This window comes from Eulemur rufifrons, chromosome 4 (genome assembly GCF_041146395.1).
Source record: "Eulemur rufifrons isolate Redbay chromosome 4, OSU_ERuf_1, whole genome shotgun sequence".
In the NCBI taxonomy this organism is placed as follows: domain Eukaryota; kingdom Metazoa; phylum Chordata; class Mammalia; order Primates; family Lemuridae; genus Eulemur; species Eulemur rufifrons.
In genome coordinates, this window is record NC_090986.1 from 7823710 (window position 1) to 7895798 (window position 72089).

At 40.0% G+C, this 72089-nt stretch overlaps 1 protein-coding gene and 1 pseudogene across 1 annotated transcript; one reads left to right on the forward strand and one right to left on the reverse strand.

The window, feature by feature from the left end:
* Positions 1-35237: 35237 nt before the first annotated feature.
* LOC138382403 (zinc finger protein 679-like) lies at positions 35238-46019 on the reverse strand. Its single transcript, XM_069466920.1, has 3 exons — positions 45930-46019; positions 35858-35984; positions 35238-35347 (listed from the first exon to the last, which is right to left on the reverse strand). The coding sequence occupies exons 1-3, from the start codon at positions 46017-46019 to the stop codon at positions 35238-35240; spliced, it is 327 nt and encodes a 108-aa protein (XP_069323021.1).
* Positions 46020-49279: 3260 nt separating this feature from the next.
* On the forward strand, positions 49280-55761 carry LOC138382404 (transducin-like enhancer protein 1 pseudogene; annotated as a pseudogene).
* The last annotated feature ends 16328 nt before the right edge of the window (positions 55762-72089 follow it).

The window sequence follows — 72089 nt, forward strand, 5'->3', positions numbered from 1 at the left end:
TAATTTATCATGTTGAAATTTTCGTGTGTATTTTTGGATGTAACTATAATTTATTTTTATTGCTTTATAATGTTCATTCTATATGTATATATACATATCACATTTTATTATTTTTGTGTATCTTTATGTATATATACTCTATATCACATTTTATTTATTCTATCATTGATACACATTTGTCTTCTTTGTAGTTGGTAAAATACCAAGTAATGCTTCTCTGAACACTCTTTTTCATGATGAAGAGATGCAGGCATTTCCACTGGGTATATACCTAAGAGTGGAATTGCTGGATCACAGAGTGTGGTAGGCCCATCTTTAGAAGATATTACCAAAGTGTTTTTTAAATTTACTGCAAGGGTTTGCACACACAATGGCAACATACTAGAGTTCCAGTTGCTCTATATCCTCAACATCATTTGATATTGTCTTAAAAAATTTTAGCCATTGCTTAGTGGTACTGCATCTTGGTTTTAATTTGTATTTTTCTGATGAGTAAGAATATGGAGCAGATTTTCATATACTTATTGGCCATTTGTGTGTGTGTGTGAAATACCTAATCAAATCTATTGCCCATTTTGTTCCAGTGTGTTGTCTTTTTTCTCATTAATTTGTGGGAGTTAGTTACATATCCTGGATGGGAATCTTTAGTCACATAAATGTATGGCAAATGTATCAATTTTTGCTTTTATGGTTTCCATACTTTTTGTCCTAGCTAAGAAATCCTTCCCTGTTCCAAGTTCATAAAAATATTATCCTGAAATATTGACATAAATATATTTTTAAAAATAAATATATATATATACACACATATATCTGTGAAAGATACACACACACACACACACACACACACACATCTTTCAAATTTAGATTTAAAATTCACCTGGAATTGATTTTTGTTTATAGTGTAGGATAGGATTCAAGATTTCTTTCTTTCCTACATGGATAAACAGTTTCCCCTGGGCCATTTACTGAGAACTTTTCCCCCCCACTGACCCACTGTGTCTTTTTCATTGACATATATAAAATATCTGAATGTGTGGATCTAAGTTGGACTCTCTATTTATAATTTCTTTTGTTTCTGTCCTTAAACTACTAAAACATATGACCTTGATTACTGTAGTTTTAATCTAAGTCTAAACATCTGATGGTGTAAGTCCTCCTACTTTTTTCTTCCTCTTGATTCTCCTGACTGTTCTTGGCCCTTATTTCTAAGCATAATAAATTTTGAAACTGGCCAATCAGTTTCCACAAGCTCAGATACTTTATTGTGGCTGTCTGAACCCACTGATAAATTTGAAGAGAACAGGCATCTTAGTAGTACCAAGGAAACAAAACAAACAAAACATCAAGAAAACCAATCCAAACCAAAACTAAAGACCATAATAAAAAAGAAATAATAAACGAGGAATACATATTTACAACTCATATCACAAAGGGGCTTAAATCTTCAATATATAAAGAACTCCTAGAAATTGATAAGAAAATAAACAGGCACAAAGTAGAATAACCCACAGTTCACAGAAAAAGAAATCTCAATAGATTTTAAAACATAAGAATATGCTCAGGCTCAGCATAATATGACAATATTGTCAAATTCATAGCTTGACAACACGCTTTGGTACCATGTGGCCACATCTGAATACACTGGTGTTGCCCACAGGCCCCAAAGGCCCGGAGTGCAAAGTGCAGGCAGAGACTGAAGGTGAAGAATCCCATGGGACTGGCGTGAAGAGCAGAGCTGTTGGTGCACGGTGCATGCCCACTCAAAGTTTGACAGCAGAGCTGGCTTCCCTATGCTTTATGTCCATGGCACAGGCCATGACAGGAGGCCTGTGCCCTCATGTGTGACTGCGCTCGGCCCACGCTGACATCCTATCTGGTGTTGATGAATTCCGACACCATGTCCTCACTGAATACACACTTATTCAAATTCTCATTGTACAATTGGGAAACTGAGGCACAGAATGAGGAAGGCACTGGCCCATACCAAGGGGGTGGACAGAGCCCAGAGTATTAGGAAGCACTCGGGCTCCCTAGGTCTTCACCCACTTTTTCCCATCAGGTTTTCTTGGCAGTTGGGAGCCTCTAAGAACCTGAAAGACCCCTGCTCACTCCCCCTCCACCTGAGGCCACTTCCCTTTACAAACCTCCACATGAGTTCAGACAACCACACACATGCACAGTCTGCACAGCGAATTCTCAGGCGAGGACCATGGATGTTGAGTAACAGGAGCAGACACTAGGGATGTGAAAACAGAAAAAGAAGAAAAGTTGAAGGTGGCTGCGCCATGAGGAAGGGGCATTCACTTCCTAGCTACATGCTGAGGGACCCAGAGTATGAGCAAGAGGAACCTCCAGGTCCCCACAGTTCTGTCCGGACTGGGATCACAGAAAACACAACCTTGAGAGGGCAGGCCTGGGGTCCTGTCCTCACCTTTGTGGGCCCTTGAGGCTATCACGAGCGTGATGTACAAAGGATATAGGAGAGAAATCCTGCTTCCTCCTGTATAAACTGGGGTGTTTGGAGTGGGTAACCCTAAGAGTTCAACATGATCATAAATATCTGCTGGCCTTGGTTCTCCTTTGGTGACCCACTGTGCTCTGAGACTCTAGAAAAGTGCATTTCACTCCCTGGAGAACATTCAGAGCAGAGACAGAATTGAGGGCTTGAGAGGCTGAGGACTCGGACTAGGGCAGAATGTTGGAGAGCACTGGACACCAAGTGTTAGGTCCAGGGAACATACAAGGTCTTCCTGGGTCCTTCAGGTCCTCATTTGGAAGCTGGTGAAAATCATTGCCCTGGCTGAGGTGACCACGCCTCATGAATAAACTGCACACCCCTGTAGGAGGAGGCAAAGAGGGGACAAGGCAGGCATCTGGGGTCCCTCTTCCTGCCCTTGGAGCAAGAAGATCCTGCTCTTTGGCCCCTTGGAATCCTGGAGAGCCACTATCTTGGAGATCCTTAAATGCAAGCGGCTGTTTTGTTTTCTAATGCCCCTGCCTGGGGCTGCGTTAATAGTGCTGGCCACAGGAGGCAGCAGGGCCTGTCTCTCTGGTTTTCTTTGAGCTTGGCTGGAGGAGCTGGAGCCAGGAGAGAGTCACACCAATGTCATTCTGTCCATTCCTTGTCTCAGACCTAACTTGAACCTCCTGTTGTTACCAATGATCTCCACATAATGATGTGGTCAGAATCAGGAAGGCGGCTTTGAGATCCGCACATTATTCACTCAGCAACACTGCCCTGAGCACTCACTCTTTGCCAGGTACCCTGGAGGTCCAAGCATGTGGAGTACCCCATGGAGCCCACGGCCTGAGGACAGCTGGACAAAAACGCTAAAGCAAGTATGTTTGAAAAAAGAGAGCAAGGTCTATAGTGAAAATAAAGCATGAGGAAGGCAGGGAGAGCTATGAAGTCACTGTGTGGTGGGTCCAAAATGCCTCAATGAGGTGAAATGCTGTGACCAGAATGACAAGATTTGGAAATGCACAAGTCAGGGAGAAGCCACCCCTGGTGCAGCCGGCGCAGATAGAAGTGACTTTGCAGAGGAGGTTAGAAAAAGAAGTGTGGCTGGAGGGAGCCTGAGGGAGAGAGGAGCAGAGGGAGGGAGGATCCTGGGGCTGGAAGATGAGGGGAGTGACCTGGTCTTCTATGAAAGAAAAGACTACCCCCACACTTACCACCTTTACACAACAAACACTTAATACGTTACAATTTGTGTGGCCCACAATTTGGGCAGAGCTTAGCGGGTGCCTCTGCCCCAAGGTCTCTCAAGAGTCTGGGGCTGTGGTTCCAAATGAAGTTGGATTGTGAAAAAATCAACTTCCAAGCTCACAGATGTGGGGACTGGGAGGAATCCGTGTAGACTGAAAGCATGATTTTCTTTTGGTTCTCTCTGTTTCCCTCCCTCAGTTCTTTGCCATTCAGCCTCTACATAAAGCAGCTTATAGCACTGAAGCTTGCCTCACCAACTTGAAGAATACATTGGAGAGGCCGGGCGCGGTGGCTCACGCCTGTAATCCTAGCACTCTGGGAGGCCGAGGCGGGTGGATCGCTCAAGGTCAGGAGTTCGAGACCAGCCTGAGCAAGAGTGAGACCCCGTCTCTACTAAAAATAGAAAGAAATTATCTGGCCAACTAAAATATATATAGAAAAAATTAGCCGGGCATGGTGGCACGTGCCTGTAGTCCCAGCTACTCGGGAGGCTGAGGCAGTAGGATCGCTTGAGCCCAGGAGTTTGAGGTTGCTGTGAGCAAGGCTGACGCCATGGCACTCACTCTAGCCCGGGCAACAAAGTGAGACTCTGTCTCAAAAAAAAAAAAAAAAAAAAAAAAAAAAAAGAATACATTGGAGAGAGGGAGAGTTTGATGAATGGAACACACAAGAATAGAAATAAGAGGGAAGTGATACTTTTTTCATAATCCATTTCTAGAACTCAAAATGGACTGAGTGTTTTTATCCTCTAAAAATTCATATGTTGAACTCCTTAACCCCAATGTGATGGAGTTAGGAGATGAGTCCACTGGCAAATCATTATGTCCAAGAGTGGAGCCCTCATGCTTGGGATTACTGGCTTTCTACAAGAAACCCCAGACAGTTCTCTTCTCTCTCTGCTAGGTGAGCATAAAACCTGAAGTCTGCAACTAACAGGAGAGTCCTCGCCAGAGCCCAGCCATGCTGGCACCCAGATCTTGAACTTTCAGCCTCCAGAACTGTGAGAAATTAAACTCTGTTGTTTATAAGCTACATAGTCTATTGTTCTTTGCTATAACAGCCTGAACTAACACAGAAGCAATAGCTAATCATTTGTGTGGTGTTCTGTTAGTCAGATGTGAGTCACTAACCACCGAGTGCTGTGAGCCTTTGTGGAGGCTGCACACCACACAGGCTGCGAGGAGGAACATGGATCTGATTCTAAATATAGTGGGAAGGCATTGGAAGGTTTGACGTCAGAGGATGACAACATTTGGATTTCATTTAATTTAAATTTCTTACTTGTGCAGAATGAAAAATGAGGCCCTGAAGTGACTTTCCCCAGATCACACAGCTGGGCCCCAGGCCTGTCTGAGGTGTATTCTATGCTACTGTCTTCACCTTCTTCTCATTCTTCCATCTCTAAATTTGTGCATTATCTACATGTGACACCACATGATGAGTTTTGTAAGTATTATCTCACTGACACCTGATTAGTTGCTAGGAAGTAGATGCCAGCATGATCCCCACTGTGCATGGTGGGAGGCGGGGCAGGCCCTGAAACACAAAATGACTTGTCTAGGGACACAGAAATTGTAAGAAAAAGGACCTTATGACCTAGCTCCATCTCCCCATATCTCCAGCCCTGGCTGCATTCAGGTCTTCCCAGGGTAATGAAAGGGGTGTGTTTGCTTATAAGAAGGTGACATGGGGGAGGAGGGTGAGCAGTCAGTAGCACAGTGTGGCCTTTGGGTAACTCTTATTGAAGGAGTAGAATGAAGGGACAAAATCTTGAAAAAATGACTTCACATCCTTGGTGACAGATCCAAAGAGAACTTAGAACTCTGGTAACCAGGCACGCACAGTCTAGACACAGCTCCATATCCAGCTCACTTGGTGAGATATGCTCAAGAGAGGAAGATGTCATCTTCCTATATCCTGATGTTCCAAGGCTCTTACCTCAGAAAAGCCTGAAATAAGAGTCTTTACTGAATATGCAGATGTTTACTCACCCCTCACCCCTGATGCCTCTGGTTCTTTGGCAGGAGGCACCCACAGGTAACACAGGTCTGGCTCATCCAGGCTGGGCCTCACCTATAATCCCATGTGGGCAGCCCCACAACCTCCCCCCATTGCCATCTGTTAGGGGTGGAAGAAAGGAAGGGGTGCTTCCTGGAGAGGAGCAGGTTGTCAGGTACTGGAAGCCTGGTGGGTCTGTCCAAGTTCATACCCCGGGTCATGGCTGCTATGATGGAAAAGTAAGGGTTAGGGACCAAGTTTATCTGCTTAGATATTAAAGCTAAGACTTCAAGCTGTTATCTGGTTCCTTCCCTGGCTGGATTTCTGTGCAGATCTCCCATGTGCCTGACTGAGCAGCAGAATTTTTAATGGGAGTGGTCCCCCATGGGGCTAGCCAGAAAGGCCACTGATGCCTCTTGGCCAGGCTTCCACGCACTCTCTTTGCAGGCTCCACTCAGTAGATGAGTGAGGAACTGTTCAATGGGTCTAACTCCTTCACCTCCTTGGATGAAAAGCAAGTGCACCAGGCCAGCAACTGCGGCCAGTGCTAGGCTGGGATGAGAGTGGGCATGGTGGGGTCTCCACAGACAGGGACCCCAGATCAGGGTGGATCAAGGACCCAGACCTAAATATGGGGACTCCTTGGTCTCTGCCCTATGGTTTTCTCACTTGAGTGACCAACAGGTCTCTCTCAGGGGAATCTGGCCTCCATTAATCCCCAATGGCACCTCAGCTGCACAGTTAGCTGTTCACATAGTAGTAGGAATATCAGAGCAAACACTTTTGTGTTGTTTTTTACTTTATACTAGGCCATGAGCATGTTTGCATGTTACTACTGCTTTTATTACCTGTAGCAAGCAGTTCCATTTTCCTGCCAGAACTACTCTAAGACTTAATGTCAACATTCTGACTACGGATGTTTTTATACAAAAAGGGGAGCAATTACAAAACAATGGTGTTAAACTACTTTGTCTGCAAAATGTCATCTCATAGAAATCATTTCTGTGGCCTGACCAGGGCAGGAGCTGTGATCTCACAGATCTTTATTATCTTCATTTACATTCCACCAGGGAGGGTTTCCCATCATGTTTCAGCCTTTCAATGCTGTTGGAGCCTGACATCATAAAATTCTATTTCCATTTTATCTGTGCTACAGGGAACATCCTGTGTGTGTCCTAATAGGCTGTGACAGGTTTCTAGAGCTGCCGTAACACAGCACCACAAACTGAGGGCTTTAACAATGGAAATTTAGTTTCTCACAATTCTGTAGGGTAGAAATCCCACACTAAGCTGTTAGTTGGGGTGTGTCCTCTGAGGCCTCACTTCTTGGCTTGTACAGGTCCATCTTCTCTCCCTGTTTGCAGGGTCTTCTCTTATGCTTCTGTGTACTGACTGACTCCTCATATAAGTCCAGTCTTTTGGGGTGATGGCCCACCTCAAAGAAATCAGTCTTAATGACATTGTTAAGGACTATATGCCCAAGTACAGTCACATTCTGAGGAACCAAATGTTAGAACATTATTATATAAATTTTTGGGAGAGGATACAATTTATCCCTGAAAATATATTAATCTCCTACAGAAGACAGATCCATTGAAAAAGGATTACTGAGTGAAAAATATGCATATGTACAAGTTTAACAGTCACAGGCAGATCACTTTCCAAAAGTGCTGTGTGCGATGTGCTGTCACCAGCAGTTTCTGAATGTAGTCGCTTTTCTGCATCCAGGCTCCCCTGGATATTAACCTTCTTTAAATTTTTTGCCAATCTGGTGTCTCTGTGTCAAATAAATCATGTTGTTTCATTGTTGTTTATTCTAATTTCTCAACTGATTATGTGAGGGTCACCTCTCAGTTGTTCAATATCACTATGGGTTTTCTTTTTCCTGAGTCATCTGCTCAGATCCTTGACACGGTGCCGGGTTTTCTCCCAGCATTGGCTCTTTGCCAGATCTGGGATTCCTGTAGCTCAGTTTCTCAACACTTCTTTTAATGTAAATTAAAGAAAAAATATGTTGCTTTAAGTCAAAAGGTTTCTTCTGTGGTGTCTTTCCCTGTGCACTGTTTCTAAAATGTAAGAAAAATGAGGCTTCCCCAAAACCTCCCTCTTCATGTCAACAGCAGAGAGCACCAGTGAGCTTATGGAGAATGTCATGCAGCCCTTCCACATCTCAAAGCCTGTGTTTTCTCATCTCCATATAAGGATGTGCTTTCAAAGACTCACAGCAATAGAGCACTTCATATGGGCTATTCATACAGCTGGGGGCTACTGCACCACAGCTGACAAAATACCCTAAAGATATCTTGCAGTTTCTAATAGGTTATTTTCCACTCCCACATTAAATGTACTTTGAAAGCCTAGACCACTTTTCAACATGGACACCCATGTCTGGGACATGCATAAGTCCTTAAAGAGTTGTTTCACATCCGAGCTTCAGACCCCAAACCTTCAGTGGATTGTGGCACTGTCACTGACTCTATGTTCCTTGTCCCCCCAGTATGAAAATGAGCCTCTTTAAATCTGAACAAAACCTGCATAATATGGACCCATCATCCAGGAACAAAGGAGAAACCGATGGAATCCATAGTTCCAGCCTTCCAGTGATAAATCATGACCTCTTTCACCACCTTCCTGGGCTCCTACTGTTATTTTGCTACCATCCCACCGTTCCTAGAGCAGCTGTACCTCATGTGAGCATTTATCCCTTCCAAGATACAGTGGTAACTGCCACTTGCTAGATGTGTCTTGGGGATGTCACTGCAGCCAGCTGAAACCTAGTTTCCTCTTCTAAAATGGGGTAGACAAAAGATATACCTTATAGCATTCTTTTAGGGACAAAATGGCATAAGACATGGTAAGTGGGTTCCTTTATAAGGCTGGTGGGCCTGCTCTCATTGTTCATTTTTAGAATTTTTCTCTCTCCCCTCACTGTAGAAGCTCTCTGCCTCATGCTTCAATAACCCATGTTCCTCTATGTTCAAAAAAACACATAGAGAGCAAATCTACTTTTGCTTTTGTTATGGAGTTTTGAGATTCCTTCTAGCCTGTCTTTGTCCTAGACACAGACAGAACAGGGTTCCCTCGGTGCTGGGTACCTGCCCATGCAGGTATCTGGGAAGGCTCTGGTTAGGGTTCATCCATTTAACACACATATATTAAGCACTTAATTTGTGTGGTCACTTTTCTAGATCTTTGGAATAATTCAATAAGAAAAGAGATGAAGGCCGGGTGCGGTGGCTCACGCCTGTAATCCTAGCACTCTGGGAGGCCGAGGTGGGCGGATCGTTTGAGCTCAGGAGTTCGAGACCAGCCTGAGCAAGAGCGAGACTCCATCTCTACTAAAAATAGAAAGAAATTATATGGACAGCTAAAAATATACATATAGAAAAAATTAGCCGGGCATGGTGGTGCATGCCTGTAGTCCCAACTACTTGGGAGGCTGAGACAGGAGGATCCCTTGAGCTCAGGAGTTTGAGGTTGCTGTGAGCTAGGCAGACGCCACGGCACTCACTCTAGCCTGGGCAACAAAGTGAGACTCTGTCTCAAAAAAAAAAAAAAAAAAAAAAAAAGAAAAGAAAAGAGATGAAAATTCCTGTGCCTTAATTTTATTCAGGGAGTAAGACACTCACAACAGACATCATAAGAAAGTCATATCCAATGCATGTGAGATGTGATGCCCCCAGGGGCTCTATGTGTGGATACATTCTCCCATATGCTTACCAGAAGGACATAACTCAGGACCATTTATTACATTTAGTAAATGCAGAAAAAGGATTTGACAAAACTGAATGTCCCCTAATGATAAAAACTCTCATCAAATAAAGTATAGAACAAATGCACCTCAACTCAATAAAGGCCATGGATAACAAAGGCACATCTAGCATCATAGTAAATGTGGAATGTTGTAAGCTTTTACACTAAGAGCTTGAACAAATCAAGGATGACCACTTTTGCCATTTCTGTTCAACATAGTACTGTGTGTCCAAGCCAGAGCAAACAGAAAATGAAATAAAGAGCATCCAGAATGAAAAGAAGAAAGTTAAATTGTCCTTGTTTGCAGACTACATAATCTTACATATAGGAAAATTTAAAAAGAGACTCCACTTACACAATTATTGAATGAAGCAAATTCAGTAAACCTGCAGGACACAAAATCAATATACAGAAGACACTAGCATTTTCATACACTAAAAATGAACTATCTGAAAGAGAAATCAAGAAAACAATGAACCCTATCTGTAATAGCTACCAAAAATATACTTAGAAATAACTTTAACCAAAAAGGTGAAACACTTCTATGCTCAAAATTAAAGAACATAGACATAAGGAGTTGAAGAAAACAAAAATGGAAATATATTCCTTGCTAATGGATTGGCAGAATTAATACTGTTAAAATGTCTGCTCAAAATGATCTAAAGACTGACTGCAATCCCTGTCAAAAATGCCACTGAATTCTTTACTGAAGTAACAAAAGAAGTCTTAAAATTCATATTACCACAAAAGACCCTGAATTATATGAGCAATGGAGCAAAATAAAAACCTGGAGGTATCACAGTATTTGACTTTGAAATATACTGTGAAGCTATAGTAACACAAACAGTATAATACTGGCATAAAAATAGACATGTAGGCCAATGGAGAAGAATAGTGTACCCAGAAATAAATCTGTGCATTTAAAGCTGATTTTAGAAAATGAAAACAAGAAAGCAAAATGGGAAAGGAATAGGCTTTTCAGTAAACACTATGGGGGAAACTGGATATCCACATGCAGAACAATGAAATGGGATCCTCATCTCACAGTGTATATAAAAATTAACTCAAAATATGTTAAATACCTTAATATAAGACCTGAAGCTCTGAAACTACTGTAAGAAAAACATAGGGTGATACCTTCATGAAATTGTCTGGACAACAAATTTTTTGTATTTAACCTCAAAATCTCAGGCAATAAAAGTAAAAATAGACAAATGAGGTTAATTCAAATTCAAACATTTCTTCACAGAAATAGATACAATCAACAGAATGATAACACAACACAGAATGAGAGAAAATATTTGTAAATTATACACCTGAAAAGGGATTAATTTCCAGAATATGAGAAACTCAGCTATAAAACAAAACTCTAGCAACTATTTTAGATGGGCCAAAGACCTAAACAGACATTACTTAATTAACAGCACATATACAAATGACCAACTGATATAAGAAATACTGCTCAACATCAATGATCGAAAGAGAAGGACAATCCAAACCACTATATCAACTCTCTTGTTAGAATAACTACCATTAAAAACACAAAATATAAGCCAGGCGCGGTGGCTCACGCCTGTAATCCTAGCACTCTGGGAGGCCGAGGTGGGCGGATGGTTTGAGCTCAGGAGTTTGAGACCAGCCTGAGCAAGAGCGAGACCCCGTCTCTACTAAAAATAGAAAGAAATGATCTGGACAGCTAAAAATATATATAGAAAAAATTAGCCGGGCATGGTGGCACATGCCTGTAGTCCCAGCTACTCGGGAGGCTGAGGCGGGAGGATCACTTGAGCCCAGGAGTTTGAGGTTGCTGTGAGATAGGCTGACTCCACGGCACTCTAGTCCGGGCAACAGAGTGAGACTCTATCTCAAAAAAAAAAAAAAAAAAACAAAACCAAACAAACACACAACAACAACAACAACAACAAAAAACCACAAAATATAAAGTGTTGTGAAAAATGTGGAGAAAAGAGAAAACGTTCATGCTGTTGGTGTGAATGTAAATCAGTACACACATTATGGAAAATAGCATGGGAATTACTCAAAAAATTTAAAGTAAAACTATCATATAATATGGCAGTCACACTATTGGGTATGTATCCAAAAAAAATTAAATCAGTATATTGAAAAAGCATCTGCATTCCATGTTTATTGCAGCCCTATTCACAACAACTGAGATACGGAATCAACCTAAGTATCCCATCATTGAATAAATGGATAAAAAAAATATGATATATAAAGAGAATGGAATACAAGTTAGCCATAAAAATAAAAAATCTTGTCATTTTCCCTCACATGGTTGAACCTGGAGGACATTGTTAATTTATTTGAGCCATGTACCAAAACATAAGCACTCCATGATCTTATTCGTATGTGGAATCTAAATAAATTTGTCACATTGAAATAGAGACGAGAATGGTATTACTAGAGACTAGGGTACTTAGGAGGGAAGGGGATTTGGGGAGATGTCTGTCAAAGGATACATATTTACAGTTAGGAGGAATAATTTCAAGTGATCTCTTGTATAGCCTGGTGACTATTGTTAATGATCTATTCTATCTTTCAAAAATGCTAAGACAATTGATGTTAAATGTTCTCACCACAAAAAAGATAACTGTGAGGTAAAGCATTTGCTAATTAGCTAGAATTAAGCATTTGACAATGTATATATACTTCAATACTTCATGTTTTACATAATAAATACATACAATTTTCATCATCAACTTAAAAATAAATAAAATTTTTAAAATATCATGGTAGAATGTCAGTATTCCAGGCATTGAGTCTGTGTCTTTGTCATAAACTTAGCTATACTGCATCACAAATATATAAATTTCACCCTGTTTTTGCTATTCTGCTTGTCAGTCATAGGCATAGGACCTCTGAAATCTATCAGCATGTGTAGGACCTAGCACAGAATACAGCAGTGGCCAATGTACATTAGGGCTTTTACTTTAACCTCAGGGCACTTCGAGTTTCTGGTGCTCATGGTGATGACATAGAAAATACTAAAGTGGCAGGTGCTGCTCATGATTCCATCTTTGGCTACTCTGTGAACATGAAGAAGTTTGCCTCCAAAATCAGTTAAGGAATGTTTCAGTCTAAAACCTGCCATAATCTGTGAGATTTTTCTAGAGAGAATAAACAAGAGTTGGCTACATATAGGGAAATAAGAATAAAAACAGATGGTAAACTGTTCCCATTAAAATAAAGATATAATAATATGAGTGAGAAATTCCCCAAGATTGCAATATCAATCAGGAAAAGAAAGATCATTCCAAATTTTATATCCACATATATTACTCAATTACTGTCCAACATTTAATATGTACACTCAAAAATAGAATATTCTGCATAGAAACATAAGTTGTGGTATAAGTATTTCATTCAAAAAACTAAATTCCAAATTTACTATTAAGTCTCCTGAAGATTTTATTTCAAAGAGACATTTAATCTTAAGAAATTTCCACATTCTGATGTGTTTCTTTACATACTATTTACAATAGGTTAAGGCCCATTGTTATGAATGCTGTTCCTAGTCCAACTAATTTAATATTTACCACAGTTTAGGTTAGAATCTAATAACATTTTTCTTTCACAAAGGTAAACAATACTAACAGTCTGATTTAACCCTCTAGTAAATGGACACTGCATCATTCTTTATTTCAATTAAGTGATCAGAATTTTTCATTTATAGCCTATATCTGGGCTATTTGAAAAGTATCAAGCCATTTTTTTCATATTTTTCATATTACATGGCTGGATACTTTCCACAGCCCTCATAAATGCTTTCAAACTCTCCAGATAAAAACAATTTTTCACCATATTAAAAAAAATTCAAACTTCTCATTACAACCTAAAATGTGCCATGTGAAATTACATGGGGTGGAGAGGACAGTGAGAAAGCTGTTAGCCGTAACACAAGAAAAGAAGGAGAAGGACTAAGATGCAGGTGTAGCCGGAGATGAACATAAAGAGATACCAAGGACCTGGAGATAATTAGAAAATTAAAAATACAGAATTCCTCTTTCTTTTTTTTTTTTTTTTGAGACAGAGTCTCACTCTTGTTGCCCAGGCTAGAGTGAGTGCCGTGGCGTCAGCCTAGCTCACAGCAACCTCAAACTCCTGAGCTCAAGTGATCCTACTGCCTCAGCCTCCCGAGTAGCTGGGACTACAGGCATGCACCACCATGTCCGGCTAATTTTTTCTATATATATTTTTAGCTGTCCATATAATTTCTTTCTATTTTTAGTAGAGATGGGGTCTTGCTCTTGCTCAGGCTGGTCTCGAACTCCTGAGCTCAAACGATCCGCCCACCTCGGCCTCCCAGAGTGCTAGGATTACAGGCGTGAGCCACCGCGCCTGGCCCAGAATTCCTCTTTCTAAGTTCAAACAGAGTCCATTGTGTAGCCTGGGAAAAGGTGTCCTCTTTGCACATGAAAAACCAGTGCCATTTCTACATGTGATTATTTTCTATCTTTTATGCGGAGCCATAAAAGATTCCATCATTCCATCAGGAATACTGACTGCTAATTGTGAAGCATCTGTTACACACCAAGAGCTTTCCTATGTTTGTCCACTTCATACATCAAAACAACCCATGACTTATGAAGCCTTCCAGGTTTACCAAAACAAATTGGCCCAACAAAGTCAACCAACTCAGTTATGTCAATTACTAAACATAAAGGGAAATAAATAATAACTACAGAAAAACTAGCTCAAATAGGATTCTCCAATTCAGAGGGAAAAAAATGGAAGGTAAAAATAACACTATTTCACATAATGCACCCACTGTGGAATTAATCATATCTTCAAATTATTTTGTGAGCACCAGTTCTTAAAAATTATCCTTGCAATATCTAAAAGCATGTCATATAAAGAATACTTCATGAACTTTTAAAGGAGAAAATTATGTCTTAGGTCTAGCATGAGTCAATGAGACTTAAAACCAGGAAATTTTCATGGGGAGATTCTGAATCAGGAGCCATAAGGTTATAGAGAAATGAATTCAATACAAAAAAGAGAATATATACTTACTTTCAGAATTTTTGAGGTTTCTACATTGCCAGCAGATTCTCAATACTTTTGGAATTATCTGGTTTTTTCAATGTATCTTTTTTCTTCTCAAAACAGATACACACTAACATAAACACAATTACTTTCTCCATAATCCTCTTACAACTAAAATTTATCTTTAGAGTGATATAATTGTATATTTGACTCCCTGTAAACAAAAAATAAAAGTACATTTCTCTTTTGAAAGCCAGAGACATCACCATGTTCAAAGAAAAATGTAGGACACAATTTTGTAAATTGTCATTCAGGATTCAGAAATATATGCCTTTTGATGGCATTCTAGCTACACAAAGAATAAAAATTTAACCTATGGAAATGATATTTTTCAAAATATTTGAAGTTTAAAGCCTATTGGAACAAAGGTCACTAAACATGTTATTACACTATGATATTCAATAGTATATTGTGACCGTCTGTTACCTACAACTTTGAATAAGGTGGGACAGGTTAATGTTGGTGGCAGGATAACACTTTATTCAATGTACAACACTCAACACATTAAACACAATTTTGTTTTATTAAAAAAATTAAGTTCACACATAGTCTCTAAAAAATCACTTCAACATCCACTGTATTTTATTACCTAAATATGCAACTAATAAAAAAATTTACTTCTAAGATCCCAAATGTTTCTAACTGTAATAAAGAGGAATATTACTCTGAACAACTAATGCCAACATCACCTGCAATGCACTTACAAGTTAATTACAAAGAGTCTCTCCATTTTATTCATGCATCTTACATTTTAGTGTCTTTAGTGTTCACTATTAGAGCATATGAATGACACCCACCTAATTCAGAAAGACCTTTCGTATCTTTGATGCAGCAATGATTGACTATATCCTTTCAAAAATACACTAGGAATGATGGCATAGCATCAAGTAATTTAAAATTGAATTACCTTGATATTCAATTTTCCAAAAAATATAAAATTTTTAATGCAAAAAGTATACTCTGAATGTAATTATAACTCTCCATAAAAATCAATCTCCTGCTGTTTTTAAACATACACATAAATTATTAAACGATTTAACTTTGCATTCTCTATAACCAAAATTCTACTTTAGAGTAATGTCTGAAAGTATTAGCACCTGGTATTTATTTGGACATGATTTTTTTAATTAAATATTTTTTCAAATTATGGCATATGTAAAATATCTTTTAGTATAACCTCTGGTGTTTTCAAAGCTGTGTTATTCAACAAAGGTTTTTCTGAATTCATTACACTTATAGAGTGTCTCTCCAATCCAAATTCTCTTAATTTAAGTTTGAGCAATCAATGGAGGATTCCCCCCACTACAAATTCTCCTGTAAACAATAAAATCTGTGATAAAAGGTACTATGCCAATCTTTATAGTGGTAATTTTTTTTTTAGTATAAATACTCTAGTGCACTCTCAGATTTTTATGTTCTGAAAGGTGTTTTGATACTCATTACATTTATATCAGTTACCCAGTATGACACTCTGATGTTGAGTAACATGTTATGAGTGATTAAAGGTTACACCACTTTATTTATATCTGTAGAATTTTGTTGGTGTATGAATTCTCTCACAGATACTAAAATAAAAGCACCAGGTAAAGTATTTGCCACATTTTGCAAATTTGTATGGTTTCTTTCTGGTAGGCTTATAAAGATTTGAACAGTGGCTAAAGATTTTGCCACATTCTTCATGTTTATAGGGTTTCTCTCCAATATGAATTATCTTATAAACAGAAAAGTGTGAGTACTGGACAGTGGCCTAGCCACATTGCTCACATTTGTAAGGTTTTTCTCTGGTTGAATTTCCTCATGTATAGAAAGTTTTGAGCATAAGTTAAAAGCTTTAGTACATTCTTTACATTGGCACGGTTTTTCTCCAATATAAATTCTTTTTTGCTTAGTAGGGTATGAACACTGATTAAAGGCTTTCCCACATTGTTCTCATTTGTAGGGCTTCTCTCCAGTATGAGTTCTTCTATGTATGGAAACGTGTGAGTACCAGTTAAAGGTTTTGTCATATTCTTCACATGTGTAGGATTTTTCTCTGCTGTGAATTATCTCATGTATAGTAAGGTCTGAGTGCCACTGAAAGGCTTTGCCACATTCTTCATAGTTTTAGGGATTTCCTCTGGTATGAATTATCTTATGTATTTTAAGTTGTGAGCACCATTTAAAGGCTTTGCCACATTCTTCACATTTGTATGGTTTCTCTCCAGTATGAATTATCTTATGTTGAGTAAGGCTTGAGATACGATTAAAGTTTTTGCCACATTCTGCACATTTGTAGGGTTTCTCTCCTGTATGAATTCTTTTATGTACAGAAAGGGCTGAGTACATGTGAAAGGCTTTGCCACATTCTTCACATTTGTAGGGTTTCTCTCCACTATGAGTTGTCTTATGTCTTTTAAGGTGTGAGCAACGGCTAAAAGCTTTGCCACATTCTTCACATTTGTACGGTTTCTCTGCAATATGAATTCTCTTATGTCTTGTAAGGTGTCCGGACTGGTTAAAGGCTTTACCGCATTCTTCACATTTGTAGGGTTTCTCTCCATTATGAATTCTCTTATGTTTACTAAGGATTGAGATATCATAAAAGTTTTTGCCACATTCTGCACAATTGTAGGGTTTCTCTCCTGTATGAAGTCTTTTATGTATAGAAAGGGCTGAGTACCTATGAAAGGCTTTGCCACATTCTTCACATTTGTATGCTTTCTCTCCAGTATGAGTCTTCTCATGTGTTCTAAGGTGTGAGCAACTGCTAAAAGCTTTGCCACATTGTGCACATTTGTAGGGTTTCTCTCCTGTATGAATTCTTTTATGTATAGAAAGGGCTGAGTACCTGTGAAAGGCTTTGCCACATTCTTCACATTTGTATGGTTTCTCTACAATATGAATTCTCTTATGTTTAGTAAAGTATAAGCACTGATTAAAGACTTTGCCACATTCTTCACAGTTGTACGGTTTCTCTCCAATATGAATTCTCGCATGTGCAATAAGGTGTGAGGACTGGTTAAAGGCTTTGCCACATTCTTCACATTTGTGTGCTTTCTCTCCAGTATGAGTTCTCTTATGTCTCGTAAGGTATGAACAACAGCTAAAAGCTTTGCCACATTCTGCACATTTGTAGGGTTTCTCTCCCGTATGAATTCTTTTGTGTATAGAAAGGGCTGAGTACTTGTGAAAGGTTTTGCCACAATCTTCACATTTGTATGCTTTCTCTCCAGTATGAGTTCTCTCATGCTTAGAAAGGTATAAGCACTGATTAAAGACTTTGCCACGTTCTTTCAATTTGTAATATTCCTTTGTATTAGAAATTATTTTATGTTGAGCAACATGTGAGCATTGGTTAAAGGCTTTCCCACATTCTTTACATTTAAAAAGTTTCTCTACCGTATGTCTCACCTTATGTCTATTTAGATTTAACAATTTCCTGAAGACTTTCACACACTGATTACACTGGAAGATTTTGCCATGGGTAGTTGTTGAGCATTGGTTACGTTCACTATAGCACCCTTTCTGCTCCTTACACTCACCCACACTTTCCCAGTCTTTTGTTAATTGTAGATTCTCAAGGCCACAGCTTCCATATCTTCTTGCTATCACTTTTGGGAATAAATATTTTATATGCTGCTCTGGCAAATAGTGTTGGGTGGAATGATAAGACATAGCTGAAAGAAATTTTAAAAATGACAAATTATCCCACTTGTTTCTTTCCTTCACAATCAGATAAATAAATATTACAAATTTAATATGTAAAATTATACTAAGCACATTAGCAAGATGGCACAATACAATATGCAGGCTCTAATTCTCCTTTAGATAAATAAATGTAAAAAATTATACTTACCAAATTGCCTTTGTGGGAATTCTAATAACCAGAGAAGTGTTCACAGAACAGGAGGTGAGAACAATGCCAAAAGCAACATAGAAGAGAAAGAAAATTTATTATATTTACCTTCCATGGCTTTTCTTCCTTCTTAATACAGCATGGTGCACATAGAAGTATATTCCCAACTCCCAGCTTCTCTCTCAAAAGAGAAGGTAGAAGTTGGCTATCTTTCTGGCTTTCAGGAGCCCTTCCAAAGACTGGTTTCTGTCTCCCATAATACACAGTTCTGAAAAGAATTGTGCTATTTTTTTTTCACCACCACGCCCGACTAATTTTTCTATATATATTTTTAGCTGTCCATATAATTTCTTTCTATTTTTAATAGAGACGGGGTCTCGCTCTTGCTCAGGCTGGTCTCGAACTCCTGAGCTCAAACGATCCACCCATTTCAGCCTCCCAAGAGGTATAGCATATGATGACAGGTTCCTGAGAAGAAATGTGGGAAAGTTTCTTTAAATGGAAAATAAACAAAAATGTCACACAAGAAACATTCTCAGGACAGATCTGAGGATCCTTCAATCTCCAGTACAGTGAATTGGTACCAGAGTCTCCCAGGACAGAGCCACTTGATGAAGTTTGTGAAAGCTGATTTTGTTAATTCTCAAATCTCAACCAAAGGTTACAATATATGCAAAATATCAGGGTAACATATCGCAATCAAAGAAACAAAATAATAACAAATCAACCATAAAGGATTAGAAATGTATAAATTACCTGAAAAAATTAAAAATAACAATCTGAATGATGCTTAATGTGTGAAATCAGAACAACACTGAACACTAAACGAAATCAGGAAAATGAGAAGAACAATAAAACAAAAAAGCAGAAGAAAACATACACTGTTCAGCTGAGGCATACAATAAGAAATGACTGAGAAATTCTCAAAGGTAAGAATAAATACATAAACAAATTTAGAAGTTCAACATACTTCAGCTAGGAGAAACACCAAAGGACCCATAAGGGACACATTATAAGCAAAGTTTTTAAAGTCACATACAACAAAAGAATCTTGAAAGCAGCAAGAGAAAATAGATGTTATCTATAAGCATGCTTATTAGAGATTACTACTGGATTTATCAACAGAAAACTTGCATGCCAGAAAAGAGTTGGATGATATAGTCAAAGTGCTAAAAGAATGAAAACTTCAAACCAGATCTATATCCATCAAAACTGCCCTTCTAAATGAAGAAAAATAAAGATTTCTCAAGATAATTAGATACTGAAAAGGTTATTTCCCACAAGAAAGTCCAAAGGGAGCCCCTTGCATTAAAAAGATGCTAGAAAACACAAGATTATATGAAACCAAATAACTGTATGGGAAAGACATGGAAGTATACCTAAGTAAAATTCTCTAGTGTCATAATGACGGTGCAGAAAATATTTTTATTCACACTCTAAAATTGAAGACAAAAACAGAAAAATAACAAAGCACCTCTGTTAATGGGCATACAATATAATAAGATATAATTGGTGACATCAATCACAAAGATGACGGCAGATATAAGAGGAAAAATTTTTGTATATAACTAAATTTCAGTTCTTAACATTTTAAAATATACTGCTGTAGCTAAAAGAACCACTGTGTTGTCATCATGGTAACCATAATAAAAATGCCCATAGAGATACACTAAAATAATAAGAAAGGAGTCAAAGCATGTCACTACACAAATCAATGAGACACAAAGGAGGAAAAAAAGAAAGAAAAAAGGAGCAAGAGAGCTACAATAAAAATACAATTGATAAAATGGCAACAATAAGTCCTTCCCTTTCACAAAATTATGTAAACATTCATGGAGGAAACGTCACAATCAAAAGACATAAATTGAATAAAGATAGGGATTTAAGAACATACTAACAAGAACATGCAACTATATACTGTTTGCAAGAGCTTCACCTTACAGCAAATGGGAAAATACGGAATAAAATTGGCAGGGCATAAAAAGACATTCCATGAAAATGTTAATCAAATGAGAACAGGGGAGGTCAAAATTAGGCACAATATATTTTGAGTCAAAACTTGTCTTATGTCATACAATATACTTTAAGTTTAAACTGTCACAAAAGACAAAGAATGATATTAAATAATAATAAAAGGGTTCATTCACTGGAAACCTATGGCTTATTTTTACATTTCTCTGTGTGTGTGTGTGTGTGTGTGTGTGTAAAATAAAGGTTGCCAAATAAGTAAAACAAACATTGACAGAATTAAACCTAGAAATACACAGCAATGTCATAATGGCAGGATCCTTCAATACCCCATTTTTGTAATGAATAATAATGCAAGACACAATATTAAATGAGGGAACAGAGCACTTGAAAGCACTATAAAACAATTATGCCTAATAGACATATACACAGCACTCCATGCAACAACAGAATACAAAATGTTATCAACAGCTCAAAAACCATTCTCCTGGATAGAACAAGGGTTAGGCCACAATACATTTCTTTACAAGTTTTTAAAAATTAAACTATTGCAGACAATTGTTTGTGACCACAATGGAAAAAAATTAGAAACCAGTAACAGATGGAAAAACAGAATATCCACAAATAAATGGATGCTAAATGATGTACTCCTGAGAATGCTCTTCAAAGGTTGAAAGACTTACAATTTTTAAGATGTCCCTACTGCCTAAAATGATCTACAAATTCAATGCCATCTTTTTAAAATTCTCAAGGTAAAATTTTTTAGAAAAAGTAGTTAAAAAATCATACGGAGTGCCAAAGTATCATGAAAAGCACAACAATCTTGAAAAAAGAAATAATGGAGGCATCACAGTTTCTGATTTCAAGACATGTTACAAAGGTAAAGTAATCAAAGCAGTTTGCTACTGGCATACAGTCAGACAACTAGAACAATGAAACAAAATGTAGAACAGATATAAAATCCTCACGAACACGGTCAAATGAAGAGTTATTTGCACATCTGCAGGGACTTAGCTACGCTCCCAGCAAAAGTTCTGGTCCCTAAGACAGGGGTCGTCGCAAAGGAGGGAAAAATAGTAGGAAACAGAAATAAAAATAATACACAGAGCTAAAGATATAGTTTATAAAGAATAGATTTATGAAGATATGCAAAGGAAGGTGCCCAGATGTTTACATGCCCTCCCTCCGGACATGCAACCAAGATTGAAGTTTTACACAGATATTTATAATGTACAAAGTTTCAGTTGCCAGGGGTAACGGGGTTTACATAATAACAGGTAGTTTGGTTTAGGGTCAAAGTCTTCTAAAAGGCTTCTACAGATCCTTTAACTAACTCTATCTAGGTGAACAAAGGTTATAAAATCTTCTTAGGGCAAACTTCTAAGTTTTATGATAAGGCTATCACTTTAGCAAAAACAGAGACATCTTGGCTATGGTTATTGTGTAACAGAGATTTCAGAAGTCAAGCATGATGTGTCCCTTATGCTATTTACTTTAACCACATGGTTCTGTCTGGGCCCGGCTCAGGCAGCATATCTTATTGATCAGCTTTCATCTCTGATCCACTCTCATCTTCAGAGGCCTGCCTTTGTTGATCAGCTCCGCTTCCTGCTTCCCGTGGCTCTAGGGAAAATCTGCTTTGTCTTTCAAAGCAGGTGAGAGCCACAGGTTTGGACTGCAGCTGTCACCTTGGAAAGCAGCTGCTACTGACCTTTAAGACACCCTCCTCAGGCAAGGCAGCTTTTGATATGCGAACTAACACGTTTACATTTTCTTTGGGGCAAAGCCTTGCAAGACTCCTGTAATCATTTCTGTCTCTAAAAATATAGGGGGCATTTGTATAAATCAATATTTCTTAGGCTCAACACACATCCATATTTACTGCAGCATTATTCATAAAAGCCAATATGTGAATACAACCCAAATCTGCCTCATAAAACAAATGGATAAATATAATTTGGTATATAAAAATAATGAACTATTCAATTTTAAAAAGGAGAAAATCTTCTAACTTTACAATAAAGATAAATCATGACTTTATGATAAATGAAATAAGTTAGCCACACGAGCAATGACACTTTATGAATCTACCAATATAAAATATTTAAAATAGGTAAATTTTTAGAAACAAAAGAAAAATAGAATAGTGTTTGTAAAGGATATATGTTGTATGACATTATTAATATACTTACCGTCAGTAAAACGTATAATCAAAATATTTAAGATTATAAATTTCATATGTTTTACAATAAAAAGTAAATAATAACAAAAATAGTTTAAAAGCTTTTCAAAAATCAGCTTCAAATCACACAAATCATTCACACAAAGATAATACATCTTTACCAATAAATACATGTTGAAATAAGATAATTTTCATGACTATTCTCCTACACAGAATAAAATAACCATTTACCACCAAGAAAAAAATGTATGACTCATAAACAAAATAGGAATAATATTTATAGAGGCAAAGAAACACAAAGAAAATTATATTCACAAAAGACATATGGCTGATTTATATTTTACTTTTGCCCCACAATGTTTTAAAGTATACAGAGTTGAATATTATCACACAAAAGTATAATATACAGATAAAATCTAAAAACACAATTGTCTGATGTGAAGTAGCCTACATTAACAAATGATAGAGGAAAAAAACTGAAAGAACTATAAAATTAAAAAATTAATCTATAAAATTCTGAATAAACATAGTAAATGACTGAACAAGAATTCTAGATAACCGTAATTTTCAAAGATGACTGGGCATCCAGGAATAGCACAGATTTTGAAATATTAGGACACAGATAGGGCAATAATATTTCACAAAACACAATATAATAATACATAAAAATCTTTGATAAATAAATGTTAAGGATTACACATTGAAATGATACTAGAGAAACTCCTTTCTTATGTTAGTGTTGTATAACTTTAAGATGTTTTTGTACTCTCCATTTTTCAAGGTGTTCAGAAAGAAAGTATCTATAGAAGATAAACTAAAGAAAATTAAAAAGGAACCAAAGCAAGTGACCATAAAATCAATACAAGATATAGTAAGGCAGTAAGAGAAGAAATGAGTGATAACATAGCCAGAAGAAACATAGTCAGAGTAAATTCATTTCTTTCAGTAATTACTTTTAATATAAATGGATTAGATGCTTTAATCCAAAGAAGATAATATGGCTGAATAGATTAAGAATAAATGAGTTTCTACAATATTTTGTCTACAAGAAACTCATTTTAGCTGTAAGGACTCAAATAGGCTGAAAATAAATACATGAAAAATATATTCCATGCAAACAGTAACTATAATTGGATACAGTGTACATAATTATTACTATATTAGATAAAAAATACTTTAGGTCAAAACTGCCATGAGAAAATAAGATTCATATTACATAATGATACAATGCATCCATTTACCAGAAATCTATAACACTAAAAATATATACGTAAAATATATGTGTACTAATATTTATAACATATGTTCTATATGTTATAGAACATATGTTGCATAATATAAAAATTACATGTATATATAATATCAGGGATTCCAAATACCTGAAACAAATATTGGCAAAAATGAAGCAAGGAATAACACAGCAACATGGTTGCTGTTATTTTAAGGCCCCACCATCAATAATGAATAGAAGAATCAGAGAAAAGATCAATAAGAAAGCTGAAAACATGAACATTGTATAGCAATTAGAACTAACAGACAAATACAGAACTCTCAAGTCAGAGCAGCAAAATGTATAATATTTTCAATTACATATGGTACCTTCTGTTAGGACACTTAAAAAGTCTAATGAAATTTAAGATGACAGAGGGGCAAGAAAGCAGATGAGAAAAACCACCAGCTGGAGTTTCTCTGCAATAAAGACAAATTTTAGAAGAAAGTGAAACAAACAGACACACAAACAGATCGGACAACGGTTAAAAGGAAGGGTGCCTGAAACTACAGGAGACTCCATGGGAAGAAGTTGCAGAGGAGAACTGGAAGGAGAAAGCCCACCCCCTCCCCCCCTTGAAGCTTAGAGACCAGCAACAAGGGTAGTTGGAACAGTTAAATTTCCCCTCCCATGCATCTTAGACTGCTGGTGGACTCCTGAGCAGTTGGAGAGACCTGACATCAGCCCAGAGACGGCCACCGCCAGTGAGCAGTAAGCCTCTTGCAGACAGGGCACCAGGCTCCCAGCTCTCTTGGGGCACCTCCCAGCTGATAGACCCGATCCAATAGGCAGGCGCCATATTGCTTCATTCTCCCCTTCTCCTTCCCCACCTGCAGCTGCCGAAGAGAGACAATTTAGCCATCACCCGGAGGAATTTGCAGTGAATGTGACCTTTCCTTTCGGGGCCCTACAGTAGACTGAGGGGCATTCAGACTATGAGTTCCTACCCTCCAGCCCTCCCAGGTGCTGCTTGCCTGGAAACCAGGAGAGTAGGGCATATCCCGAGGCAGAGAGACATAGATCCACCTTGCACACCTCATGGGTGACTTCAGATCAGCACTCCTCTCCCTGGCAGGGTCAGGGATTGATCTCCAGGGCCCAGGGGACAGGCCTGCAGATGAGATCCCACACACCCAGGTCTCGATTACATACGCCAGGGGAACAGAAGGGATATTTGTGAACAAGTCTACTGAGGTGTGTGTGCCTTCAGGGGCAGATCAGCATGCTTCACGGACAACACTCCTCCCACAAGAAGGCTGTCCACCCAGCCTAGGCTGCAATTCTGGGCAGGGACCTGCCCAGCCCGCATCGCAGCCAGGGGAGACCAACTGGCATGAGGTCCTGCCTGCTGGCAGAGGCCATGGAGAAACTGTGGAATAGGGGAGGGTGGAAAGGAGTGAGGCCTGCTCCAGACTGCAGGTCTCAGACAGCCACACATCCATATGCAGACTTTTTGGCTGAGTGGGACCATTTCAGCCCCTCTCTGGCAGCTTTGCCCAGAAGCAGAGGATAGACCTTTGACCCCTGTGAACAACGTCTGTGGAGCTTGAGGGCAGGCTCACCCAACCCAGCTCTGCCCAGACTCACCCTCCCACCTATCATCACTGAGGTGGAGAATAAGAACAAATCTGGAAGTCCCAGGGCCCCACCCAACACCTGAGGCACTAGAGTGCCTCTTCAGAGGAATAAAGCTAAGTTACAGGACCCAAAAACAACACTGCAGCCTGCTCCTCCCAGCAAGCACCACCAACTGATAGGCCGGTCATTCTGCACACAGCCTTTTACTGCATCTACTGACTCATCATAAAGAGTGTGGCTGAATCTCACCCACAAACACCACCTACTGGCTCAGAGACAAACGGTGTATCATTATTCAAATGAAAATCTAAAGGTAAGAAGCAACAGCTCATCCAGATGGGAAGGAATAAGCGAAAGACCTCTGGAAGTATGAAGAATCAAACAAAAAGCACACCCCCAAAGGGGAACACCAGCTCTCTAGCACTGGACATCCACCAAATTGAGAACACTAAAATGACAGAAGAATTTCGAACATGGATTGTAAAAAAACTGAATGATATCCAAGAAAAGTGGATAAACAACACACAAAAAAAAAAGAAACAGAAAAAAATCCAGGACTTGGAAAAAAAATTCACTAAAGAAATTATAAAGAAAGCAGTCCTGAGAGAAAAATTTACATCCATAAATGCCTACATCCAAAAGACAGAAAAATCACAAACAAACAATCCAATAAATTATCTCAAAAAACTGGGGAAAAAATGAGCAAACTGCCCCCACACCCAGCTGAAGAAATAAAATAACAAAGATCAGAGCAGAACTAAATGAAATTGATAACAAAATACCTATATGGAAGATTAGTAAAACAAAATGTTGGTTCTTTGAAAAAAATCAACAAAACTGACACACCTCTGGTTAGATTAACGAGAAGCAAAAAAGAAAGAACTCTGATAAGCTCCATCAGGAACGAAAAAGGAGAAATTAAAACCGATGCCATGGAAACACAAAATATCATCTCTGAATACTAAAAAAACCTCTATGCACATAAACTGGAAAATGTGGAGGAAATGGACAAATTCTTAGAAACATACAATCTCCCTAGGTTCAATCAGGAAGAAATAGAATCCCTGAACAGATCAAAATCAAGTACCGAAATTGAAACAGCAATAAAAAACCTTCCTAAAAAGAAAAGTCCCAAACCAGATGGTTTCACACCCGAACTTTACCACACCTACAAAGGAGGACTGGTGCCTATCCTGCAGAAATTATTCCACAACATCAAGAAGGAAGGAATTTCCCCCAACACGTTTTATAAAGCCAACATCACCCCGATACCAAAACCAGGAAAGGATGCAACAAAAACAGAAAACTACAGACCAATATCCCTTATCAATATAGATGGAAAAATTCTCAACAAAATCCTAGCACACCGAATTCAGGTGCTTATCAAAAAATAATCCATCATGACCCAGTGGGCTTCATCCAAGAGTTGCAGGGATAGTTCAACACAGGCAAATCTATAAATGTAATTCACCACATAAATAGAAGCAAAAACAAAGACCATATGATCCTCTCAATAGTTGCAGAAAAAGCATTTGACAAAATTGAACATCCTTTTACAATAAGAACGCTTAACAAAATAGACATAGACGAGACTTACCTAAAAATGATATAAGCCACATATGAAAAACCCACAGCCAACATCATACTGAATGGGGAAAAATTGAAAGCATTCCCAGTTAGAACTGGAACCAGACAAGGTTGCCCTCTATCACCGCTTCTATTCAACATAGTGGTAGAAGTCCTAGCTAGAGAACTCAGACAAGAGAAACAAATCATGGGTATCCAAATGGGGCCAGAAGAGGTCAAACTATTTCCCTTTGCTGATGATATGATCTTATATCTGGAAAACCCCAAAGATTCTGCCATGAGACTACTGGAATTGATAAACAAATTTAGCAAAGGCTCAGGTTACAAAACCAATGTACAGAAATAAGAAGGATTCCTACACACCAACAACACTCAAACTGAAAACCCAATCAAAGACTCAATACCCTTCACGATAGCAACAAAGAAAACAAAGTACCTAGGAATATATTTACCTAAGGAGGTAAAAGACCTCTACAGGGAGAACTACGAAACACTGAGGAAGGATATAGTAGAGGACGTAAACCATACCATGCTCATGGGTTGGCAGAATCAACATTGCTAAAATGTCTATACTACCCAAAGTGATCTACAGATTCAATGCAATCCCTATTAAAATACCAACATCATTTTTCACAAATCTAGAAAAATAATTCAATGCTTGGTATGGAAAAAGAGAAGACCCTGTATAGCAAAAGAAATCTCAAGCAAAAAGAACAAATTGGGAGGCATGAAATTATAAGACTTCAAGCCATATGACAAGGCTATAGTAACTAAAACAGCATGGTACTGGCACGAGAACAGAAACATAGACCAATGGAGCAGCACTGAGACACTAGATATAAATCCATCCTCAAATAGCCATCTAATCTTTGACAAAGCAGACAAAAGCATACACTGGGGAAAAGAATCCTTATTCAATAAATGGTGCTGGGAAAACTGGATAGCCACATGTAGAAGACTGAAACAGGATACATACCTTGCATCTCTCACAAAAATCAACTCATGGTGGATAACAGACTTAAACCTAAGGCGTGAAACTGTAAGAATTTTAGAAGAAAATGTTGCAAAAACTCTTATACATTGGCCTAGGCAAAGATTTTATGAAGAAGACCCCAAAGGCAATCACAGCAACAACAAAAATAAATAAATGGAACCTGATCAAATTAAAAAGCTTCTGCACACCCAAGGAAACTATCACGAGAGAAAAGAGACAACCTACAGAATGGGAGAAAATATTTGCATGTTACACATCCGATAAAGCGCTGATAACTAGAATCTATATAGAACTCAGGAATATCAGCAAGAAAAAATCAAACAACCCTATCAAAAAGTGGGCAAAGGACATGAACAGAAGCTTTTCCATAGAAGATAGACTAATGGCCAGCAAACATATGAAAAAATGCTCGACATCTCTAATCATCAGGGAAATGCAAATGAAAACCACAATGATATACCACTTATCTCCAGTGAGAATGGCCTTTATCAAAAAGTCCCAAAACAATAAATGTTGGCATGGTTGTAGAGAGACAGGAACACTCACACACTGCTGGTGGGACTGCAAACTACTACAACCTCTGTGGAAAGCAATAATGGAGATACCTCAAAGACCATTTGATCCAGCAATTCCATTACTGGGCCTTTACCCAAAGGAAAAAAAGGCATTCTATAAAAAAGACATCTGCATTTACTGAACACCCCACCTAAGAAATGGGTGAAAATATTTCTAAATCATACATATGATAGGAGATAATATTCAGAAAAAATTATATAAACTGTTGAAATTCAGCAACAAAAGTGAACTCAATTATAAAATAGACAAAGAATTTAACTGACACTTTTTCAAAGATATATAAATGTCTAACAAACATTTGAAAATCTACAGAATATTACAGAATTTTAGAGAAATACAAAGCCAAAATCACAATGAAATATCACCTCACATTCAGAATGAGAAATATAAAGAAACATTTGTCAAATATGTAGAGAAATTGAAACTCTTTTGAAACACTGATGGGGAAAAATGATGTAAATGCTATGAAAAATGTATGAAGCTTCCTCAAAAATTAAAAATAAAAATTAGAGTACAATTCCAAAATCGCACTTTGGGGTATGCAATGCAGAGGCTGGAAGAGATACGTGCACACCCATGTTCATTGCAGCAATATTCACAAAAGCCAAGAGGTGCAAGCAACCCAGATGTCCCTGAACCGATAAACAGATAAAAAAAACGTAGCATATACAGACAATTGGATACTATTTGGCCTTAAAAAACTTAGGCCAGATGTGGTGGCTCATGGCTATAATCCTACCACTTTTGGGAGGCCAAAGCAGGAGGATTGCTTGAGGCCTGGAATTCAAGAGCAGCCTGAGTAACATAGTGCCACCCTGTTTCTACAAAAAATACAAAAATTAGCTGGGTGTGATGGTGTGCACCTGTAGTCCAACCTAATCAGGAGGCTGAGCCAGGACCACTGAAGCCGAGGCGTTTGAGGTTGCAGTGAGCTATGATGACACCACTGCACCCTACCCCAGACAGGAGAGTGAGATCCTGTCTCCTGTCTCAAAAAAAAAAAAAAGAAAGGAAGGAAGGGAGGGAGGGAGGAAGAAAGGGAGAGAAAGAAAAAGATAAGAAAATCTTACCACATTCTATCACAAAGACAAACCTTGAGACTACTATGTTAACTGAAATAAGCCAGAAACAATGTGACAGATAGTGTATGATTATACTTAATATGATGTATCTTAAGCAGTCAAAGTCGTAGGAACATAAATTAGAATGGAGTTCCACAAGGGCTAGAGAGAGGGTAAAATCGGCAGTTGTTACTTAATAGTATAGAGTTTTAGCTTTGCAAGATGTAAAAGTAATAGAGGTTTGTGTGTAACAGTATAAATATAATTAATACTACTAAAATATGTACACTTAAAAAGATTTAAAATGATAAATTTTATGTGCTTTTATAACAATTAAATTTTTTAAAAATGATAACTAAAATAAATGGTTATAAAGTTTTTGAAAAACAACCTTCAAATCTCAAAAGTATTTTCCTCTCAAAAAGAGAATAGAGAGTCATCAGTAACTACATGGTAAAATTAAGACTATTTCCTTGGCTGCTCACCTACACAAGACAAAAAAACCATTTAAAAACAGTCAAGAAAATAAACATGCAAGATTAGCCATAAATAAACTTGGAGTAATATTTAAAGAGACACACACATTTATAATTTGTAATAGACATATGATTGATTCATATTTTAATTGAACCACATATTGACTTAAAGTATATGTACAGACTTGTAATTTCATAAAAAATTATAATATCTAGGTGAAACCAAACATATAATAAACTGATGTCAAAGAAACTACTCTCAAAAAGAAACACAGTAATATGGAATTATAAAATAAGACTAAAAGAAATGTTTAGATGTTAAATCCTGTTTGCAACATTGCTGTAACATAATTTTTTTAACAAATACAATATTCAACTGAGAACAGCCATTTTGCATCATTGATATGTGGTGTATGGCAGGAAAATTTTACAGATAATGTCCTATAAACATTAATAAAAGGCTCTAATCAGAAAATTTTAATAAACATTTAAAACACTGAAGATTATATTCATTATATTATTAATATACTGATGCTATTTTTAAAAAAATGAAGCAGTAATTCAGCCTTTACAAGAAGTCTTACATTTCTAAATAAAGTAAAATATAAATTTTATAAAATATGACAATGAAGGATATGCAAAATAAACATTTGGGAAAAATTATATTATAATTTATATACAGGTTGAGGAAAGTGGATGACAATTCTAATGATTCCTTTCTGCATGCAGTAAACTTAAACTTTCAAGGGAACTTTTTAATAAATATGGGATGCCTACTAATTATCTAATTTACTTCATACATAACATAAAATTCTAGCACATTGTTCTAAATATTTAAATCTAAAGTTATAGAAAATTTCATGCAGAAAAAAAGTGAAAATGTATATAGAGAGTGAAATCAGCAAAATGGTGGGATAGAAAGACTTCTAATTGTTTATCCCCATATGGCAACAAAAATTTGGTATACATCTATGGGAAAAAGTGCCTTTATGACAGCATAGCACAGTGGGTCACATTTATAATCTCAGCTACTTGGAGGCTGAGGTGAGAGGATCACTTTAGTCCGGCCTGGGCAACAGACCAGCCTGGGCAACATACTGAGACCGCATCTCAAAACAAGTGCTTTCATGAGAGATTTTGGGTACCAGGAGGAGCTTGAAAAAAAACACTGGCAAAGCCCATAATAAAGAGTGTCATTTTGAGAAAGGAGGCCCTCATTCAGGTGGCAAATTTGAGGACCCCTGATCTTCACTACAGATCAGGAAATGGCCCACTCAACTTGGTCCCACTGAGAATTCCTAAGTGTCTATGTGGACATCTTTATCTTCTTCTAGCCATGATCTGGAAGTGATCCTGCCTATTCAGAGACCTGGAGGGCAATGTCCACTCATGGCCATGGAGACAGGCCCAGAGACCTTGGCACTCATTGTGATCTCTGAAGCAGGTCTGTCACTCAGTTCCACCCCTCTTAGCCACAGTTCATGGCCAGTGCTGCCCACTTAAGGACCCACACAGTGACCTGGGGAAAGCATCCCACATACTCAGTGGGAGCCACACTCATCCATAAACCTAGTATCAGGCCCAGCGCCTATGCAGACCCAACTGTAAGGGCCTGCCCTAGAGATCAAAGTCATGAAGGCAATCCAGTCTGCCCATTAATAAGACAGGATTCACAACTACCCAAGCTCCTGCTAACAGGCCCATACTAAAGGCAGTCCTCACGACATACCCAGCAGCAGACTTGTCACCCACCTACAACCCCTTTTATCTGCAAACCCAGAGAAATTTCCATCATCCTGGGTACCCAAGAAGGGAAAATCTTTACCTGCTGAAACCAGCTTATAAAAACTGGAAGAACTGTTTGCTCCTTTAAATACACAGACACCAATGAAAACCGATAGTATGACCATATTCAATGCTTCCATTTAACATAGTATTGGAAACCCTAGGCAGAACTATTAGGCAAGAAAATTTTTTAAAATGTGTCCAAATAGAAAAGAAAGAACTAAAAAAGTCAGTTTATAGATGACATGATCTCATATATATGGAAAACCATAAATAGTATACCAAAAAAACTATTTAAACTAAAATATGCACTCAGTATATCTGCAGAATATTAAATGAACATGAAAATATCAGTGTTTCCATACACTAACAATAAACTATCCAACAGAGTAAGGAAGAAAACAACCTCATTTATACTAGCACAAAATAATGATTTTTTAGCAATAAATTTAACCAAGCAGTTAAAAAGTTTACACTGAAAAATATATCAATGAGAAAAATTGAAGATGACACAAATGTAAAAATACTCCATGTTTATGGATTATAATAATACTGTTAAATTGCCATATAATCCAGAGTGATATATAGATTTAATAAACTCCTTATCAAAATTCCAATGGCATTTATCATAAAAATAAAAAACACTCTTATTTTTGTATGTAACTACAATAGATTTTGGATATCCAAGGCATATCCTTTTTTTCTTCTGGAGGAAGAAAAAAGCAGGGGACATCATACTTTCTGATTTCAAACTGTATTGCAAAACTATAGTAACAAACACAGATTAGTATGTGCATTATAAATGACACAACAACCAATGTAACAGAATAGAGAGCTCAGAAATAAGCCCATGCATACAAGGTCAACTAATATTTGACAGGGACAACAAGAATACAAAATGCAAAAAGTACAGTCCCTTCAATCGGTGCTAGAAAAATTGGATATCCATAAGCAACAAATAAAATTAGGTAATTTTTCTTACATCACTATCAAAAATTATCTCAGAATAAAATAAAAAAGTCTTGTGTAAGACATGAATCCTTTAAAAATCTTAAAACACATTTAAAAAACCTTTTTGGTATTGATGTTAGTAATAAATTTTTTAGATATGACATTAAAGGTATAAAAACAACAGTAAATATAAAACAAGTTGGACAGCAACAAATTAAAAAGCTTCTGCACAGCAAAGAAAACAATAAAAAAAATACTTTCTGATGCAAGAAAATATTTGGAAACAATATATCTGATAAGAGGTTAATATCCAAATTATATAAGAAACTTATCCAAATCAAAGGTAAAAACAATAAAAATGATAATAATAACCTGTTTGAAAAATAAGCAAAAGACTGAATTGTTATCTTCGAAATGAAGTCATACAAATAAATGGCTGAGAAGTATATGAATGTCAGCTATAACATCTCAATATCACAAATCATCAGAGAATTGCAAATCAAAATCATGATGAGATATCACTGTATACTTGTTAGGATGGCTTACATCAAAAGGAAGATATAAGTTTTAACAAGAACGTGAAGAAAAAGAAAAAGAAATCCTTATAAATTGGTAAATTAGGAAAACCAGTATGGAAATTCTTTAAACAATAAAAAAAAATGGACTAGCATACAATGCAACAACCCCACTTCTATGTATATAAGCAAAGGAAATAAAATCAGTATCTTGAGAAATATCTGCATCCTCATGTTTACTGCAACATTATTCAAAATTGCCAAGATATGAAAACAACCTAAACATTTGTAAATGCCAAATGGATAAAGAAAATATGGTACATATGCAAAACAGAATATCACTCAGCTATACAAATATTATTCAATCATGTCTACAACACAGATGGACCTGGAGGACATCAGGCTAATTGAAATAATTCAGGCACACAAAGACAAATACTGCATAATCTTCCCTACATGGGGAATCTACAAAGGTTAAACTCATGGAAGCAGAGATTACAAGGCTAGTTCCCAGGGCCTGAGGTGAGGAAAAATGCAAAGATGTTGTTCAAGGGTACAAACATTAAGTTACCAGATCAATAAGTTTTGTAGAGCTAATATATATCACAGTGTCTATAGCTATTAATAATGTTTTCATCTTAAAATTTACTGACTATAAACCTTAAGTGTTCTCACTACAAAAAAAAGAATAGGTAACTGTGAAGTGATATATATTTTCATTAACTTGGTTGTGTTAATCATTATAAAACATTATAAACATATCAAATCATTACATTGTACATAAAAATTATATAGTTATACTATTTTTTTCTGAAGAAAATTCATGTGACACACACATATATACACACACATATAAACCTGTGAATGACACAGCCCCAATAAGCTTCATACTAAAAAAGAGAAAATTATAGAATTAGAGTTGGTAAAAGTAAAAAGTGGGAGTTTAATGCATGCTCAGCAATGTTCTAAGTGTCTCAAACATACTTAAGAAAAGTAGGGAGTAGACACATTATACTAAAGTTGAGAAATTTGGGCACATAGAGTTAAATTATTGATCCGAGTTCACAATAAAAACGGAATTTTGATGTAAAATAACATTATATTTTCTTGTATTTAGGCAGATACTTAGTGTTCTGACAATGAGTATGAATTTCTGTAGAAACACATTTAATACTTTTACAGCATAATAAATCATAAAGCAGGAAACATATAACATCTGCCTGTGGTGATCCTGGGATTTCTGAACCAAATACCAACATCACCACTACACTCACACATTTTAGACATGATGCAATAAATGCAGAGAAATTAAAAAATGGTTTGCAGACAGGTGTGGTGGCTCATGCCTGTAATCCTAGCACTCTGGGTGGCCAAGGACGGAGGATCGCTTGAGTTCACGACCAGCCTGAGCAAGAACAAGACCCCCATCTCTACTAAAAATAGAAAAATTAGCCAGGGACTGTGGCACATGCCTATAGTCCCAGCTACTCAGGAGGCTGAGGCAGGAGGATCACTTGAGCCCAAGAGTTTGAGGCTGCAGTGAGCTATGACGATGTCATTGTCCTCTACCCAGGTTGACAGAGTGAGACTCTGTCTCAAAAAAAATACTTTACCATAGATTTTCTCAAATATACACACATATTTCCGTGTCCTGTAATGTAATGGAAAGCAGTCAGTACCTGCAGTCCCTTATAAACCATGGGCAGGACTTTTGTTCTCACTCTAACCTTAAAAGAACAACACTGAAAGGAAATAAAGTCCTTAGATAATTTAAGAATAAGGGACAGAGAAGCCCCTATCAAAGATTAAGAGAAAGAAACCCAGGCTTCCCAGAATCCATTTCCACTGAAGCAGAGTTTTCCAAAACACTTTTTAAGATCTGGCTTCTTCCTTGACCTTTGGACCTCTCACCTGTGTCATCTGCTTCATTCACTCCCACCTACCTGAGTGTCTGGCTACTGTCTCATTTGTCTTCACATTCCAGGGCTCTTGCCTTTGCTCCAGGCAGGTGATCAGGTCTGGCTTAGAGGCAGCAAGACCTGTTTTATTTGAAAAAAGTAATATGACTTTTTTCCGGATTCTTCAATTATCAATCTTGTACTGTGCTTAGCAGAGAAATGGGAACAGTATAGAAGAGCCTAAAAAAAAATTAATCCCAAAATACTAATTCCTGACAGACATTTTGGATAATTAGAAAGTATTTAAAATTTGGGGGTCCTTAGCTCCATTTCCCAGTACTCTGGAATCAAATATTGGTGGTGGAAATTGGATTTTAAGCTGTGAGCAACAACATCTTATGTCACTAAATATTTGGAATTATCACTAATAAAGAGTGAAGGATACAGATCAGCTCAAGAAAAGGAAAGATTAATGTCAAGATAAAACAGATTGAAGACTTTCTTTCCTATACCAACAAATCCCAAGTTTTCCTTGGAAACAAAGATCTGAACTTCACTCATGCAAAGCAGAAAATCCCAGAAAAATTCTACAAAGGTAGAATATAAAATCCTTAGTGTGGAATAAAAATTGTGTATTGAAATGATCTTTACCCAGGAAGACCAAATTTCTGTAGTTCTCTAACATCACATCCCTATACACATTCCGCTGAGCATTGTCAAGACATGCCCACTCCTCCAGAGAGAATTCTACGGCCACATCCCTGAATGTCAACAGTCCCTGAAAAAACAAAACAAAACACAACACATATTTACCAAGTGGTCATGTGGAGAATTCTTAATGTCACTCCTGGTGAAATAACAGTGAAGAGAACTGGTTCTGACTCATATGAGTAACTAGAATTATTAAAAAAGATAATTTTTAACACAGAAATATTCTCTAATATGTTATCTAACTCTGCAGAAAGAGGATGACATAAGGTCCAAAAGACTAGTGTAGATATTATAGTTTTTTGGATGATACAGTATAAAATTCAGGTCATCAACACAGGCATTTATATTTTTGAGTACTATATTTACATCACACAGGGTAAGTTGTACATATTTTTCACATGGAAAAGTCATGTTGAGTTAGAAGGTATTAATACTTCTTAAATTTTGCAAAGTCCTCAATAGGTACAACAATGAACCAGAAATTCTGTTAAAATACAGATTTTGATTTGAAAAATCTGGGATGAAGCCTGAGTTTCTGAATTGCTACCAAGCTCACCAGTGACATGAATGCTTCTGGCCAAAAGGGAATGTTTTTCAAACATTCAGTAGCAGCAGAGCCTGGCTTTATCTCAGTTCATCTGACCACGAAACAAAGATGAGAGCCTTTATTTTCCAAAGCAAGTTATACGCAAAGGGAATCTAAAAAGAAAAGGGGAGCTTCAAGATAAAATGTGATGGTTTATGCCCATCAGTTGGTAAATCTTCACAAGGTACTTAATAATTAAGAGAAAAATAATTAAGCTTTACTAGAAAATTGATAAAGAACACATTAACCAAGTGACTACAATTAATATCAACTGTAATACAACAAATTACTATCGGGTGCCAATGCACACAGACATACCATCACTGCTGTGATATTTTGATATTTTTGGCCAAAGGAAAAAAGTAAATTATAATCTGAATCTAATCATGAACATCACTTTTATGCAAAGTTCAAGCTACAGATCTCTCTCATGTTCTGTAATCTCTAATAATATATTTAAATAGTCTTTCTTTAGTATCCTAGAGAGAAAATCTCTTCTAAGTATTCTTTCGCTCAGAACTTTCTGAGTTATTCTGAACAATTAATGTGTATTCTATTAATCTTGTTCTGCACAGAACTGATGGAGCATTTAGATAGAACCTAAACAGTACATGTTCCCCTTCTTCACTGATATCCTAGGGACTGAACTCATCTCCAGTAGTATCTTGGGCATCCAAGATTCTGCTTCCAAGATGTTCAACAGCCACAAAGGGAATATTTTTAATATTGCAGGTTATAAATTTATGGTGACAATTGTTCATGACATATAAGAAGCCTGGATGGAGAGAAGGCTCTGGTATATAGGGGAAAAGAATTTTTCAGAGCTTCTTGACTATCATTAAGAAAAAAAGGGCCATCAAATTGGTTTCACCGATCATCTCCTAAGAGCACATTTAGGAATAACATTATCAGGTGTTGGGCAGATGTGGCTGGGGGAAGGCATGGGTGTATACATACATAATGAGTGCGATACGCACTGTCTAGGGGATGGACACGTTTGAAGCTCTGACGGGGGGAGGGCAATATACGTAACCTAAACTTTTGTACCCCCACAATATGCTGAAATAAGAATAAAAAAAAAAAAGGTAAAAAAAGTAGTTGAAATGAAGCCATTATGTTGGAACAAAAAGGGAGAAAAGTAAAGGTCTGTAAAGTCTAAACACATGACATTCCAAGAGGAAAAGTGAACACAGCCCCCGACCTGGGACACATTCACCTGAGAACCAGCCAGTTCTCTCTTCCTCCTTCTCTGAAATTTCTTCTTAGTTAAGATTATCTGGAAAAATCACACATGTATCTTGAGAGTATGCATCTAAAGTTGTCAGCATAACCCTTTCCCCTGCTACCACCACACCCACAGCAGAAGGACCATGAAGTACAGAAAAAATTCACACTTCCCTGTCCTTCATCACAGGAGAGACTCAGGAACAATGAGCTCCTACATAAAGATCAAAATTTGAGTTTTTTCTTTCCTACCCTCAGTTACCCACCCCTGCCACAGTCACCAGCAATTTTTGCTGCAGCAGTGGAAATATGGACCACACTGACCTGCCCCTACAAAACACAAGCAGAGCAGGCCCTGTGACCTTCCTTTGGAACCAAGTCTGAATTCAAGTCTCATGAATATATCTCAGAGCCCTTGTACTTTATCCAAGCAGCAACTTAGCATCACATGGGGCACTTAATTAAAATCACATCAATGTTGCCATCTAGACCAATAGACAGACTCTGTGGGAGAGGGCACAGGTGATGGCATTTCAAACTGGCCAGGACATTCCAATTGGAAGCCTGGATGGAGACTCTCTTAGAATGTGCCTATAAATCATTTGGTAATCTGGAGCCCACTCTAAGTAATGTGATTATGAGCCATGGAAGGGGCCCATGAATTGGCTCCTTCAAAAGTCCCCTTGAATGCTGATGTTGCTTCTCCTAGACCCACTATCAGTAGTACCCAGCTAGAGACAGCAGGCACAGCACACAGAGAGCACTACACCTAACACACTTATGGCAAAAATACTTTTGGTCCAAAGTGAAGACCACCAGTTGCCATCCTGAAACATGGCAGTCTATTAAAAGTTTACAGAGGCTAGAGAAGGCAGCAGAGTCTGAGTATGTCTGCATCTGGAAAACAACATGTGCCATGCCTTAATGCAATATTTACTGAGCATGTACGATGTGTTCACAAGTATGTTGCAGCAGTGGCCCCCAACCTTATTGGCACCAGGGACCATTTTCAAGGAAGACAATTTTTCCACAGACTGGGGAGGGGGGATGTTTGGGGATGATTCAAACACATTGCATTTTTTGTGAATTTCATTTCCATATTACTACATTGTAATACATAACAAAATAATTCTGCAGCTCACTATAGGTTGGGGATCCCAGTGTTACAGTGCTGGAAACTCAAAGTTTGGGTGTTAATTCTCATAATACCCTGCAAGGTGGGTACTAAATGCCCCATAATTTCCAGGATTTAGATGAAGGGCCCACCCTGTTTCTTTTATCTACCAATGATTTTAAAAGGAAAATGTATAGAATAAAAGCTAAATATAAACAAATGGAAGAGATACAGAAAGGAAAGGTGGACTGTAGTTCAGAGGGATTTTTCATTGTGTTTATATTTACTGTCTTGTAACATGTGGAGCAACTACTAAATGTAAAGGAATACAAAACAATTCCCTGGGTTGTTTCTCTAGAAAAACAGGTTTTAATAAAAATAAAGAAAAAAAGAAATTAAGGCCCCCAAATCATAGTCCTTTGCCCTTATTTATCTGCTTTTGGGTTTGAGAAAATTGTAAGCACCAGCTCTGGAGAGACAGTAGGAGAAGCCATGAAAAACTCTGATCTCCTCTAATAAGCTTTGTGCAGGGAGAATCCAACATTGGACCAGACCTAGACAAGGGTCAGAAGAGGGTGGATCGGGGCAGGTTGGGGCGGGGAGAGGGCCTTGGGCTTCTCACTTCTATTCTGTTAAAGTATATTCAGTTCTGTCTTTCCTACATCTTCCCAAGAGAAACTTGACTCCCAGAGTTTGTATAACTTCAACCTATGCACATCATTTGGGGGGTCTATTTTATAACATAATGACAAGCAATGTCATCAAATCCCTTTGGGTTTTCTAGGACAATTATATTTGAAGCTAATTATTTATTCTGGAAGCCTAAGAGGAAAAGACCCCACAGGAGTGAAGCCTGCACCTATAATCCCAGCACTCTGGGAGGCCGAGGCAGGAGGATCACTAGAGGTCAGGAGTTGGAGACCAGCCTGAGCAAGAGCAAGACCCCATCTCTACTAAAAATAGAAAAAATTAGTCAGGTGTGGTGGGGTGTGCCTGTAGTCCCAGCTACTTAGGAGGCTGAAGCAGGTAGATTGCTCGAGCCCAAGAATTTGAGGTTTCTGTGAGCTAAGCTGATGCCTCTGTACTCGAACCTGGGTGACACAGCGAGACTCTGTCTCAAAAGAGTAAAGCCTGGTGGGCACCTTATATGTTTATGTTATGTCTGGTAATTCTGAACAATGTTTGAGAATTATAATTAAAAACACAAGTATTTCCAATCCCAGGAAAACTCTCCACAGTGGTAGCACAGAAAGAAAACTCTTTTATTACATAATTAAATCAGAATGCGATGTGCACCACAGGCAATCTCCTAAGGGCTTGCAAAAACAGAAAGAAAGGTCACCATCATCAGTCCTCAAGTTGAGATGGAGCAGGGTCCCCTCTTATCAGCCTGCAGAACCCCCCAAGTATGTAAACAGATAAAAAATCTTGAATCCCTTCAAGGGAAATCCTGGGCAGCGAGGTAGCCTTGAAAAGTGAATACGCAACTTGATGAGCAAAAGAGAATAATAACTACAGTCCTCCAAGCAAGCCAGAGTCATGAGATGTTTTAGTTCCCTATGGAAACTAAAAGATAACCTCTTAACATATGTTCTTGAGTTGTTTTTCAGAACTCCCCCGCCCATGGAATATGTAGATAGGAGGGAACTGAAGGATTGAACTCTGACCAGTTTTTTTACCTAAATTTCTCTCTGAAGGGCCTGGAGAGTGTCATACTCACCTTACTATCACTTTCTACTAATCAAGTCATCTCTGAATCCACCAATGACCAAGAAGCCCCTGCTTCAAGATATCCCAAACCAATACATAACCTCCGTGTACTGATTTACAATTTTGCCTGCAACTTCTGCTTTCCTCAAATGTGCCCATATCTTTAAAAACCTTTGCCTGTGAGCCATTGGAGAGCTCCAGTCTTAAGCATTAAGTGTCCATTCTCCTTGCATGGCATCTTGCAATAAAACACTCTTTCTCCCACTGCAACTCTTTGCATCAGCATCTGTCTTGGCTGTGCTGGGGGAGTGGACCCCACTTTGGTTTGGTAACAAACTAGAAGATTTGACAACATTATTTCTCCTGTATAAAATTCATTCTAAATTCATCTGGTGATTGGAGAGATTATCTGCGTTTTGGCTATATTCCGAGGAAAATTAAATTTTCCACATCTTCATGATAGGAGGTAGTTCTGTAACTTGGAGCCATGTGCCCACTGAATGTAAGCTTCCACTCTCCAATGCAAACTGTGGGATAGGGCTCTATCTCCTTCGCTATTTACATTTTAAAGCAATGGGTTAAAGGTTCTAGAGAAAGACATTCCTGAGTCAAAAAGATCAACAAAAGGCCTATTTAGATGTGAAGATGATTTACATATAATTCAAAGAATATTCTACAATATTTTTAAAAATTTTTTTTATATATAAAACCAAGAAAAATTTAGCAAATGTCAGGGGGATAAAGAACACTACTAGAGCTACAAAAATATATCCAGAAGAAAATTTCAAATGAAATATGCAAAACACATAAGAAAAATGTTAAGATTCCAAAAGACGCAAAAATGACCTACAACTGTTTGAATAGAATAGAAAAACATCCTCAGATACCGATTCTAACACAATCAGTAGTTTGACAAAATAGGCATAAAGTTGACAAATAAAAGAAGGCAGCTCATAAGTAAAAGCATACTAAAAATGGAAATGCACACTGAAACTAATCTATCACTTATCAAAAGTCCCACAATTTTCAATGATGTTGTCGAGAAATAGGCACTTGTGAACATTTCTGCTGGGAAGCCAAAATTATATAATCAAAGTACAAAGAAATGCACAATGACATTAACCTTGGACTTTGGAAACCCAATTCCAGAAATGTACTGTGCAATTTGTTGCAGCAACATGAAAAATATTTTCAAGGTTATTCCCTAGAGCTTTATTTGTCATAGCAAAATATGGGAAAGTTACAGTTATGTCCATTAATATGGCACAGGTTTATAGTCCCGTGACATCCTCATATTAAAACACTCTGCAGCCATGAAGGTAAAAGAGACAGGTGCCTGTATGTCTTTATGGCGCAACTGACAGGACATATTGGGGAGTGAAAAAGGCAAGGTGATGGAACACTTGATTCAAGTGCCTGTAATGCATGCATATTTAAAAAAGGAAACTAAAAAGCAAACCCTACGTATACCTACATGATGGGTGCAATGTGCACTGTCTAGGGAATGAACACGCTTGAAGCTCAGACTCGGGGGAATGCAGGGGCATGGGCAATATATATAACCTGAACTTTTGTACCCCCATTATAAGCTGAAATTAAAAAATAAATAAATAAATAAATAAAATAAAAATAAAGTGTACCACAAAAAAAATAAAATAAAAAAATAAAAAGCAAAAACTAAAAGCAAACTCAAATAAATGAAAATAACTATGTATTATCAATATGACTAATATTTTTAGTTTAATGCAAACAACTATGCCTTCTGATTTATCAGCAAAATATGTATTTATTATAACTTTAAGGTTATTGCTTTTATGATACTTGTCTAACATACAGGAATATAAAAATGGTTAATAAAAAGTTCAACTTTGAGATGATGGCTAGGCTTATCCAAAGTCTCATGAGATTTTATAAACATAATTGTTAAGACTGAATAAATATACAAAATCTTATAAATCAAGTTATAATAATTATGTTTCATAATATGTTCACTTAAAAAAGTTTTCTCAAATATTTTTGGTAAGTGTACCTTTAGAATTTTGCTAACCTAAATTAAACAGTGGATATTTGTTGAGTATATAAATCATTTCCAAATAAGATATAATGCTAAGACATTAATTACTAAATATGAGTCTGTATACTTTTGGCTTTTTATTTCAGAGAAAAAAGATATTTAGGTATGTTAGTAAATATGTCCTGTTCAAAGCCTACATGTCTAAAAATTATAAAATGACTATTCATAAATTGTTACTATGTGACCCACAGTTAAGCTTCCCTACTTCTTAGGTTTTCACTATGAATTAAAGTTACTAAGACTTAAAATCTTCACTAACATATGGTAATTAAAACTAGAAAAAGAGAAACAATTCTACATACAGAGTATATCAATTCATGAGTGGATTAATAAAATGTGGTATATGTATACCATGGAGTATTACTCAGCTATAAGAAATAACGGTGATATAGAATCCCTTTTGTTCTCCTGGAGAGAATTGGAACCCATTCTATTAAGTGAAGTATCTCAAGAATGGAAAAATAAGCACCACATGTACTCACCAGCAAACTGGTTTCCCTGATCATCACCTAAATGCACATTTGGGAATAATACCAATTGGGTTTCGGACCGAGGTGGGGGGTGCGGGGGAGGGGATGGGTTTATACCTACATGATGAGTGCGATGCGCACTGTCTGGGGAATGGACACGCTTGAATGTTCTGTCTCAGGGGGATGGGGAGTGGGAGGAGGGAATGGGATTATAACTACATGATGAGTGCAATGCGCACTGGAGAATGGACAGGCTTGAAGCTCTGACGGGGGGGGGGGGGGGGGGGGGATGGGCGGGACATAGGCAATATATATGACCTGAACTTTTGTACCCCCATAATAAGCTGGGAAAAAAAAAAAAAAAACATAGCTGCATTGTCACAAAACTGAAAAAACAAAATTAATGTACTAGATATAAAATGTAATATAATTACAAACATTCTGGTGTCATAATTTTATAGATACCAAGTAGCAATATTTTATCACATGATATATTTATTGATCATAAGATTCTTCTGGCTCACATTTCTCTAAATTTTTTTATTAGAACATAAACATATGTACTGCTAGCAATGTCATTTGCAATCAATATAATTCAAAGTGCTGCTAGTCATTCATGGTACATGCTAGGTCACAATTCCTAATTATTACAAATTTTAAAAATAATCTTTTTGTTTATGTTACTGGGAAAATGAGCTGTGTTTATAAGCCATAAAAACATTATGAGAAATTATTTCAAAATAAAAATTATACATCTGTAAAAAAAAAAGATTTCATTAAAATTAACTTTAATATTAATAATACAATAATACCAGAATAAAATTTGGCTTTTGCATTTTAACAAAATTTTCATCAAATATTAATAGGAGATAATAAAAAAAAACTTTGGTTCACCTTTTTAAGTAAACTGTAAGAAAAAGAAAATGGGCCGATGCCAGGCGCAGTGGCTCACGCCTGTAATCCTAGCACTCTGGGAGGCTGAGGTGGGAGGATCCCTTGAACTCAGGAGTTTAAGACCAGCCTGAACAAGAGTGGGACCCTGTCTCTACTAAAAATAGAAAATTTAGCCGGGCGTGGTGGTATTCGCCTGTAGTCCCAGCTCCTCAGGAGCCTGAGGCAGGAGAACTGCTTGAGCCCAGGAGTTTGCGGTTGCTGTCAGCTAGGCTGACATCATGGCACTCTAGCCCAAGCAACAGAAGGAGACTCTGTCTCACTTTGTTGATTGTGCTTTAACTATGACCCTTTTAAGTCTTGTCCTATTCCTTACTAGAGATTACCCTACGAGCTTCACAGAGACTGAGAAACTCCTTTCACTGGTCAAATAATTCAGTCTATTTGCAACATTTGGCAAACTTTTCAGCATTTCCATTGCACACACCACCATGGATCTTCCATACTGGTGGAATATACAAATGGGGTAACAAAAAAATCAATTGACAAAGTTTACAGAAACTTTTAATCTTCCCTGGCCTAAAGCTCTTCTGTTGGTATGTTTAACTTATGTTCTAGCCCCTTTGGTAAACATCAACTTTCTTCCTTTAAAATAAAATTAGGAAGGCCCATGAGCCTGCATTAAGTAGCATACAAAGCAGATTTCCAAAGGTAACATTCTTCATTACTGCCAAGGCCTCATAAAGCTACTCACTAAAAATTTTACATTAATTAAAGATTCTTTTAACATCAAGCTCCCAGGACATGTCGACATCAAAGTTCATGACCTCCACCCTAGAAAGTATATTTATTGAAAATACCATCAAAAAAACATCTCCTCTAACCTTGTGAAGGGCATTGTGTCAGGTATTGTTGACCGGTCCCTATCCTGCTAAATTGAAAATCAATGTCTCTTATAATAATGTGTACTTCTAAACTGCCTATAAATTGAGCATCCCCATTAACTCTATTCTCAATTTCAATAATTTGATATAACTACTCATGGAACTCAGCAAAACACTTTAATTACACTTACCAGTTTATTAGAATTGGCACACGTAGGAATGGCCAAATAGAAGAGATGTCTAGTGCAAGACAAAGGGGTGGGGCAAGATGGCGCTGGAAACTAATGCTGGTAAATAGCTGTGATTAAAGAAATCTCCCATCCTTTCTGTTCATTAAGAGCAGCTCACTGCAAAGAAACACCCTTTACATTATGACCTAGATGATGCTCCCTGTTTTACCTATCACAAAGTCAGATACAGACCTAAAAAGTCCCATTTTTTGCTTCAGAAACAATTAGATGAACAATTCTGTATTCACTAGTCTAAACAGAATACTTGCTAACCAAATGTGACTTAAGTTACTCTCCTTCTGCCAGGCCCCTGAACCGTAATCCTTCCTCAGCCTTAGCCAGTATATATATAACCCTACTCTCTGCCCCTCCTAAGAATAGTCTGACTTCAGGATAAATCATTCTCTGATTTACCATCTAATTGTGCCACCTGACATCCTGACTCCTCCCGCTAACGTTTTTTTCTAATCTCATTTACTCCTTCCTATAAAAGGCAGCCCCTTTCTGCCTAACCTTTGAGCTGCTTGCAGATCTTACATTTGGTGCTTCCCCCGGCTGCAATACTCCCTCACAATAAAGTCACTTCTCACCTAAATCTGAAATTGTTTTATTTGCCAATGTCTAAAAACAGCCCCAGGACAATAACAGTTGCACCCTCAGAAGGGGCATCACACAGTCTTTTTGTCCCCAAACCAACCAAACCTTCCTGTGGGTCCCAGTCCCCAGCTTTCCTGGGCTCTGTAGCTTCTCTCAGTATAAAGGGCTCCTTCCATGGCTGGGATGAGCAGGCTGGGACACCTGCAGGGGAGGCCCCTCGGCAAAAACTCACTGGGCCGTCAGTGACCTCCTTTCGCAGGCTGAAGATTGGCCTTGGCTTGGAGTCACTGGTCTCATGCCTCTGCTTCTCATTCAGGGTCATTCATTTAATTGTGAATAAAAAATACCCAGTGTTTGAAGAATCTAGCAAAATTACTTAAATTCAGTGTTTAGGTTTATAGAAGGGAAGAAAATTCTGAAGGGAAGATACTCAAACCACAATGCTTTTCTTCTGCTCTCACACCACAACAATCAACACAGAAGATTTATGTGACCAAATGTGTACAAATTTCTACCTACTAACAAACAAGCAATCAATCTTGCAGCCAAATGTCTTCAAATACAGCTCAATTCTAACACTAACTGAAGATAGTGTCAAATCACACAGGTTTAGGATTCAACCCCCAAAATCTATCCCCCCTTTCAAACACCACTTGCAGGTCCAGGACTCCAAAACTTCTGACTGACCCGCCTCAAGTTGGAGTTCCATGACCTCTTCTGTATAGTTGATTAATTTCCTAGAACAGCTCACAAAGCTCAGGAAGAAAACTTATTATATTCACTGGTTTATCATAAAGAATATCTCAAACGATATAAACAAAAAGCCAGATGATGAGATACATAGGGCAAGGCATGGGGAAGAAGGGGTGCAGAGATTCAAGCCCTTGCCAGGCTCCCCACCTTCCAGGAACCACCTCCTGTTCAGCTATCTGGAAGTTCTCCAAACCCTGTCCTTTGGGGTTTTTATGGAAGCTTCATTTATAAGCATAATTAGTTTATCTGTAAGTCATTGACAATACACCTAACCTTCAGGCCCTCCCTGCTCCCCAAAGGTTGGGAGTGGGACTGAAAATTTCATCCCTCTAAGCAAATGGCTGCTTTCCCTGGCAACCAGCCTCCTACCCAGTGCTTTCTGTGGGTTTTGCAAAAACTGCCTCATTAACATAAACTCAGATGTGTTTGAAAGCCTAATTGTAAACAACAAAAGACTGTCTTTCACCTTTACCATTCAGGAACTACTTCAGGGACCAAGAAAAAAAGACCAAATATTTTAACAGAAAAATATTCTTATTGCTATAGTCATTTAGCAAATAACAGGGCTTACAGGAGCTGAGAGCCAGGAATCATGGGTAAAAAACAAAATATATCTATCATAATATCACAGAAATTGTAAGGTACTTAAATTTCATACTTCTATAGGAAAAACAAAAGTACTTATCTTTTTTAGACAATAAGTAGCCCATTTAATTACTGTTTTCATAACAAATCATTCAGTAAACAATGGCATGTGAACTCTTCTAAGAGTTGTCCTAGTTGTTAACTAGGATTTATCCTTGTTAAACTCTAACATCCAGATAACAGGACACAAAACACAATGATCCCCTTTCACAAATCCTCCACACCCCCCAAAAAAAAGTGGAATTGGTGTTTTGGTGAATCTTTGTCATTCTCTAACTTTTTTCCCCACACTTTCTTGTGGAAATGTATTCATTTTTCTGCAACCAAAATGGAACAAAGATTCGTTTCTATTTCCCTTCCTGGGTATCCTTGCCAAAGCAAAGCCCCGAAACTCTATTGAAAATTACCTGCAAATAAGGAATAGACCTGAGAAACCTACTACACTCACTCTGGGGAAGAAAATAGGTAAATAATAATTTTTAAAAATGCAATATACAAATAGAGTTTTTCTGAAATCTACTTTTTTATGACTCCTTAAAAGTATTTTCTTATCTTGCAAGCTCTACTGCTAAAACTTATTTTACAGTTAATGAAAAGCTTAAGTTGAAATTAATAAAAAACTCTTTTCAAGGTTACAAACCCAGGGAGTAGAAGTGCTGACAGGAACACAGATTTATCTGATTCAAGTGCCAAGACAGGCCCTCCTATCAGTTGGAACATCCTTCTAGAAAACCCCCATCCTGCTCATTGAAGTGCTAAAAGACCACCCTCACAAGAGCCACTGCACCTGTCCCCCCTGTGTGCCTAAAGTGCACATTGCTTTGCAGATTCTTGCACCACCTTACTGGGGTGGCCTTTTCTTGTCTTTTGGGATAGTTTTTCTCCCTTCACAAGGGTGAGGAAATCCAGCGAACAGGAATTATTGATGTCTTTTCCCCTCAATACCAGCATCCAATGGTTGGCTGACCACCAATGTGTCTCCAAAAAATGGAAACTGGGTTTGGAGGGGGAAATGTTACAGCACAAACGGTTAGCCTTTTTCATGAAGGGTGTACTAGGAGACTTCTCTCAGCCCCAGATCATCCAGCTGTTCCCCAGCCATGATCCACAAACACACTGCAGGCTGTTCTCTGGGAGTACACGCTGCAGGATATTCACCACACATTCCAAGAGTTATGGTCACCATGAGCATCTTGGATCATCCTCAGACAATTCTGAAGCCTAGGACCACAAGAAGACAGGAGGGTGGCTGAAGACACATTATCCCATAAAGTTTCCAAAGGGGAACCTCAACCCAAAGAAACCCTTTGGTAAGTAAGATGTCTGTCCCTAGGGAAGATATAAGGAGGAGAGGCAAAGTATATTTTTTCAGGCAGTGTCAAGTGAATAGTCTCTGATTTCCTCTCATGTGAAATGTTCAGAAACACAAAACGAATATATTTTTTTAAAGCCACCCATTGCTCTGTGGAAAAATGATAAATTACAACATTCTGTTTGAAAAGTAAAATAAAGGACAAATAGTTGATAATGTTGTAATTGGTGAGGATAAGTTGGTATCTGGTAATCTGGGGAAGGAACTGGAAATTTAGGATTTTACCACAAGTCCTAGATAGGTTACACTAGGGGCTCAGAGGGGTAGACTGAGATCCTACTTGCCACACATTTGGAAAATGCAAGGGAAAATTGAGACCCTCTCTGGTGTAAAAATAACTAAACAGGATGGAAGTGACTCTAGTGCTCTGGGTTCCTACCTAAAAATACCAAAATCTGATTCAAATACTTTTTTTTATATTACTAACTTAGAGAGAAAGAAAATTTAGTCTTAACCAACCACAAACCACCAATTAACCTCTGGTTACATACCCAGGAAGTATCCACCAGGATAGTCCAAATAACGCGACGACATAACGACTACACAACTGTAACCAATCAATTCTTGAATTTGGTTTGCTGTCTCCTGCACTTTATGAAAGTCTTTTCTTTAAGCCCCTCTGGTGGACCCCAAAAACAAATCATGGCTGATTGCACTCTGATTCATAAATCGCTGTTTGCTCTAATAAACTCTATCATGTTTTAAATACTCCCTTAGTTTAATTTTTAACAGGAGAAAGGAGGGACGGGGACCCCAGGGGCTACAGCTCCTCCCACGCATGAACCCCGCACACCAGTCGAAATTCTTCCCTGATGACCCTTGCCGTAGTCACCGCACAATGTAGGGGAGACGCAGGGCTGCACCACGGAACTACCCAGAGGATTCCCACGGGGCCAAAAGATGCCTGCGAGGTTGCGACAGGACGCCCCTGGTTCCGGCTGCCGGCCCAACGCCGCTCTAAGCGGCAGACGACTGAGGGCCAAGCTGCCCTAGTGAGTGAGTGCCCGGGTCTGCAGACTCCGGGTCTGACACGGGGAGGCCCGGGTCCTGCCACAGCCAGTTCCGGTGGGTTTCAAACACCCTAAGACAGCCGGCCCCGCACACTCACCATTTTGCGGCTTCCGTGGTGCCCAGGGATCCTTCCTGCAGATGTTTCAGAACTCGCAGGTCACAGGCAGACAAAGGCCTAGGGTTACCTGAGTTTCCCAAAGCAAAGAAGAAGGAGCACTAAACACAGACGGGAGCTTAGAGGACTGGCAGCAGACAAAGGCCGGGCCAGGACTCGGAAGTCCCGCCCTCCCACTGCGTGCCTGATTGGACAGTTCCCGCCCCATGATCTCTGATTGGGTAGGGCTCTAGGCCCCACCCTTAGGGCCCTGACGGACAAATAATGGGATCCCACCTATTCAGGGCTGCAACCCGGGCTTTCTCTCTGCCCTGGGACCTGGCGCTGCCTGGAGGACATTCGCATTTAACATTGTATATAAGGTTACATCCACTTGTGAATAATGTATAGCATATTCAAAATCGGAAACTGTATGATGACAAATATTTTAAAATTTCAAATTTGGTAAACGTCATGGCCTCTTCGGTTTTGAGGAGGGAGCCTGAATTTTGAAAAGAGAGACAATCGTCTCAAGCAGCAATGCCTTCTAGAAATAAAGCGTGAGCCAGCGTGCCATTTTAAATTTTCCAGCAGCAACATAAAAGAAAAGACAAAGAAAAAAGTGACATTGTAATAATTTAACTCAGTATGTCCCAAATATTATCATTTCATTATATGATCGATATAATAGTATTGATGAAGTCTTTGAAATCTTTCAAAGTTACTCTGTATTTTAAGCTTCCAGCACATCCCAATTTAGACTGCACATTTGGATACACGTGACTGGTTTTTTCACTTTTATTTATGTTAAGTTTGGTCAGTGGGTCCAGGCAATGTCTGCCTGTTCCTCTCATATAATTGCTTATCATTTATTGGCTGGTATTTTTCTAATTTCTCTTATTTCAATGAGGGTTGCAAAATATCAGTATTCTAATTCTATTCTATTCTCTGCATGTAGTAGTTCTCTTTCTTCTATTAAGAATTTCATTTTCTCATGAGCTCTTCATTACATTAAGAGCAAGTCTATCAGGAAAAGAAGGATAAAAGCTTGATTCTTTCTTTTATTAATTGTCATAATAGTAAGTTTGCAGCCACAGCAAACAAGGAAAATATATGCGTAGTAATTTAATTTTCCTAATATTATTTTTTGTGTTTGATGGAATTCCATGCACTGTAGTCTATATTTATTTCTGAGTTCAAATTATCTCATCTGGCCTGGCATGGTGGCTCATGCCTGTAATCCTAGCACTTTGGGAGGATTGCTTGAGGGCAGGAGTTGGAGATCAGGTTCAGCAAGAGTGAGACCAGGTGTGTACAAAAAATAGAAAAAATTAGCCGGGTGTGGTGGCATGTGCCTATAGTTCCAGCTCCTCAGGAGTCTGAGTGATGAGGATCACTTGAGCCCAGGAGTTTGAGTTTGCAGAGAGCTATGGAGATGCCACTGTACTAGAGCCTGAGCAACAGAGCAAGACTCTGTCTCAAAAAAAAAAAAAAAAAAAAAAAGTTTCATCTTAGATTAGCGAATGATTTCTTCATATTACCTCCTTTGTCCTTGTGCCATGAGGCACTATGTTTTAAGAGCTTTCTTATTTTCTGTAACAAACACACATAAAGTGCTTCCCTTTGTTATATAAGTTGCAAATAAAATAAATGTCCCATTTGGCATTTTCTTTTTTACGTGATTTATAGTGCTTCCTATGATGCATAATATTCTGGTTTTATGCTGTATACTGTGTCAATCTCTTATTAGTATCTTTTGGTTTTAATCCCAGGCCAGATTTATTCTGACAGCTTGCAGAAATATTTACTAACGTTTTCTCCTACTATTTGTATGTTTTCCAATTTTTACCATTTAGCTTTCTCCTTTATTTATCCTTTACCTTACTCTAGCATGAGAAAAATTGATCCATTTTCATCTTTTTTTATAGGAATACCGAGTTTTCAAACACAAAAGTATTAATAAACGTTGTAATTTTTTATTGCTTAACTTTTCTTATGCAACTTGGTAGGTTTTGGGATTTTCTGCTGTCCTCATCTGTTTGTCTACTTTCATCCACACCACACTGCTTTAACACTAGAACATTTTAATGTGTTTTAATTTCTTGTGGGAGCAGAAAACCTCATTGTGTTTTTTTCTCAGGAATTTTGGCTATGCTTATACGTTTGTTCTTCCATGTGCATTTTGCAAAATCATTGCTAGCTTTAAAAAAGCTGACAATCTATTATGACATCAAATGCAATGTTGAAGTTAGCTTAAGGATAAAGGACCTCTTTATATTATTCATTTTGTTTCTATCCAAGAACAAGATATGACTCTCCATTTAAGTCTTCATTCATATATTTAAGGAATGCTTTATTATTTTGCTTATATAGACTGCACATTTGCCATTAAATTAGTTACTGAGTAATTTTATTTCGATTTTTAAAATTTACTTTATATTATACCTTTTCATTGCGTCCTCACACTGTACTAATGAGTTATTGTGAATTATACACACGCTATTGTCTGGCTTTGCGCTGGCGGCCTCATCCCCTGCAGGGCTGGGGCAGGGACGGCACTAGTTAACTAGTTAACAAACTATGCATCAGGGTGTTAATGTAACCAGCGCTAGAAGCCGGTGGGAGCCAGGGCTGCAAGAGCAGGAATCACAGCAGCAGTGGGTTGCCTATGCCCCACGTCCTCCAGGCAGCGATTGCGCCAGCCCCACGCTGGCATTGCTGGGCGGGACCCGCGCCGCCTACCCGGACCTCAGCTGTCCCTGGCGACCACAACCCAGCAGGCGCTGCAGTACTGACAGAACTTTGCAGTGGGCTGGAGTGCCCTTTGTGGAGAGGCAGAGGAAGGAAAGAAAAGAGAACCAGGAAGAATGTAGCTTGGAGGAGGGGTCCTGAGCGGCCAGGCCGGCACTGCGGGGCGCGTGCGCGCGGGGCAGGGAGCCCCCATACGCCCTGGGCCAGAGGAGCAGAGGGCGCCTGCAGGACTGTCCTCTGTGGAGCAGCCCTGTCGGGTCCGGAGGGTTTGTGCAAGCGCGGGAACACTAAGCGCTGGTCACAGGGGGCCTGCCAAGCTGCTTCCCGGTGCGTCGGACGCATTTTCCCCGTCTAGTCATCCCTGGCTCCCCGCCTGGAGCCTCCGTGGCGGCCTCGACCTTGCTCCCAACCGCCTCCCAGGAGCCCACCAGCACTTGGCAGAAGGCGAAGCCACGACCTGCGGGAGTCCCCCTAAAGTGCCACGTTTGTGTGTCCGGTTAGCCTGGGCTGCCCCAGGAAAACCCGGAGAGGAAGCGGACCAGGAGAAGAGCAAAGGAGAGCAGCCCGCCCGGATTTGTTCTCCCAGGACAGGAGCCTAGGAGGGATGGGGATTGTGAACTAAAATAAAATATTAAGGCTCACCCCCACCGGCTGACGGAATGGACCTGCTCTTGGCCAAGGGGATACCCTAAACCTCAGTTACTAGCCTTGAGAAGGGAGGTCAGAGGTGCCTTATCATGGCCCCCTCCCTTCCTGGAGATATCCTTTGTAACTCATTATCAGGCCTAAGGGTATGTAAGGCAAACCTTCAGGTCCTCAAATTACACAACAAATAGGTAGCTTGTCTCTGATTAGCACACTTCCTTAACTTAACTTAAAAGATTCCAAACCTTTAGACAAAGCTTCATTTCTTTAACCAATTACAAGTCAAAGAGTCTTTAAACAAACCTATAACCTGTAACCAACCCCCCTTTGACATGTCCCACCTTTTCATGCCAAATCAATGTATGCCTTCCACATATTGATTTATGACTTTACCTCTCATCCCTGTCTCTCTGAAATGTATAAAACGAAACTGTAACCCAACCATGGCAAGTCCACTTGCTCAAGGCTTCTTGGGCATTCCTTGGGCCATGGTCCTCAAATTTGGCTCAGAATAAACCTCTTTAAATTATTTTACAGAATTTTGCTTCTTTTCCATTGACACCAGACACCAAGCTGCAGGCCAACCCTTCAAGTTCACTATCCCGGAGTCCCTGGACCAGATTAAGGAGAAATTCCAGTTCCTGCAGGTCCAGTGTCACCACCTTAAAATGGAATGTGAGAAACTAGCAAGTGAAAACACAAAAATGCGGAGGCACTATGTGATGTATTATGAAATGTCATGTGGATTAAACACTGAAATGCACAGACTGAAATCACCAAGAACTTGAATGCGACTTGTGCACAAGTCATCCCATTTCTGTCTCAAGAACATCAACAACAGGTGGCCCAGGCCTTGAAGGCTGCCAAACCAGTGACCGTGGCAGAGTTGAATGTCATCCTTGTGCAACAGCAGTTGCAAGCTCAGTTTCTATCACAGTGACGCAGACCACCAGTACCCCTAATGTCTCACCCTTAGGGACTTCAGCCTCCAGAAATCCTGCCTATCTGGGGCAGTGCCCACCTTCTGGCACTGTCTAGTGCTCTGAGTGGGCAGGCTCGCTTGTCAATAAAAGACGACAAGAAGCACCACTATGCAGAGCACCATGGAGTGTCCAGCACAGGCAATTCCTGCTTGGTCCCACGCAGTCTAAAAGGCACAGATACATGAGGAAATGTGCCTCAGTTTTCCAACTACATCGAGAAAAGGAAGGTGGATGATAGGACTCCAGCCTTCACCAGTGATGGTGACAAAAATTGTGACAACTTAGTTGTGGATGTGTCTATTGAGGACCCTTCTCAAAAAACAATCACGGCCCATTCACCTTTGGAAAATGAAACTAAAAAAATTGCATGCCAAAGAAAGATGCTTGTAGCAACCCAGCCTCCACGGCCACCTTGGGAAGTTCCACTTCTTTGAAATCTAAACAAATGAGCTTGCATGAAAAAGCCAGCACGCCTGTTCTGGAATACAGCACACCAACTCCTCAAGGTGATGTGCCAATGCTGGGCATAAGTGCCACTCCAGGACTTGGTCCAGGCCTCAACAAGCCTCCGGCCATGGACCACCTCATTAACCAAGTGGCAGCTGGTTTGAGAACACCGCTGGAAATGCCCAGCTCTGAACACTGCTCCCTTTGAGATGGTCCCCCATGCTGGTAACGGCAGCGAGCTGACCAGCCCTAATGCCACTTACAAAAGGCTGCACCTCATGTTTCCCCAGATAAGCCTGGTGGCTGCAGGGGTGGCCTAAGTGTGCTTCCCAATGGTGGGGTTTGATCCTCTCCCTCACATGAGAGTACCTATCCTCCCTCCAAACCTGGCAGGAATCCCTGGGTGGAAACCTGCATATTCCTTCCACATTACTGCAATGGGTCAGATGCAGCCTGTTCCCTTTACCCTCATCCCCTCTTTGGACCTGGAATCCCCCAGCATGCTCACCAGATCAGCACACTCAACCAGGTTGAACATCAGCAACCCCACGAGACATAGGCACATGAATAGGAAGGGCTGCATCAAGGTCTGGGACATCAACCCCCTGGCAGTAAGAGTCCTGTCTCTCAGCTTGACTGTCTGAATAAAGATAATTATATCCATTTCTATAAATTGCTACCTGATGGCGGTGCTCTGTTAGTGAGAGGGCAAGCCAGCACTTTGCCCATTTGAGACCTGGCAGTTCAGACCTCATACAACAAGATAGAACTGACATCCTCAGCTCCTGCCTGCTATGCCCTGGCCATCAGCCTGAATTCCAAGGTCTGCTTCTCAGGCTGTAATGTCACAGATCTGCACAACCAGACACTAGTGAGACAGTTCCAGGGCCATACAGATGCAGTCGGGTGTATTGACATTTCTAACGATGGCACCAAGCTCTGGGGGACAGTTTGGACAGCAGCGTCAGATCCTGGGTCTTGTGGAAGGATGACAGCTCCAGCAGAATGACTACACCTCCCAGATCTTTTCCCTGGGATACTGCCCCATGGGGGAGTGGCTGGCTGCGGGCATGGAGGGCAGCAATGTGGAGATGTTGCCAGTAGATAAGCCCAGTGTGTACTGGCTACATCTCCATGAGAGCTGTGTGCTGTCCCTGAAGGTTGCTTATTGTGATAAGCGGTTTGTGAATTCTAGAATAGACAATCTCCTTGATGCTCAGCAGACCCATCGTGGGTACGGTTGAAAGAGTCATCATCAGTACTTAGCTGTGGCATCTCTGTGAATGATAAGTCCAGAGTCACTGGCTCAGGGGACAAGAAGTCTACAGTCTTTGAAGCCATCTACTGGAAACATGTGGTTTAGTGTTCATGGCTGAATTGAGCCAAAATATTCTGAATTAGTAGAAATAGAAAAGTTGTGATTTTGTTTTTTATTTTTTGTGGGGACAGAGTCTTGCTCTGTTGCCTGGGGCTAGAGTGCCATGGCATCAGCCTAGCTCACAGCAACCTCAAACTCCTGGGCGCAAGCAATCCTTCTGCCTCAGCCTCCCGAGGAGCTGGGACTACAGGCATGTGCCACCATGCCCAGCTAATTTTTTCTACATATTTTTAGTTGTCCAGCTAATTTTTTTCTATTTTTAGTAGAAATGGGGTCTCGCTCTTGCTCAGGCTGGTCTCGAACTCCTGACTTTGAGTGGTCCTCCCGCCTCGGCCTCCCAGAGTGCTAGGATTACAGATGTGAGCCACTGAGCCGGGCCCTAAAATTAGAATCTTCTCATCATTAAAACATACTTAGGAGTGAATAAAAGCAAACCCTATGGTGGACAAATCTATTTTGAACACATATAGTAGACAAACGTCTCTAATCAGTAAAATAGAAAGAACTCTGACAAATCCATAAAAAAGTTACACAATCCTCTACAAAAACGGTAAGAGACTTGAAAAAGCACTTCTCAAAGGAGGATAGAAAAATAACCAATAAAAATACAAAAAAGGCTTAACCTCATTGATATTCAGAGAAATAAATATTAAACCCACAATAAGTTACTGCTACAGAGTCATCAGATTGGCTAAAATTGAAAACACTGTCAATACCAAATGCTGGCAAGGATGAGGAGCAATTGGAACTCTTGGACAATTGTAGGTAAATTGGCATGCCCACTTTGGAAAATGTTGGACATTGTCTACTAAAGTCAAATATGCAGTTACTGTATGACCCAGCAATTCCAAGCCTATCTATATTTACAAAAGAAATGCTTACGCATGTATAACAAAAAACATGAAAAAGGTTCATAGCATCAGTTTTTCTAATAGACTCAGACTGGAAAAGACCCAGCATCCACTAACAGTGTAATGTATAAATAAATTATGGCATGTTCATACACTGAAATATTATACAGCAGTAAAAATGCATGAACAATACAGCTGTGTGTAATAATATGGATAATACGGCATCTATAATGTTGAATGAATGCATACAGACACAAGAATGCATGCTATGTGATTTCACTTACAAAAGGTCAAAAGTAGATAAAGCTGACCTAGGATATTTTAAGTCTGAATAAGGTTTTTCTTTGAGAAAAATGAAGGGATAGTGAAAGAGGAGGTATTGGGCAGGGGGGAGTTGTATGCTAGCAATGTTAAGCATGCCCAAATAGTTTTTCAGACATTTAATCATTCTTGATTAAACCCCTTAAAAGTCTAAGAATATGTTATAATAATTATATTTTCTTAACATAATGATTACCTAATAGCCAACAGTATTTCTGTTAAAGTTTTAGCCAAAGAAGTACAAAGGTGTTCCAAGGTCTATGTCATCAGAATCTAGGTCAAATTGATTCTACCCAAATTAATCTGCAAAAAACTGGTTCAAGTGGATAAAACCATTGCAAACTTTTGCGTGTCACCTCAAACTGATCCAAATAATTTAACATTTGTCTAAACTGTCTCTTTACACAATTAATATCTGACTTTCAAAGTTAGACTATTTTCTCCTTTTTACAGATAAAGAAAGACAGGCTCAGAGAAACAATATGGAATAGAAAAAAGACAACAATGAAAGTTTTGGAATCTTGCTCTATCACTTACTATGAACCTAGGCACTTTATTTGTTTTTGACTTATGACTTAACGGCTCCAAACTTCACCTCTTAATGGGGTAAAATAATAGTATCTGTCTCACAGAATTATCCTGAGGAATAACTACAGTATTATCTGTAGTTTAGCCCAATGCCTAAGCATTTAACACAGGAAGTACTCAATAAATATTAGCTACTATTATCGTTATCCATTTCATTAGTCAGTATAGGACAGGCTATGCCACGGTAACATACAGCCTTTGAGTAGCAGTGGTTTAACACAACAAAGCTTTGTTTCTTGCTTCTATTTTGGGCCCAGAGCAGTGAGAGAGCCTTTCTTGCCAGCTCTCCTGCAGTGGTGACTTGGGAATCTCAGCTGGTCCCCCTTGCTAGTCTGCCCTCTCAGAGGTTTCCAGCTTCCAGCCACACACATGGAAGAATGTGTGGAACTTTTGTACCATCGCTTCACTGCCTCCCATCCCCATTCGCAAACACTCTGCCATGTGGTCCAAAACTAACCATAAGAGCCCTGGGAAAATCCCAGGAAGAAGAACGCATGGGATGGACACATAACACTGTCTGTCCCCTGCACACTAAGGTGCATGCTCAGGGAGGCGGCAGGGATATTGCTTGGGCAAGATTTAGGATCCAGCCTAATGGATGCTGCCTCCTGCTCCATTCCAGACAATACTTTTAATGTGGGGATGGGATCAATCACCTGGTTTTTTAAGAAAAGTCAGAAATCTTGTTTTTTAAATGTTGATGGGCAATCCTATGAGAGAGATAGAGAGAGAGAGAGATATTTTGCTGGCTAAATCCAACATAATCTGTGTTCTCAATACCAGGTCCCAAGTCTGATTCAGTCTCACTCCTCCATTACATAAACAGGGAAGCTAAACCCGGAAAGGAAAAAGAATTGGCAAAAACACAGTAAATATGAAAGACCCAGAATTACTGTCTAAACCCATAACTGTGCTCTTTGCTCTGACGTATAGTTACAGCAAGTCCACGATTTGGACTCTTGCTGTCCCCAGGCTCGGCAGTGTTATTGGGAGCAGAGCTTTTCCTGGCAGTGACATGGCTGAGAACCCTGGGGGGTGGGGAGCCTTGCAGAGTAGGGCTACATTGAGCAGACACGGTGAGTGAGGAATCCCAGGGTCATTGGGTATGTATTGGTGATTTGTGTAGCCTTGTTAACTTACTAAGTGCCTATTCCTGTATCTAGGTTATCCTATATTAGGTTGCCTGTCTTGCTGGTTTGAAGGTGTTCTGTATGTATTCTGGATAAGTGCTCTTTGAAGAGCTTGTATGTGTTGGAAATATTTCAAGGCCCTGATGTTAAGATCATCTGAGTACTTTCACCTCAGGGGAAACAGACTGTGAGGAGCAGAGGGAATGTGGGCGCTACAGCACCCCAACACTGAGTGCTTGCCACTGTCACCTTCACTGCCACTCTCCCACCCAAGGCTGCTGAAAAAATGTGGTTGTGACACAGGGACATCTGAAGTACTCTGAGTCACAAGCCTTATCTGTCTCTCAGAAAGGAGACAGCTCACCGCACTCAGAGGAGCTCGAGGCGTTCCATCTTAAAGCCTGGAATGACACCTCACTCATTCGCTGTCTAGGAGAAATTTAGGTGTAAACATGACCAGGGCCTCCTGCCCCACACCCCAGTTGCCCAGACTAGATACAGTGACTGGGTGACTGGGATATTTAAGTAAACTTTTGGTGAGAAAGTTAAAAAAAAAAAAAGGCCCAGTATTTCTTCCAAAACTCACTCCTTTCTCTGCCCCCTGACACTTTCCCCCATCTCCCAGCCTCCATGTACTTTGGTGAGCAGACCTCTGCTCAGTGCATTACCACTGCTTTTCATAACAAAATGTTTTATTTATTTACTTATTTAGTGATTTATTTTTTAATTCAGGATATTATGGGGGCACAAACATTTTGGTTATATGTAATGCGTTTGCCTCACCCAAGCTGTCCTTCCCCCATGCAGCGCTCTCTGCTTCCATTCGTTGTGTGTTTACCCCCCACTCTCCCCCACCTGACCAGCACCCAGTGGGCATTACTGACATGTGAACACCTTAGTGTTGATCAGGTAGTACCAGTTTGATGGCGAGTATATGTGGTGCATGTTTTTCCATCCTTGTGATACCTCGCTTCAAAGGATGGGCTCACTCTTTATCCAGGATAATATAAGAGGTGCTAGTTTCACCATTGATTTTTGTCGTTGAGTAGCATTCGATGGTATACATATACCATATTTTATTCATCCACTCATGTATTCATGGGCACTTGGGTAGTTTCCACATTTTTCCAATTGTGGATTGTGCTGCTATAAACATTTGACTGCAGATGTCTTTATGTAGAATCTTTTTTTCCTTTGCATAGAGGCCTAGTGTTGGGATTGCTGGATCAGATGGTTTCTATTTTTACCTCTTTGAGGCATCTCCAAATTACTTTCCGCAGGGGTTGTACGAATTTGCAGTCTCACCAGCAGTGTAAGAACATTCCAATCTCTTGACATCCACGCCAGCATTTGTTATTTTGGGACTTTTTGATAGAGGCCACTCTCACTGGAGTTAGGGGATATTTCACTGTAATTTTGATTTGCATTTCCCTAATGATTAGAGATGTTGAGCACTTTTGTATATGTTTGCTGGCCATAAACCTGTCTTCTTTTGAGAAGTTTCTGTTCGTGTCCTTTGCCCATTTATTGATGGGGTTGTTTGCTTTTTTCTTGTTGATTTTCTTAAGCTGTATATAGATTCTTGTTATCAGCCCTTTATCAGATGTGTAGAAAGCAAATATTTTCCCCCATTCTTTAGTTTGTCTATTCACACTAATGATAGTTTCCTTGGCTGTGCAGAAGCTTTTTAATTTGATCAGGTCCCATTTGTTAATTTTTGTTGCTGCTGTGATAGCTTTAGTGTTTTCTTCATAAATTCTTTGCCCAGGCCAATGTCTAAAAGACTCTTCCTAACATTTTCTTCCCAGAATTCTTAAGGTTTCACGCCCTACGTTTAAGTCTGCTATCTATTGTGAGTTGACTTTTGTGAAAGGTAAGAGGTGGGGATCTAGTTTCAATCTTCTGTATGTGCTTATCCAGTTTTCCCAGCAAGACTTATTGAATTGAGATTCTTTTCCCCAATGTATACTTTTGTCCGCTATAGTTTTTTATTTTTTTGGTTTTTTTTTTTTTAATTTCTGTAGCTATTTTTGTGGAGAGGGAAAAGAAGAAAAAATAAATTTGGGAATAATGGGGAAGTGTGTAGGTTCAAATTCCTTTTATTTGAGAAGACCCCAAACACCAAACTGCTAGGATGAGAGTATAAGCAAGAAAATATTTTCTCAATAATATTTTTGGTTCCCTCATATTTCAAAAGAGTTTTCACATTATAGAGCTGGCAGCTCTATGTGGCCTTGACAGCAAGATTTATCTCAGCGCTGGTAACTTAGGAGCTACAGTCTCAATTAGGCAGAAAATAGAGAATTCTTTAGCAAAATTTGCTGACCAGAACTTTGTAACTTTCTGTTCTACTGATGCACTTCTTTTGAATTTCTTTCCCAGGCATGGCGAAACCTCCTACAAAGTCTCACACCACCTACCTGTGTGTCCTGGGAAGCCAAGAGAAGCCATACTCCACCACAGACCATGCCCAAACACCCACCGAGCCTGCACAAAGCTGAAACATTAACCCCTAGTTCATCATAACACTAAAATCTCTGCTCTGGGAGGGACTTGTCTGCCGTTTTTTGATCATGGGATGTATGTACCAGCATGATTTCTCATTGCGCTTGCGTGCCCTGCACTCCACCCCAAACACACAATGATGCTCACACCCCTCGTGCATTCTTCATTTCACCTACAGAAAAAATCCCTGACCCTGTTGGTCAGGGAGGCAGAATTGAGGTAGTGCATCCCTCCCCCTCCCTGTTGAGGCATCCACGGAAATAATCCTTATCTCCCGACAATTCTCACTGTCTCAGTAATTGGCTTTCTATGAGTCTGGCAACAGTGAAGCCCCATTGTGGGTTTGATAACAAGAGTCTCCACTGGGTTCCACTGAGTCCCAAGTACTGCAGGGGACTGGGGAGGGAGCTATCATGCTGGTCACCTGGGCCCAGCCCCATGTCAACTGAGCAGCTGTTTTTACAGTTGAGATGTCAGCTGGGCAAAGAGTTCCATTGCTGTATATAAGTACTTGAAAGTCTCCAGATGGCTCCAACCTGCTCCTGACAGTTAAGATAACTTAGTGCTGAGCTGGAAATTCTGGCCTAAGGTCCCAGGGGGCTTAAAGACCTTTCCCACCAGCCCAGCCCTGCCTCCAGTGTCCCTGGCCTCCTAGCACCTCCCCGGGTCATTGAGGGACAGGACCAGACCTGTGGGAGGCCCCTGGTCCACCCTGCTTCTCCTGTGGAGAGAGGCCTACCCACCTGGGAACTTCTCCCCATGTCTTCTTGAGACGATGAATCGGGTGCTCTCTGGAGCAGGGAGGATGGCCTGGGTTGAGGAGAAGGCCCTGAGCAGGAGGCGCCCCTGGGGAGGAAAGAGAATGAACAATGAGGTGGGGATTTGGAGCACCTCTGCTCCAGCTGCAGCCCCCCCCTGCTGACATGTCCCCTCCTGGGTGAGACAGAGGCCCAAGGAGCCACAGGAGGGCACAGCTGGGACCCTAGGAGCAGCACTCACAGGGAGTAGAAGTTTAGTCCCCCCCAGGACCTAAAGGGAGGAAGTGAGCATCACCACTGGCCATGGGCATCAGTTGTAATGTAGCCTTTTTCATTTCTGATTGAGCTTATTTGAATCCTCTCTTTTTCTTGGTTAATCTAGCTAGTTGTATATGGATTTTATTTATCATATTAAAGAATTCACTCTTCGTTTTATTGATTCTTTGTATTGTGTTTTGCTTGTTTGTTTCCATTTCATTTAATTCGGCTGTGATCATTGCTGTATCTTGTCTTCTGCTAGCTTTCTTTTTTCCCCTAGTTCCTTGAGGTGTCACTTTCATTTTAGGCTGTTAATTTGTGATCTTTCTGTCTTGTTGAGATAGATGTTTAGGGTTATAAACTTCTCCCTTATCACTGCATTTTCTGTTTTCTAGAGATTTTGACAGCCAGTGTCATTACCATCATTCATTTTGAAAAAATTTAAAATCTTCATTTTAATTTCATCGTTGATTGAAAAATGTTCAGCAGCAGGTTATTTAATTTCCATGTGTGGTGTTTTTTTTTTTTTTTTTTGTCTTTTTTAGAGTTCCTCTTGAAAATGGTTTCTAGTTTTATTCTACTGTGGTCTGAGAAGCTACTTGGTGTGACTCTAATTATTTTTAATTTATTGATACTATTTTGTGTCCTAATATATGGTCTATCTTGGAAAATGTTTCATGTGCTAATGAAAAGAATATATGAAGTCTGTCTAGAAAGTATTCAGTCATATGAAAAATAGAGATATTTATTGAAGAAGATATAAGATACAAGAAACACTGTACATAGGACAATGATGCCTCAGCCCCCCGCAAAGTAGGCACCTTGGGACTTCACACAGTTCTTCCAGCATCTCTTAACTTAATGCATACATGTTCAACATTCTCTTGTGTTCTGCTTGTTGCAGACCTTTCAGAACATGGGTCATTTTCCACAGATTCTTGGCCATCTTTGAAGCATGTGTGCCACACTTTTATTTGTACTGCACTCACTAATTTTTCTTTTTTTTTTTTTTTGGAGACAGGGTCTCGCTCTGTTGCCGGGTCCAGAGTGACATGGTGTCAGCCTAGCTCACAGCAACCTCAAACTCCTGGGCTTAAGCGATCCTCCTGCCTCAGCCTCCCGAGTAGCTGGGACTACTGGCATGTGCCACCATGCCCAGCTAATTTTTTCTATAAATTTTTAGTTGTCCAGCTAATTTCTTTCTATTTCTAGTAGAGACAGGGTCTCGCTCTTGCTCAGGCTGGTCTTGAACTCCTGACCTCTAGCGATCCTCTGGCCTTGGCCTCCCAGAGAGCTAGGATTCCAAGCGTGAGCCACCGCGCCCGGTCCCTTTGAGGGTATTGAAATAACCTCTTTCTTTTTACTGGAAGAGTTCTTATGCTGGTTCCTTGCCATCTAGAGAGGTGCACTGCCCTTTGGATCATGCAGGCACCTACCCACTGTGGTGCTGCTGGCAATTTGTGTTGGTGAAACCTCAGATCCATGGAAGAGTGTTCGGTGCCAGCAGTGTTGACAAGGTTAGGTAATTCCCATTCCCCAGGCCGTGGGATGATGTGCTTCAGTCCCCGCTGGGACAAGACCAAGCCCAGGCTGTCACATTTACCCTCACTTCTCCCTGAATTCAGGCACTGGCTTTGATAGTGAGGAACAGGGTAACGGAGAAGGATGCCTAGTCAGGAGAAGGATGTATACTCTATGAGCCTGTGACAGGATGCAGGTCCCTCTTGATGAGATTAGCAGAGGCAAGCAAAGCAGCTGTGAAGTCATGAGCCACTCATAGTTTTCTCTCTCAGCACTGACAATAGTCTCTGTCTTTCAGAGGTACAAAAATGCCCAGATCCCACCTTCCCACCCTGGCCCAGCTGCTGCAGAGTGGGTGGAGGCTGCTCAACTCCCTGCCTGCAGGGCCACCAGACTGGCCATGTACCTGTGGCTGAAATGCTCTGCAGGAGGAGGTGCCCTTGTGCCAGGGACTTGCCTCTGGGGAGGGTGGGCTCCTCCCAGAGGGGACAGACAGCTTGGGGAGAGGACTGCTGGCCTCACTCTTTTCCTGTGGATGTGGTAGATTTTGTACTTGGGCTGCACAAAAGTGCCTGGGTTCCCTGTTTCCCTTCTGGGCTGGCTGTGGCAGAGGCGGCAAGGAAAGACTGAACCTCTGTGTGTATGTTTGGCTCCCAGAATGGCTGGGGCTTCCTGCTGAAAGGCTCTGGTGGGGGAGGGGTTGTTGTGCCAGGGACATGCCTCCAGGGAGGACAGGCTCCTCCTGGAAGGGACAGGCACCTCTGAAAGAGAACTGCTAGCCCCACCCTCCCTCAGTGGAGGCGACAGTTTTGTCCTTGGGGCAAACAAAAGCACTTGCTGTGGCTTTTTACAGGAAAAGGAGTAAGCCTCAAACTCCTGGAAGCCTGACTTTGATCAGTGCTTTGTCAGAGGGGGGGAAGCTGCTCCCAAGTGTCCTGGCTTAATCATCCCCTGTAAAATCCTCACCAGTTCTGAGCAGAAATAGCAGCAGCACCATCAGCAGCAGTAGGTGGGGGAGGAGAGGCATAGAAAAAGGCCCCAATGGCGGGCAGCTGGTGCTCCTGTTGTCTTTGTCCTAAGGGGCTCCCTGTTGTGCTGCACTCTCTTCTCAGCCAGAAGCAGCCCACTCTGAATACCCAAGCTCTGGGACACCCACAGTTCCCCTGGGACTCACCAGTCCCCCTAAGGCTGATGGAGTCCAAGTGGGTGCTGGGGAATCTTGGCTGTGGATCTAGCAATGTAGAGCCCCACAGGCTTAAGTTCCTTGGTCAGGACAGTTGTACAAATGCTGCCTGACTGTGAAGGGAGGGAAATTAGCCACACCCTCCATGCAAATCCCAGGTGTAATGAGCAGAGTACTATTGGTGGTGTATCCCCTGCAAGCCTGGAACTGGCCATCCTAGACCACAACTGTGCCAAAAGCTCATGCTTGGGAGCAGAGGTGGCTATGTCCACAGAATTGGGTGGTCGGAGGAGGGGGGGTCCCTCATTCCGTGTCCCCTCTCAGGCTCTGGTGCTACTCCTGTGCTGGGATGGGGCACTCTCCTACAATATGGAGTCCTCTCTGCACCCCTGTCTGCACTGGGAAGGGTGCAGAAAACCTCAGATCATGAGCCAGGGACTCTCAGGTGCAGGAGAGTGCGTTTTCTGCCTTCCTCTGTCCTAAAAAGTGTTTGTGACACTTCTCAGTCCCCTTGAGGCAGTTCACCCTGTGGATGAGAACTCTGGAGATACTGCTGCCCTTCTGTGTCTCCCTGTTCCCTTGTGGTTGTCACAGTCCAAGCAAGTGCTGGGGAATGTTTGTGTGGCATCCAGTGACAAGAAGGCTGAGGGGCTGTGACTTCCCCAGCAGGATAGAGGCACCCAGCACGTACACAGGCAATACAGCACTGTCCACCTTAGCCCAGGTCTGTGGTGTGGGAAATGGCCCCGCACAGGCTCACAGCCTAGCTCTCCCCACTCTAGAAGCTCTCAGTTCACCAGTGGCAGCAGCTCCTGGATCTGTGAGGGTGGAAGCGCTCTCAGACCATTGGGAGGGAAAAGACTGCCACAGGTGTGAGGGAGGAAAAGCAAACACTCCCACCTACACCTTCTGCTGGACTCTGATTCCCTTGGGGGTTGTTCTCCGCCCAAATCTGGCTCCTTCTTGTTCTGCTCTGTAACTTCTTCCCATGGGATCTCTGGTAAGGGAAAGTTCTGGCACTTTTCCCCGCAGTCTTTCACCTGGGCTATGCTTTTTCATCTGAAACTTTTCTTCTTTGAGGGATGCTCTGGCAACTGATGTCTCTAGTCATCCATCTCCCCACCACTACACATTTTATCTGAACCGCATCCTCATGGTTGCAGGTGGGGGCACTTTAATAATCCGGGGGTTTTCCAGGCCCCAGGGCCGTGGCTGTGATTCCCAGCTTGGCAGGTAGAGAGGACTCCGGCATTAATGGATTTGCACATGGCTCAGCCTCTTATTAGAGGTTCCTCATTTTAAACTCTTAGGTATTATGTCCATATATGTGTGATGGCTTAGAATCCTGCCTAACGTCTTCTATGTGCTAAGTAGACACTAATCAATCTGATTCATCAAATTATCTTTTCATACCATTCTTCAAATCCAATATCATTTCCTATTCGTTCTTGTTAAAATTATTTTTCTGTCTTATGTAAATATTGATAAAAATTAGGGGATCTGCTCAGTCTGCCCTTGATAAAATCCAAAGTTAAATAGCAACTGCATGAATTTTCTTTAGATTCAGTACCTCATTTGCCTCACACGATAAATATGAGTACTAAGGATAGGACTATATTTATATTCTCCATGCTACAACAGAGGAAACTTTGGGTCATTCACTGATTGAGCAGAAGCCTCATTCTCTAGTTTTCCTAATTTGTCCATATTAGCTGCCTAGAAAATCTATTATGTGAGGAATACTATAAACCAGAAGTTAGTATTTCAGTAGGTACAAATTGTGAAAGTAAACTCAAGAAATAGAACATATGAATATATATTTACATATTATGACTTGTTCTATAACAAGTAAGAACTATTAATTTAAACATTTCCACAAAGAAAAGTCCAGGGCAAAAAAACTTAAATTGATAATTCTACAAATATTTAATAAATAATTAATACCAATTCTTCATAAAAACCCGCAAAAATAGAAGAGGAGGGAACATCTTCCAATTCATTTTAGGAGGCCGGTATTGCTATGATACCAAAGCCAGACAAAAGTATGACAGGAAAAACTATGGCACAACACGTCAGTCAGTATAGACATACACATTCTCAGACAACACTAGCAAGCCAAATCTAGCAACATTAAAACTAGACGTCAAGATTGGGTGAGATTTTTTTTTACAAATGCAATTGTTACTTAATACCTAAAATTCAGTCAAGATAATCTCCAATATTAGTAGAGTAAGAAAAAGTTATTTAAGTAGACAAAAAGAAATTTTGAAAAATCAAACACCCATTCATACTAAAACCCCCAGAAAACTACTAATGAAAGAAAACTTTTTCTTTTTTCTTTATTCACACTAAAAGGAAACTTTTGAGACCTGCTAGAAGGCATCTATGAAAAATATACAGCTAACACATTATATTTAACAGTAAAAGATGGGGTGCTTTACCTGGAAGTTTGGGGACAAGACAAGAATTTCCACTTTAACCACTCTATTCAGCATTGTACTGGAAATATTAGCCAGGAAAATTATACAATAAAAATAAATAAAATTTTACAGATTGTAAAATAAAATAAAACTGTTTTTACTGCAAATGACATAATCTTCTACACAAAAATATAAAAGGATTCACTAAAATACCTCTAGAATTAAAAGGAAGCTTATCAGTGTCACAAGATACAAGATTTACATGGAAAAGTAGATGGTATCTTAAATAGCAGCAAACAACAATAAAAATAAAATGAAGAAAAAAGTTTTCATTTATACTAGCATCAAAATAATGAAACATTAAGAAAAAAGTTAAAAAGAAGTATAAGGATTGTAAACTAATTCTGTTAATACTGAAAGAAAACAAAGAAATGAAAAACAATTAAAGTCATCCAATGTTCAAGAATAAGAATATTCGATATTGTTAGGATAACAATACCCCACAAATTGATCTACAGATTCAGTGTAATCCGTTCACATTCCCAACTAGTTTTTTGAAGAAATTGACAAGTTCCCCAAACCCTAAAATCAATACAGATATGCACAGAAAATCAAATACAGAAAATAATCTTTAAAAAAATATTGAATGATTTACACTTCCTTGTAACAATTCTTACTACAAAGGATAATGTAGGATCCCGCAGTTTTCCCCATTGTTTTCTCTGTTCTGACCAAGAAACACAGAGAAACTTGACTCCTTAGTGCCCTAGCCAGCTTCATGTTTTCCCTTGCAGGTTTGCTCAGAAGCCAGGGACCTGAACATGCCCAGACACTGCTAATGGTGTTTAGGTTGTTGCTGAAGACACTAATAGAAAGTAGCCCTGGCCCTGGGAAAAATTTCTTAAGCTACCGTATAAACTCCATAACCAGACCCCTTCATTGCAGACATACCTAGATAGAACATCCCTGGTCACTTTGTCTCTCAAGAGGGTATGCTGCAAGCCCCTCTTGTATGTGCATTCACTAATAAATGCTTTGGGCTGGTCATCCCAAGGTTTAGTGTGTTTTGAAATCCCAACCCACTCAATCTCTGGAGTTTGGACAGTCCCTTGTGGCAACACCCCTGCAGTCATTTGGGGGTAATTCCAGCTATGTGTTTGGAGGAAGAATAACTGAGGTAGTCAGCAGAATTCCAAGGAATGGGCTGGGGAAAGAGGATTCCACTAGGGAGATCCCAGGCTGCCCGAGAGGAGTTATGTGGGTTTTGTTGCCCACCTGCCTGATGCTGCCCCAGGAGGCTTGAGGAAGCTGATGGAGGGTTTGAAATTGTAAAGGGTGGCCAGGCCTTGTGGCTCATGCCTGTAATCCTGGCACTTTGGGAGGCTGAGGTCGGGGGATCACTTGAGGGCAGGAGTTCCAGACCAGTCTGGGCAACATGGTGAGAACCCCATCTCTGCAAAAAGTGAAACATTAGCCAGGCATGGTGGCATGTGCCTGTAGTACTCAGGAGGCTAAGACAGGAGGATCACTTCAGCCGAGGAGTTTGTGGTTGCAATGAACTATGATTGTGCCACTGCACCCTAGACTGGGCAACAGAGCAAGAATTTGTCTCTCTATAAAAAAAGAAGTTGCAAAGGGTGAGCAAGTGAGTAATGAAGGCTGGTGCTTAGCAGGCTGGCCTCTGCAGCAGGCAGCACACCTAGCAACAGGCTCAGCTTGTGGCCCAGAGCAAACTGTGCAAGTTAGAAAAGAAATTGCAACTAGTGAGGGACCCGTGCTCCTTCAGACACTCTGTTAGCCGCTCATACAGAGAGTAAAGTGGAGGAAAGTGGGTTCTGTGGACAGGCACCTGGGGAACCCGTGGCCCCAGTACTGCCACTAGAGGAGTTTTGGGTGCCAATGACAGCAGGGGCTCTGGGTTCCTCCTGCTGTGGCAGAGAGAAAAGAAAAGGAAAAAAGAAGGAAAAGAGACAGTGCCCTGTGCTTCATACTCTCCTACAACGTGCTGGGGCTCCCAGTGGTCTCAGCGGCCGTGGCAGTAAGTCTGGCAGGACTGGGGCTGCCACAGCAGCTGCCATGGTGGGGACAGCACGTCGAACCAAGTGCAGGGGACGACTGCATGCTGAGATTAGGGGACTGCAGAGCTTACAGTGTTGGGTGCCAGCAGAGAACTGAGCTGGTCCTGCCACCTTCTTTTGTCTCCCAGGAGGGATGGTGAACCCCAAAGCCACTACCGTGACAGGAAGGCCAAGCTTCCCCGCGGTGTACGGCCACTCAGGGAGACCAGAGGCACCACGTGGAAACAGTCTCTCATTAGTCCCCTGGAAACAGTTTTGGCGCTGGCGGTCTCCATCTCCCCAGTCCCACAGAACGGTTGGAAATAGATACCCTCCCGGGAGCTGCTTTAGAAACAACCATTGAGCGTTGTTGTGTCTCTGGGTGAAGATGGTAAAAGCTGAGCTCTGAGAGGAAGCTAAATGGAGCTGGTGGTGGCACCTGGCTAAGACGGATGGTGTGTACTGTTAAAGATGAAAAGATCCATAAATCTGGAGAGGAGCGCTTTATTTCTTATAAAGGGTTACAGCGTGCAAGGTGGCCATTCTGACAGGCTGGGAAGCATCACCTCCATCAAAGAGCAGAGACAGGCACTTCAGGGAAGGGAGGCATAAGACAGAAATTTAAACTCCAGCTTGGCCAAATATGCATATTTAGCAAGTTATAGGAGGATTTATAAATATTCATGGAGGCAGCCCTGACAAATATGTATCGAACCAACATACATGTTACATATGACCCATGTTCACCTTGGGGTGGAGCATTAACATGTCAGTGTGTTACAACTAGGCCCTTTACATCAAAAGGTCTTTTTTAGGACCAAAGGCACTCAAGTGTGCAGCCTCCATAAAGCCAGCCAGAGCCAGTCCAGAGTCAGTGGTCTTCATATCAGGAGAAAGTTACTGAGGTCAGTCTCTTGTCCAGTCCAAGCCGTGGTTATGGCTTATGGAACAGGGGCTGGGGCTCCATCTGTCAGTGGAGCTAAAAACTGTTTGAATGTTGCTCGTATTGAGGCCAGTGCTTACTTAGCTGCTAGAGAAAAAGAAAAACCTTATGGCAGTTAGAACATAGTTTACTCTCTAAGTGTAGGGGTGTGTGACTTAACCCTTGTCTGGCATGGCCTTAGGCTCTGTTTACAATTTCGTATTTTATTGCCATGAAGAGTCCATTCTGTCAGTCTTATGATCTCTATTTTAACATTAATGCTGCTCAGTTGTCACATCTGGGTATAACGAGGCCTGTCTGACCTCTCAGCCCAGCATACCTGGGAACGAACGCAGTTTCTAAGGTTTCTCTGGGGTCCCCTTGGCCAAGAGAGGGTTCATTCAGTTGGTTGGGGGCTTCAAATTTTATTTTCAATTTACAATATCAAACAGTATTATTTCCCAGGAGGGCACAAAGAAATAGTGGCACCTATTCGCAAACCGGAGGGGGTGGGATTGAGCACCCACACGGAGCTCACACAGCGGCCCAGGGCGGCCATGAAAAGCCTGTCAGCACCTGCAGAGGGACGGCTGATTACCAGGAACCACATAAGGTCCCTCCAGCCATACATGCTGCTGCCCCAGATGTGGCTCAAACATTGGAAAGGCCGACTACTGGCGTAGGCACGTGGCATACTGTCCTAGAGTTAGCAGATGCTTTCTGCAGTATTTGACCTTAGACCCAAAGTCCCAGGACACATTTTCTTTCCCCTGGGAGAACTGACAATGGACCTTCCAGGTACTCTTCCTGGGATATGTAAATATCTCCACCATTGGCCATGATTTGGTGGTCATTTTGAGTGAGAACTGCCACATGCACTGTGAACAGTGTGTGGATGATATTCTGCAATTCTCTGAAGAGTTAAATGTTTTGCAGAAGGCTACCCAAAAGTTCCTAAAGCATCTGCAGTCCAGAGAATGGGATGTCAACCTACACAGAAAGTCCAGGGACCACAGGCACCACTGGACTCAATGTCTCACACCATTATACTGTCTGATAAAAAAAAGGGCACGTTGGGACTGGGGAGCTAAAGAAGAAAAACCATTTACTCATGCAAAAGCCTCAGTGATGCAAACACAAGCCCTGCCAACGGTCGCCCTTGGGAAACTGTTGGAATCAGATATTTCTGTGACTGAGGAAGGAACAGGCACACTCCATCTGGCAGGGCGAGTGTAAGCAACAAATGCCCGTTGGCTTCTGCTCACAGTTGCTCAGCGGAGGACAAGTAACTGTATGTCCTGTCTGAAAAACAGTTCCTTGCAGTTTACCAGGCCCTCTTGCAAACAGACGCTCTAACTGTAGTTTTGCCATTGGAAGTAAAAACAGCTACCTTATTAAGGGTTGGGTGGGCGGCCCATTTGCCAGACCCACACTAGCTGTAGCACGAAAGAGTACTCTGACTAGATGGCTGCATCCCTCCAGCAGAGAGAGCACCTTATGTCCAGCTCTCTGTCTTTAGAACTACAAGCCCCCCAGGACCTGTATCTTTCTGAAAGGGTCATATATGCAAAGAGACCCCAAAATGCAAGAAACTAAAGAACGAGGCAGACAAAGACAGTTTGTTGGTAGAGGGGGATTTATTATGGAACACGTGGACAGAGGTATGGTCTTGGGCAGCCACAAGACAGGTAGAATCTGCACTGTTACGCCTCACACCCGGGGCTTATATACTACTAGAAAAAAGTACATGTGCTAATGTGCATGACAGTTAAAGTTAATCTTACAGGAAAAGACAAGAA

Bases quoted from the DNA above. Each gene is read 5' to 3' on its own strand.
- LOC138382403 (XM_069466920.1), bottom strand. From the start codon at position 46,019: ATGACCCTGAATGAGAAGCAGAGGCATGAGACCAGTGACTCCAAGCCA. The intron at 35,985-45,929 runs GTGAGTTTTTGC...TTGTTTTTTCAG, and splicing joins AGGAGGTCACTGACGGCCCA to GGACTGTTGACATTCAGGGA. The intron at 35,348-35,857 runs GTAAAGATCATT...CAAATAAAACAG, and splicing joins CAGAAATTTGGTCTTCCTGG to GTCTTGCTGCCTCTAAGCCA.